This window comes from Malania oleifera, chromosome 4 (assembly GCF_029873635.1).
Source record: "Malania oleifera isolate guangnan ecotype guangnan chromosome 4, ASM2987363v1, whole genome shotgun sequence".
NCBI lineage: Eukaryota > Viridiplantae > Streptophyta > Magnoliopsida > Santalales > Ximeniaceae > Malania > Malania oleifera.
The window spans coordinates 3,168,415-3,240,503 of NC_080420.1; the positions used below are offsets into that span (position 1 = coordinate 3,168,415).

General features: G+C 37.1%; 1 protein-coding gene across 25 annotated transcripts; it reads left to right on the top strand.

Moving 5' to 3' along the window:
- The first annotated feature begins 10,098 nt into the window (after nucleotides 1-10,098).
- On the top strand, nucleotides 10,099-35,113 carry LOC131152854 (pentatricopeptide repeat-containing protein At3g24000, mitochondrial-like). Of its 25 annotated transcripts, none has more exons than XM_058104770.1 (11): nucleotides 10,171-13,361; nucleotides 13,553-13,602; nucleotides 13,721-14,046; nucleotides 14,175-14,218; nucleotides 14,348-14,457; nucleotides 15,380-15,534; nucleotides 22,483-22,611; nucleotides 22,696-23,557; nucleotides 25,195-25,347; nucleotides 25,766-25,870; nucleotides 34,874-35,113. In XM_058104770.1, exon 1 carries the CDS (start codon nucleotides 10,356-10,358, stop codon nucleotides 13,329-13,331), a length of 2,976 nt encoding a protein of 991 aa, XP_057960753.1. In that variant the 5' UTR covers nucleotides 10,171-10,355; the 3' UTR covers nucleotides 13,332-13,361; nucleotides 13,553-13,602; nucleotides 13,721-14,046; nucleotides 14,175-14,218; nucleotides 14,348-14,457; nucleotides 15,380-15,534; nucleotides 22,483-22,611; nucleotides 22,696-23,557; nucleotides 25,195-25,347; nucleotides 25,766-25,870; nucleotides 34,874-35,113. The 25 variants fall into 25 exon arrangements, with proteins under 25 accessions (XP_057960749.1, XP_057960757.1, XP_057960744.1 ...); XM_058104778.1 differs by adding an exon at nucleotides 30,913-30,931 and having other exon boundaries at nucleotides 22,520-23,557; XM_058104772.1 differs by having other exon boundaries at nucleotides 22,520-23,013; nucleotides 23,131-23,557.
- The last annotated feature ends 36,976 nt before the right edge of the window (nucleotides 35,114-72,089 follow it).

The window sequence follows — 72,089 nt, forward strand, 5'->3', positions numbered from 1 at the left end:
AAAAAAACCCAGTTAAATAGAAGGGTCGTTACATATGTTATTAAGATAATACTGTATTTACAGTATAGAATTATAGTGTTATGGTTATTTTGGAAACATGATAAAAACAGTAAAGATAGTTATAATATATATATATTTATACAGTATCAAATCCCTGTGAAATATTATAGACAGATATAGTTTATAGAGTACGGTACCGTTGCTATATATAGAGTAGAGTGCAACCACATATCTCAGATAGTGTGTGGGTACTGTCAAACTGTGCTCGGAGTGGATGCAGCTCCTCAGTTCGCTGGTTGGAGGAGGCCAGTTTGATGAGGCAGCTGTCCAGTCCGTGCCTAGGAGAGGATGCAGTGTGGCCTGGCTGAGGTAGTGTAGAGTATGGCTGCCTATGGGCCACACAACCCTATCATGAGGGGTTAAATCATGACGTACGAAGTTCCAGGGAAAAGCACAGTTATGTATATGTATACAGTTTTATAGCATTTGATGAATATAGTATGATATTAGCAGTATGAAAGATCGAAAGCTCAGAGATACAGTTATATTTTAAGCAATGATATACGTAAAATATATTTTTACTAATTTCTCAGTTTATACTATTTTGAATGTTATTATTAAAGTTATGCAACTTGGTCGCCACACACTAGTAATAGCATATTTGAACTTACTAAGCATCTACTCACCCTATTATTCTAACATTTTTCAGGTGAGCCAGCTAGGCGAGTAGATCAGGCTCACAGATAGAGATTTCCTGATTACCCTGGTTATAGGGTAAGTTGGTGTAGAGTTTTGCATTTTTGGGTAGGTGACACTAGAGAGAGATGTATTACATAGTTATGGTATGGAAATACTGAATTCTGGTATTGTATATATGTATATATATGGTTATGTGATTTATGTTTTTCCGCTACATAGGGGTGCCCATTACATACAAATATCAGAGTAATTTATAATAAAAAAATAGAATAATATTTGGGTCTTTACATTTTGGTATCAGAGCCTAGGTTGCTAGGTTTTGTAGACTATAGAGTACAACGGAAAACAATACCTGAATATAGGAAAACGAATTTGAGGTTTTATTCTGTGGTCTGAATACAGGACTTTTGTGCTGGTTTTTGTGTTTTTTCCTGGAGTGACGATTTCAGGAAAGCCATGGTAAACTATCGATGAGTCATGTGTTTAGGTTGTAGGATTTGATGTGGGGTCAAGATTAGGAGGGATTGTTAATAGAGAATCTAAAGTTTTAGTTGAATGGAATAAGCTAGATCTATGTGGGAAATAGGATTCTGAAACGGTGTTTTATGTATTTGTAATATAGACCTAGGGGATAGCGCTCACGCTAGTGGAGATGATGGAGCTGGATCTTCTGGTGCTGGAGGCAGGAATTCAGATGCGTTGCTATGTAGTGTGGCTTAGCAAGTTATTGCTGAGATTGCTCGGAGTTCCAGGAAGCAGGGAGGTCCATCTCTAGCTTAGGGATATACTATAGAGAAATTTATGAAGATGAACCCGCCGACATTTTTAGGAGTGGATAACCCTGTTGTGGCAGAGAACTGGATGCAGGAGGTAGAGAAGATCTTGATCGTACTTCACTACACCAATGAGCAAAGGGTCTTATATGCTACGTATAGACTGACTGGGGAGGACGAGAGATGGTGGACAGCCACCAGATTATTGGAGGAGCAGAGGGCGATTCCAGTCCCGATGACCTAGGCTCGATTCAGGGACGTGTTCTTTGATAGATACTATCCTGCTTCAGTCATAGAGACTCGAGTACATGAGTTTTTGAGTTTGTCCCAAGGATCATTGACAGTTCAGCAATACGCAATGAGATTTATTGAGCTATCGCGTTTCTGCCCCTATATTGTCCCAGATGAAGTGAAGAAGGTCAGAATGTTCGACAAAAATCTGAGGCGAGATATTTATAGGCAGGTCGCAGTATTGAGGATCCGAGATTTTTCAGAGTTGGTTGACAGGGCTATTATAGCAGAGGAGAGTCTACCGAGGGAGACTGAGACACAGAGTTAGAAGAAAAGGACTGCGCCCTCGAGTTTTCAGGCGGGTCCCAGCCGAGGCCCTTAGAGAGGAGGTTGATCTGGTGGAGGTCAAAGAGAAATGGTAAAACATTAGAATTTCAGGATGGACAGCCTCCTACCACTTGTCCTAGATGTGGACGGAGACACCCGGGTGAGTGCCGGTTGGGGGAGAATGTCTATTATCACTGCGGGAGGCCTGACCATATGGCTCGATTGTATCAGATGTCGTCGAATTTTGCACTAGCTCTCAGACCATTTTGGGGTGGATACCAGGCGCCCCACGGAGTTCAGTAGAGGAATACTGCATCGGCGAGGGTCTATGCGTTGACGCCGGGTGACGCTGAATTGGCCGGAGACGTGGTCACAGGTACCCTTATTGTTTTACCATATAAAGTTATTATTTTGTTTGATACATGTGCCACTCATTCCTTTATATCGGCGGGGTATGTAAGAATAATTGGGGTAGAGACATAGCCATTGGATGTAGAACTGTGTGTGGGTACGCCGATGGGATATGTAGTAAGATACAAGAAGGTGCTTCGAAATTTTCCAATAAGTATTCAGGAGAAAGTACTACCAGCTGATCTCGTGGTCCTAGATATGCAGGGGTTTGATGTGATACTGGGCATGGATTGGCTTGCAACTTATCACGCCAGCATAGATTGCCATCAGAAAGAAGTGATTTTCAGACCCCCGGGTGAGCAAGAATTCAGATTTGTGGGTTTGGTACATGCCTCACCACAACTGGTATCGGTTATTCAGGTGAGGAGACTACTACAATATGGTTTCCAGGGGTATGTCGCATACATAAAATAATTTCCAAAAAAAGAATTAAAATGAGTTGACATACTAGTAGTCAAAGAATTTCGTGACGTTTTTCCAGAGGAATTGTCTGGCTTGCCACCAGACCGTGAGATTGAGTTTACGGTATCTAAAGTACCATACCGTATGACTCTAGTTGAGTTGAAAGAATTGAAAGATCAGTTATAGGATGTAATGACCTAAAGATTAATGGTATTTAAACAATAAAGAGAGAGGGAAATGGAAACAGAATAGAAGGAGGTAGCATAGCGTTCGTCGACGACGTTGCACTTTAGGCTCATCGACGAGGGTGGGCTTCATCGACGAGTAGATACCGAGAGGATACCTAGGTGACTCTGAATTTCCTTGACGAAGGGGAAGTTTGTCGATGAGGTGACGTGACTCATTGACGAAGGCCAGTGTATAAATAGTGTTAAACTCATATTTTACGCATAAATTTTGTTGAGGTGTCCTAGGTGCAGAGAAGTTATGTGATATACCCTCTAAGTCACAATATTTTTCTATGCTTTCATTTTTGAATTACGTGCCTCTATCACTTCTTATGTGAGTGATTTTATATCCTTTTTCATTTTGAATTCTCCTACAAAGTTTGGCGAATTGTTCACATGATTCATTTTTATGTGCAAGAAACAACACCCATGTGAATCTAGAAAAGTCATCCACAATTACAAAAGCATAAGATTTACTACCAAGACTTTGTACAAAATTTGGTCCAAATTGATCTAGGTGAAGCATCTCCAAAGGTCTAGTAGTGGATATGAATTTCTTTTTCTTAAAACTAGATTTTGTTTGCTTACCCATTTGACATGCATCACATATTTTATCATTTACAAAAGACATCTTAGGAAAGCCTTTAACTAATTCTTTTCTAACAAATTTAGACAGTAAATCCATGCTAGCATGTCCTAAACGCCTATGCCATAACCAACTAACTTCATTTATAGCAGAAAAACATGTTACTTGTTGTGAAGTTAGATTATCAAAAGAGGTAGTATAAACATTTTCATGTCTATCATTGGTAAAAAAACACTTTGTGATCTGTTTTATTTTCTACTATGCATTTGTCATTTTCAAAAGATACTTTATATCCTATATCACACAACTGACTCATGCTAAGTAGATTATGTTTAAGTCCATCAACCAACAAAACATTATCAATGGTAAGAGAGGAATCCTTACCAACCTTACCTACCCTGATGATACGTCCTTTGGCATTGTCCCCAAATGTTACATAGCCTCCATCCTTGGGAACAATTGATGTGAATTTGCCTTATCGCCAGTCATGTGCTGTGAGCACCCACTATCCAAGTATCATCTGTCCTTGGAGGAGGACGATCTTAGGCATACTTGCAAAATAAGCTAAGTGACTAATGCTGGTCCCCAAATTTTGTTGGGTCCACAAGGGTTAGTAGCAGGATCTCCCTTAACTACCCATACCTTCCTAATTCTAGCATGCTTATCTCTAAGTGGACAATCGAATTGAATGTGACCAATTTGTTTGCATTTAAAACATCTTAATCTACACTTAGGTTCTTTGCGAGGAATATGAGATTTTGACTCACGAGTAAAATGTCCTAAGTAAAGATTAGGTCGTCTAACATTTTCAATACCATTAAAACCAAGACCCGCTTTACTTAAGGAGTTTCTTTGGGCACCAAGTAATTTTTCAAAAATTTTTTTGCCCTTAGTGAATTTAAAAATGATTTTGGAGCTATCCTCCAATTTCCTCTTAAGCTCAACAATAGTAGCATCCTTTTCTTTTAAAATAGAGGCATGAGAGGTTTTTGTCATATTAAATAATTTTGACCAATTTTCACATTTCTTTTTCAAATCATTATTCTCTTTGATCATTTTGACTAACAATTTTGAAACACGAATATATTTGAACTGTAATTCTCTAAATGTAGGTATGCTGTAAGAATCACAATCATCAGATGAATAATAAGAAGATGATGAACTAGAAGACAATACCTCATCCTCGTGTGCCATCAAGCACAGATTAGCGACCTCCGTGTTACTATGATTTGAATCCGAGTCGCTGTTGCTGAATTGGTCCCATGAAGTCCCAGCCTTCATGGCTTTCTTCTTTTTCTTAGCCTCCTTTTTCAGCAGTGGGCAGTCGGGTTTGATGTGCCCCACTTTGTTGCAGTTATAGCATGCAGGAGCATTTGATTTTTATTTTCTTTTGCTTGACTCTCCCTTCTCATTAGTAGAGTCTCTATATTTTTAAATGACTTCCTGTTTTTCCTGAAAAATCTGCTAAACTTTTTGGTCAGCATGATCATTTCATTATCAGTGTTAGACTCACTATATTCACTAGATGTGTTATTAGATGCTTTCAGTGCAGTCACTTTCTTAGCCCTATTATGCTCATTAAGTCTTTCATTTATGGAGATAAGTAATCAAGGAACCTATAAATTCATCTAAGGTCGTGGCCTTAAGGTCTCTGCCCTCAGTATTGGCCGTAGCTTTGGCTTCTCAAACAGGAGATAAGCCTCTAAGGATCTTCCTACTCATCTCATATGTTGGATAGGTCTTTCCTAATGCATGCAGTGAGTTTATGATGTGTGTGAATCTAGTGTAGATGCTCTGAATGGACTCACCTACATTCATCCTAAAGGCCTCATACTCACTGGTCAACATATCTATCCTACTTTCTTTCACATCTCTAGTACCCTCATATGTGACCTCTAATTTATCCCATATTTCTTTTGCAATAGAACATGCCATAAGCCTGTTAAATTCATTTATGTCAATACTACAGTATAAAATATTCATTGCAACGACATTAAGACTAACAGCTTTCATATCATCATCATCATATTCATCCTCAGTCTTAGGAACCATAACTGCACCCTCAGTTTTCATAGGGACATAGTTTCCCTTAGAAACAATCCTTCACACCTTCTAATCAATATTCTGAAGGTAGATGCGCATCCTTTGTTTCCAGAAGGTATAATTAACACCACTGAAAACAGGAGGTCGTGTGGAAGATGGTCCCTCAGGGAAAGGGATCACGGAGCTATGAGCCATATGTGATCTTTTTGCAAAATAACAACTAGTCTATGATACATGGCTCTGATACCAATTGTTAGCTTTACCGTGATCCCAAAAGTGGGGGTGAATTGGTATTTTTAAAATTTAATCCCTAGGTCAATTTCCTAACACCAGTATATTCACAACCCTATGATCAACCTAGTACAAGTAAAGTAAATGTATCAGAAATTTAAATGAAGCAATTTAATTATCAACACATGCACTAGAAAAATAATAAAGTAAGAGTGACACACAGAAATGTTATCGAGGTTCGGCCAATTGCCTACGTCCCCGCCTTAGTTAACAAGCACCAGGATTACCACTATCACTTGCTCACTTAATCGGGTGGAGCGGCACCTATACAAACCAGGTCAATTAGCACAGGGCTGACCTCAACCTTTACAAGAATCATTACCAGGCTGGATTACTGCCCCATCAGGTCACGCCTAGAATCACTCAGATTTACAATCAAATGGTACAATATAAAAGTGCTTTCACGTAAAGCAGATTTGTACCCAAATGCGTTCAATATCATACACCACAAATGATTTAATATGTAAGTTCAGTGTGGTCTAAATAGTTCAACTCTTAAATATATTTTCTATCAGTGTAATGCGTACGTGAGAGTGTCAACAATCAATCTTTGTATTTCAGGATGTTCTCAATCAAGATGCTCAAACAAAGATATCATGGAAGTTTCAAATATTCCAAATAGTAGAATATGTCAATCATTTCAAATAGTGTATATGCTTGGTTTGCAAAGGATATGCAATCTTTGTATTCAGCAAATGATGTATACTTGAATAAATATTGCCACAAATATTAATATCAAACACAAATATCTTTTCATAGATATACCAATAAAGATTCCACAAGATATTTGAGTAAGTTTGAAAACGTTTTTGCAAGCCAAAAACAAGTATAAACTTCCTAAGATATTGCAATACGAATGCAACACTCAGAAGCTTAGACAAGTCTTCTTAGGATAGGCTTATGAGCAAAGCCCCCTAAGAACACTTAGGTTTAGATCTTAATGAAAATCAAATCAATCTCACAACAATGAGAGACCAAACATCTTCCCACAAACACTCAACATACTTACAAAGAATATGGAAACTTGAAGAATGTAAGTTTGAGTTGTATGAGTGAGAATATGAGCAATAGGAATAGAAGAGAGTATTTTTGCTTGAGAGAAAATTTTTTTTTTTTGTTTGCTAATCAAGTTACTAATTTTCCCAAATGAAGGGGTATATATAGACATACCATGAATTATGACCATTGGAGACCTATTAGGAATTATTAGAAAAGTTTAATGACCTTTTAATTAGTTTAACCCTATTTTAAAAAATTAACCGTGGTAAAAAAATCAGGGCAACCCGAGAGGTCTGGTCGACTAGAACAAGTTCGGTCGACCGAAGTTCTTGAGGTTCGGTTGATTGGGCAAGATATGAATTGTATGGTCGGTTGACCGAAAGTGCTTTTCCAAAGGGCGATTTTCCATTTCTCCAAGGTTTGGTTGATCAGGCCATTTTAAACTGAATGATTCGGTCGACTAGACCGTTGGGACTTCTCCCGAGGACCCTTAGTCGACTAGGTAGTTGATATTCATTTTTGTCTCAGTCGACCAGATGGTCAATTTGTTGACCTCAGGAGGTTTCGGTCGACCGGGACCTTGGTCAATTGTTGACCTCAGGAGGTTTTGGTCGACCGAGGCAAAATAAATTGTCAAGGTCGGTCGACCGAAAGTGCACATTGTGTGCATTTTGGTCCTATTTTGAATCAAACAAACCCTATTTAAGTGTATAACATTCATAGGTGCAATGGTGTGTGTCATAGGGTCATTTATGTCAAATTGGAGACACTAAAAAAATCTGGTGTCGGTCGACCTTTGATTGACTGAAGGGTAAACCCTAAGGTCTTTCTACAATCACTTTTAGTTTATGGTTTGTTTAAGCTTATCTATTAGATCATGCATGCGATGTCTGTGAGCTTATTACAAATCAATCCCTACTTACTATTATAGACCAATTACATGAATGAACTATATATATTACAATGTAATGGTCTTTAATCTTTTCTTGCTTTGTGTCCATCTCGATTTTGACAATTTTAGTTTCTACACAAAACCTCAAACACTCATTAGATACAATGAGTATTTGTCATAATCAAAATCAAGCGTGACCTATAAAGTCAATAATAATATTTCTCTAAAAATTTTGAATTATTATAACTTTCACAATTTTTATTATATTTCTATATTATTCCGTTTTTCTCCAAAATTATATTAATATTTGTAAAGTTAAAACAAATTAAAAATGTTCATTTTCATATTTAAATAAAATAATATGACGAAAACAATAAAACTGTAAAATGCAAACTAAGAATACTAAAAACTATTTTAATAATTTTACTTAATTGTTATATTTTCAAAATTTCCTTTAGAATAATAATCTTATTGTACACGACAATCAAAAAATAGAAAAGAATATTTTGAAATTGGCTTTATCATTTTTATTTTTTTTAAATTATGCATATTTTTATTTTAATTATATTTAAATTCATATGATCATTTTATTTTGATTTTAATTAAAAAATGTGTACAAGATGAATAATTTAATCCAAAATTTTTTTTAGATATAAAAATTTCTGACAACAAGTTGTCAAAATAATTAAATATTATTGTGAAAGTTATAATGATTATGTTCCAAGTGTTTCAAGTTAGGAATATACATTTTTATAATAAAATGACATTATAAACTTGGTCTACTTAATAATTTTCTCCTAATAGTTCTCCATTGAAAATAAAAAAATAAAAATTTTTGATAAGTTAAAGAGTTGTTCGACTATTCTATTTCCATTAAAATAATGTTTCACCCCAGCTCTTAAATAAAATAAGATTAATTAATCATATTGACATGCTCACAAGAGTATCTTTTGATTTTCTTTGAAAAATTAATGTTACTTGTTTGAAAAATTTAAGAATATATTTATATTTAATCATTTACATATGTGAATTATGAGTATGAAATTCCTCGACTCACTACCTCGAACAATTTTGTCTCATCATTATTTTATATTTTTGGCACTTTAAATTATCATAATTGAATTTATATGAATCTAAATATAATACAATACAATATAATACAATATAATAGAAAATTATATTAAATTTAATTCAAATCCACACAAACTCAAATTTAAGACTTTTCGTTCGTGTTCTCAAACACAAATGTAATCTCAAAATTTTGACAAAATCTCAAAATATTGAATCATTTTTTTTCTTACTTATTGACTGAGTATAAGAAGAGTTCGTCGCCAAATCTTAATTATTGGAACAAATGTAGAGTTTTTGGAGAAAATAGGAACAATATAGAAATATAATAAAAATTGTGAAAGTTATAATGATTCAAAATTTTTAGAGAAATATTATTGTCACTCTAAAATAATATTATTGACAGTTCACATTTAATTTTTTTTATAGTAAATAATAATTTTATCCTTAATTAATTTTTTACAACCAATCGTTTGATCATTCTTTTTCATTTTATTTTTTACTTTTTTTTTAAATTAAAAAATAAATTTGTTATTTTATGCATACAATAAATAAATGTAGAAAGTTAATTAAAATTTTCAAGCATCATAAACGTCTTTTTCTTAATTAAATCAAGTTTTATTGAGTAAGTTAAAAAATATTTTTTAAAAGATAAAATTTACAAAATGTAATTTATTTTATGTGAAAATTTAAATTAATAAATGATTCTTCCCTCCAATTATTTAATTAATCATTATTATAATAAAGAAATAAATAAAGAGAACAAAAAAAATTCCATATGCATATACATTTATAATTGTAAACTCCAATTAAAAAAAAATAAAATAACATTCCTAAAATGTCTCACATGCAAACTCTTGTGCATTTATTAAATCATAATTATCTTTTGCAAAAGATAATACAAAATTATTTAATCATTTATAATTTTCACATTCCAAAACAATGCCACGCGTCTAAAGTTGCCTTATTCATGTAGAATAAATTTCGCTACTTAATCAACCGAAATTTGATATAAAATTTGATTAAATCTCACTGAACAAAATAGTGAGGTCACATCAGAGTACCAGGAATTATTTTTTGTATTATTTAATATATTAAAAAAAAAAGAAGATAAATCCCAAAAAGACTCGAAGCTGGAAAGTTTAAACTCTCTCTTGAGACGCCGTTGCTAGAATTCAAACCCTCTTTGATATTATTTTTGTTCACTCGTTAGTCATCGCTAATATTTTGATTTTTTCTTAATTCCAGTCAGTATTGTTCAACACCTCTTTCATGCTGATACTATGTTCGTGTTCTGAAAATTCACACACCTTTTATTGTGTTGTCGATGCTCTGACAGTGCTGCATTCGATGCATTTATTAAACCCTGAACATCATTTGAGCAAGGAAGATTTGGTTTCACTTTAATGGACCGGCTGAGAATGCGTACTCCACCAATTGGTTTCAGAGGCTTCTTCTTGCCTCATTGCTCAATACCCACTTTTTTGATTCACTTCCCTGATAAGCGTTGTACGAGTCCAAGGCAGTTTCTACTCTATATGCAATTGAATTATTCATCTTGTGCTGCTCTGAGGGCTGTTGAGTCAAACCCCACGAGCGATGTTGCCCTCAACGATGTCCAGAACTTTTCGTATCAGTTAGCTCAGGAGTGCAACAGAGTTCCCAGTAACATACTGAAAGCAGGTACCAAGAGAAGAGCCCTGAGGTTGGATAAAAGAGCGAAAGCGAAATCTGAAAACGAAAGACTGAAATGGTATTCTGAAATGCTGCATAATTGTTCTTTAAAAGGGTGTTTGACTGAGGGGAAAGCAGTTCATGGGCAGATTATTAAAAATGAGATTAATCCGGACTTGCATCTGTGGGTTTCCTTGGTGAATTTTTATGCGAAATGTGGGAGTTGCCAGGCTGCACGACACGTGTTTGATGCAATGCCTGAGCATGACGTTGTGTCGTGGACTGCTTTAATTGCTGGATTTGTAGCAGAAGGACATGGCAGTGATGGTGTTCGCTTATTTTGTGAGATGCGGAAGGAGGGTATTAAGCCAAATGAGTTTACATTTGCCAGTGGACTGAAAGCTTGCTGTATGTGCCTGTCTTTAGATTTTGGAAAACAGGTTCATGCAGAAGTGATTAAAGTTGGGGTCTTCTCAGATTTATTTGTAGGATCTGCTCTTGTTGACATTTATGCAAAATGCGGAGAGATGGGACTTGCAAATAGAGTATTCTTCTGTTTGCCTGAGAAAAATGCCGTGTCTTGGAATGCATTACTTAATGGTTATGCTCAAATTGGTGACAGGAAAGGGGTTTTGAATTTGTTCTGCAGAATGACAGAGTTGGGGGTTAAGTTCAGCAAGTTTACTTTATCCACTGTCCTCAAGGGTTGTGCAAATTCGAAAAGTTTGAGAGAAGGCCGGATAGTGCATTCCTTGGCCATCAGGATTGGGTGTGACCTTGATGAATTTCTGAGTTGTTGTATAGTTGATCTGTATTCCAAGTGTGGTCTGGCCGACGACGCAATTAAGGTTTTTAGGAGGATCAAATATCCTGACATAGTGACTTGGAGTGCAATGATCACTTGCCTTCATCAGCATGGGCGGAGTGAAGAAGCACTTCAACTGTTTCACTTCATGACGCGTGAGGGTTTGAGGCCTAATCAACATACACTTGCTAGTATTGTCAGTGCTGCTACTGATTTGGGTGAGCTGTGTTATGGTGAAAGCATTCATGCTTGTATTTGCAAGTGTGGTTTTGAATCTGATAATTTGGTCAACAATGCATTGATCACTATGTATATGAAAATTGGATCTGTTCAGGATGGTTGTCTTGTGTTTGAGGCAATGCCAGATCCTGATTTAGTTTCATGGAATGCCCTTTTATCTGGATTTCATGACAATAAGACTTGTGAGAGAGGGCCGAGAATCTTCAATCAGATGCTTCTGGAAGGTTTGAGGCCCAATATGTACACATTTATCAGCATTCTCAGGTCCTGCTCCAGCCTCTTGAATGTAAATTTTGGGAAGCAGGTGCATGCCCATATCATTAAGAACAATCTTGATAGTAATACCTTTGTGGGAACAGCTCTTGTTGACATGTATGCCAAAGGCTGGTGCTTGGAAGATGCAAATTTAATTTTTGATAGATTGAATGAGCGAGACATCTTTACTTGGACAGTTATCATTGGTTGTTACGCACAAATTGATCAGGGGGAGAAAGCTGTTAAGTGTTTTACTCAGATGCAACGAGAAGGTTTGAATCCCAATGAATTCACTCTTTCAAGTTGTTTGAGTGGCTGTTCCAGTTTGGCTGCGCTGGAAAATGGGCGCCAATTGCATTCTTTGGCAATTAAGGCTGGGCATTTAGGTGATTTATTTGTTGCTAGTGCACTTGTTGATATGTATGCGAAATGTGGGTGCATAGGAGATGCTGAGGCCGTTTTTGAGGGCTCTGTTCCAGGGGACACTGTCTTATGGAACACAATTTTATGTGGATTCTCACAGCATGGAATGGGTGTGAAGGCACTCGAAGCCTTTAGGATTATGTTGGATGAAGGCGTTCTGCCTGATAAAGTTACGTTCATTGTTGTTCTTTCTGCATGTAGCCATATGGGTTTGATTGAAGAAGGAAAAAAGCATTTTGATGCAATGAACAGAATTTATGGGATTGCTCCCACAATTGAGCACTATGCCTGTATGGTAGATATACTTGGTCGAGCAGGCAAACTCGATGAGGTTGAAAGCTTTATTAAGGACATGAAGCTACCTCCAAATGCCTTGATCTGGCAAACAGTGCTTGGGGCTTGTAAACTGCATGGAAATGTGGAATTTGGTCAGAGGGTTGCCCATAAACTTTTTGAGCTTGAGCCTGATATGGACTCAAATTATATTTTGATGTCTAACATTTTTGCAGCCAAGGGTAGGTGGGATGATGTTACAGAGGTTAGGGCTTTGATGTCTAGTCGCGGTGTTAAAAAGGAACCTGGGTGCAGCTGGGTAGAGGTTAATGCTCAAGTTCATGTTTTCTTATCTCATGATAGTTCACATCCAATGATTGGGAAAATCTATTTAAAATTGGAGGAACTGGGCCAGAAACTAATTTCAGCAGGGTACATTCCAAATATGGAACACGCACTTCATAATGTCCCTGAGCCAGAAAAATTGGAAAACCTCATGTATCATAGTGAAAGGCTTGCTCTCGCTTTTGCCCTTATAAACACCAGCCCCAGGAAAACAATTCGAATTTTCAAGAATCTCCGCATTTGTGGAGACTGCCATGATGTTATGAAGCTCATATCAGACATAACAAATCGGGAAATAGTTGTTCGTGACATATCTCGTTTCCATCACTTCAAGAAAGGCATCTGCTCATGTGAGGATTATTGGTAATTTCTTGCTTCCAAGGCTTTAAAGGAAAAGGTATGTGTGCAGCAAATTTTAAATGAAAATATTCCTTTAAATTGAAATAGCTGTGTGCCCCATCTCGTAGTTTTTGGAGTGAAGAAAACCCCAAAGTTTAGCTGAAATCCCATTGATGTTCATGAGAAGATACAAAATTTATCAGTTCACCAAAATATATATTGCTTGTTTGATCCGTGTTCCTCTTTCAGATATGCAACTCTTATGGAGCTTGGGCTCGTGAAGATAACTTTTTGCATTGGTCAGTTTCATTCCAGGATGCATGTTTCTCTATGACACTGTCACTTTCTCTAGTTAGGTTCAGTTCCTGCATCAAATTGTTGGAACTAACAATAGTTAATTTTCTTCTTTCCCACCAGATCATATGCCTATTATGGAGGTATCTACTTCTGGAATTGTTATTCCATTGTGGCTGGAAGGAATGTATAGTACCTCGGTCTGGGTCTGCCATAAGTGAGGTTAGATAAATAAAGATGGAAAATGCTTATGTCTGCACAGAACTTGATATGCCTTTCAGCGTTGGTCATTTTGTAGAATATTTGAACCATTAATATGCTCTAGTCATCCTTTAAGACTGTTGTGCGGATTGCAAGTCTTGAGCATAAGTTTTCACACTTGAAATGATATGTAGTTCACTTCAGTAGGAGAATGTGTCAGCTCAGAGAGTATCATCTGCAGCAACAAGGCCAGTGCCAACTGTTACCTTGACTCCTAGTCTCACTTCATAATTTTCTTCTACTTTTTGTTTGTTTGTTTGTTTGTTGTTGTTATTGATGCAAGTCTCTTTGTGTACCCATCAACCTTGCAATGCAGTTGGACCAGCAAGTTCAAAAGAAGTAGGACCAGATATATACCAAGTAGGCATTTTCATCATCTGGGCTCGTTATATACTGGGTTTTCTTCAGTTCATTAGATTTGATCGTTATTCTAGTAATTATTATTATTATTATTATTATTTTTGTTTTGCTCATGTTTAGTGTATTCAGGATCAGATCTCTGGGATTTTTGAGATATCAGAGATGTATGTGATTTGAAGAAGGATGAAGCAGATTGGATTCTAGAAATTGATATGGTCAAACAAGGGGATAAGTTGGAGGTAAGAACTAAGAAGTGTACAGCTGGTTTTATTTTTAAGTGTATTTGATGATATATATATATATATATTTATATATATATATTATTTTTCTTTTTTGATGTCTGTAAAAAACTCTATGGATCTAGATCTTTGAAAATTTTATTTGCAAAGAATGAGGAATTTTATGGAACCGTGGGAATGTTGAAATTGAGGCAAGGATATTTGTGTCTTTGAATGTGATGAGGGTTCTCTTTTAGATGAATTGCAAGATTTTATGAAGCTTTACACGTTTTAGAGACTCCTATGGTTGATCTAGAAGAGAGGACCAGATAATTGAGAAAGGTGGGAGTGATAAAATGACCAAGAGGAGGGTAAGGAGGACATTGTTCAAATGGGTCAAAATATAATGTTAGTTCTCAAATGTTAACTTTGCCAATCCCTCATATATATATATATATATAGAGAGAGAGAGAGAGAGAGAGAGAGAGCTTACAATGGGCTCCAAAGCTCTAATACTAATTTATGGTTATTTTGAATTAAAAAAATAAATTAAATTAGAAGGAAAAATTAACATTTTTTTTAAATAAATAATTGAAAACAAGCTTACAAAATGCATGCACGCTCCTGTTCACATTCTCAAGAAAATTTAAATGTGCCTCTTTTTCTCTCAGCTGCATTCCCTCACCTCTTTCTTTCCCTCCCTCTCTCTCTGTTCTATTCTCCTGCCTCTCTCTCTCTCTCTCTCCCTCTCCCTGCTATGTTCTGCTATCATTTTATCTTGATCTCCTCAATATTTGTGTATTTATCCTGCAATTTTATATTTATAAGCACGTATATATGAGCGTGTGGGGGGGGGGGGGGGGGGGCGATTTTTTTTAACTTATACCCTTTTTAGAATGGTTTAACATTTTTAGTTATTTTTTTTGTAACTATTACTTCACAGGGGCTGTACGTTGCTCTCAGTTCTGGTGCAGAGCTTTTTCATTCTGCCCAATCTGAAGTAATTCAGATTGATAGCTAGAGTTGCTGAGATTTCCTCATCTCCATCTTCAAGACTCAGCAGTATCAGAAGATGAATATAGCTTGAGCCATACCAAGGTACTGCCAATTAGAAATTTTGGCAAACTGGTTTTAGCAAATGTCATTCACCGGCTGCTTGGCAAAATTTGAGAGAGAGAGTACCAGACAGAACTATCATTATTTGTTGGAAATATTTATCTTTTCTTGAAAGAGAACATCAATAATAGTGAAGCAGTTTTGCTGCCATTGCACTCCCCATGCTAGAAAATGTATGATTTCCAATGGGGAACAAGAGGATAGGGTGAAGGAAAGCTGTGTAGTTGTTAAACCAATTGTAGTTAATACTTTTACAGTATTTTTCATGTTTTTCTGTGTTTTAATTAACTGCTATTTATTTTCATTTTTGCTTCTGTAACTTTTTTTTTGGTTACTATTCTGGTGTTTTTCTGTTGTGCTAAGGTGCTGTTTTTTTTTTTGTGTGTGTGTTTTTTTAAAACCTTCTTTCTAACTGTTTTTTGGTATGCATTTGTTTTAGGAAAGGACCCAATTCGAGTAGGGAATAAAAACATTGGGGAGAAAACGACCACATGTGTGAGTGAATGCCCAAAGTCTAGAAAGGGTCTTAAACAACATTTGGAAACACATCTTCCCATTCATAGGAAAGCTTTGTGGCTGTGTTATGGCTATTATATTTTGTGTTGGTAACTTGGTGCTTTGGAGCATAGGGACTGAGGTGATGCTTTCCTCCTGACTTCTCTCCCCTGTGAGGCTGCAAGTATGGCGATTCTGCTCCGTCCTTTGTTTCTAAATCTCCATTCCCAAAAATCTTCCTTTCTCAATCTCCAGCTGCTACACCATTCAGCCTCTAAAGCCAAACTTTGACGAACTCTGTTCTTGCCTCTTCATCCAGTGAGTCATCTATCACCCTGCGAAAAATTCTTGTCCTTCACCAATAACTCCCCTCCAGTGCTCCTTGCCACTTGATCAGTCACCGAGGTCGAATATTGATTCCCCTTGTTCTTTTGTTTTCTTCTGACAATGTTGACCTTGACTTCATCAACATTAGCTCTTCTCAGTTACTTCCAGAGTTTTATTCTCTCCCACCTCTGAAACCCCTTGAGCGACACAGACCTTTTTGATTATCTTGCCCCAAACCAGGATCGCATGCAATAACTCACAGCCCTAGCCTCAGTCAATTCTTGCATCCTTCTTGCCTAACACCAGAGGCCCCTTTTCTTCTTTCTTTCGCAGTTTTCAGTCAAAAAATTAAGGCTTGGGGTTCAGAGATTGTAGAATTTTCTGCTGTTAAAATTGATAGGAAGGTGTTCAGACATTTCATATCACTAAATATGCTGGGTAGCATATTTCCTTCATTGTGCTGAAGAAAGTAGACTTTATCTGGGCGGCAAAGGTGATGAGGGTTCTCTGTGAAGGGGGCAGGGAGGAGTAGAGGTGGGCGGAGGATTTCAATCCATTTCAGAGACAGAAGGGGCAATAAGCTTAAAGCCTCTTTCTAACAAAAGGAGTAATTTTCTCCTGCTAGAGGACATTAGTGGACGGAGGTGGTTGGATATTAGAATTCCAGTGAGGGAAAAACATATTTGATGGAAGTCCTTTCTTGTGGCTCTGCTGGAATTGTCAAAGATTAGCAAGACCAAAGCAAATAGTTTCGAGGGGAGACTAAGATGTCTAGACTGTGGGTCGCAGAATACACAAAGGGAAGGGGAAACAGATAGGAAGCAAGGTGAACCTCTGGCAAATCCCTCTTTTGCCAACATTGTCAAGGCTGCTCCGGCGAAAAAGGAGACGGAGGAAGGGAATGCTGAAGTCTGGAATCACAAGGATTCAGAGATTTTATTTCCTAATTCAGTCCCTTTAATTAACAGCCTTACAGCTGTGGGCGATTTTTCAAAATCAATAAATCAGAATGGGTTTTCAAGGACTGGAAATGAGTGGGCCTGATGTCTAGAGGCCCAAGTCAGGGCCTAATAAGTCAACATTGGTGTGGGTGAGAAAAAGGGGGCCTTCCCTAATGAGGCTGGCTGGTGAACGTTAATTGTTGACATGAAGTTTACCAGAACTGAGGGTAGAGAGAAAGGCACGCAGGGTCTCAATGGGTTGATCTGCAATGCTAGACAGAACGACGCAGCAGACAATAGGGAAGATAGGATAAATGGGAATTGCTCAGAGATTGTTGGTACTTCTCATAGTAGGGAGGAAAACCCACATTCAGTCAGAAACTCTTGGACTGGCTTGCAGGAACCCAATCTTAATTCAAATTTTCAACCTTCTCCTGAAAAATTATGTTCAATGGAGAATCAGAAGACTAATATTGAAAAGGAAACAGAATTTGATTCTTCATATGATGAGGAGAATGATATAAGCAGCATTTGCGAATCTGAAGATGAACTTTTAGTTGATCTGTTGAGAGCTGAGTTTGATCCTGCAGAGGAAAACAATTTATTTCAACTATTTGAAGGAGAGTATGGAAATTCTGGCTCGAATGGTTTAGGACAGAATGAACTCAGCAGTAACACCTCGCAGCAAATGGAGCTAGAATGTCAACATCGGAATCCTGAAAGCGCACATGAAAGTAAAGATTTTGTTAATCACTTTTCAGACCATTTGATTGCTTAAGTGAAAGTATGGAAATTCTGGCTTGAATGGTTTGGGACAGAATGAACTCAGCAGTAACGCCTTGCAGCAAATGGAGCTAGAATGTTAACATTGGAATCCTGAGAGTACACATGAAGGTAAAGATTTTGTTAATCGCTTTTCGGACCATTTGATTGCTCAAGTGAAAAGGGTTCCTTTCCTTCCAATCCTGAGCTTGATTCTTCTCTTGTTGATAATTTGAATGCTCTTCTTTGGATGTTGGGAGCTTCTCATGTTTCTGATACTTTATGCCAAAGGGAGGTTCCTTGTAGAGGAGAGACTTAAAAGACTCAAAAACTCCTAAAAGATTTAAGCCTGAAACTAGTGGATCCCATAGGTAAGGATGTGAGGTTGGGTTTGAGCCTAGGACCTATGAAGATAGAAAAATAAAGTTTAGAAAGAATTAAAAGATTTGGTTTCTTCTATTGATTATGAGGTAGGTAAGGGGTTTTGGGAAGGGTGGTAAGTGTGTTATGAAGGTTATCAACTGGAATGTAAGAGGTTTAGGGGGAGTTAGGACAAGGAGTCTTATAAAGGAAGTTTGTTCGAAGTACTCCCTGGACATTAACAAAACTGGTGATGATTGATTTAGGGATCATTAGGAGTATTTGGGGTGGTTGGTGTAGAGAGTGGGACTTCTTACCATCTCAAGGTGCTTCAAGTGGTGTTCTTATCATGTGGGACTCTCGTCTATATGTAAAGTGGAAAATTTAGTGGGCCTCTTTTCCTCACTTGTTCTTTTTGAAGGGAAAGGGTTGGGTCAATGGTGGGTTTCCTAAGCATATGGTCCACCTATGCCTACTATTAGGAGTGTGTTCTGGGATGAGCTTTATTATGTTTTTGGGGTTTGTTCTCCTAGGTGTGTAGTAGGTGGGGATTTTCAAGCAGTGAGACTTCTAGGGGAGAAGAAAAAAAAAAAGGGGGGGGGGGGGGAGGAGTTACCGCTACTATGCAACATTTTGACCTGTTTATTAGGGAGTGTGGCTTGAGAAATCAGCCTTTGAACAATGCTACCTATACCTGGTTTGTTGTGGTGGGGAAGGGGAGCGCTAGTAGATTGGATTAGTTTCTGTTTTGTAGTGTTTGGGAGGGCAAATTCTTTAATCTCTCCACAAAATTCTTTTGTGACCTACTTTTGGTTATTTTCCCATTCTGCTGGAATCAAGTAAGGTATCTTGGGGACCCACTCCTTTTAGGTTTGAGAATGTGTGGTTGGTTGGGATATGCTTCTTTTAAGCCATTAGTGAGAAGCTTTTGGGGAGGGGATATAGGGAAGGTTTTAGGTTTATGATGAAGTTGAAACGTCTAAGGAGAAGCTGAAGTATTGGAATAAAGAGGTGTTTGGTGATATTAGAGTTAGAAAATCTAGAATCCTAGTGATCTGGAATATTATAATAAGAAGGAAGAGGAGACTAACCTCTCGGAGAGTGAGGAGGCTAGAAGGAGCTCTCTAAAGAATGAGCTGGAAGAGGTGATTTTTAAGGAAATGAGAAGCTTGGGGCAAAAAATTAAATTCAAATGGGTCAGAGAAGGTGATTGTATTATTGGCTTCTTCCATATAGTTGCTAATGGAAAGAAGAGGAAAAATTTGAATAGGAAGCTAGAGGTGGGGTAGGGACAATTAGTAATGATCCTAATAGGATTGCTTTTGAGATTTTGATTTCTTTGAAAATCTCTATTTTGAGGAGACTTGGAGACTGATGGTTGAGGGGTTAGAGAGACCTTTTGATGAGGAGGAGGATTGGGGGGGGGGGGGGGGGGTTAATTTTTGGGATGAACAGGCTCTGTGTTCGGATGGCTTTAATTTGGTTTTCTTTCAAGACTGCTAGGATATTATTAAGGATGACTTGCTTAAAGTTTTTTTTTTTTTTTGAATTTTATGGGAGCAGGAGGCCAAGAGCATTAATTCCACTTTCATTACCCTCGTGCCTAAGAAATCTAGATCCATTAAGGTAGAGGACTTTAGACCTATTAGTCTAGTCTCCAGTGTTCATAAGATCATCACCAATGTTCTAGCTAATAGGCTGAGTGCGGAGCTGATTTCTATAGCTTTGAGTGCATTTGCAGGGGGAAGAAAAATAGTGGATGCTAGTTTGGTGGCTAATGAGGTGGTGGAGGATATTCATAGGAGGAAGAAGGTGGGCTTTCATTTTTAAATTGGATTTTGAGAAGGCCTATGATAGAACTATTTGGAGTCTTTTGGATAATATTTTTGTGAGAAAGGGTTTTAGTGAGTGTTGGTGCAGGTGGTCGAGGGATTGTTTGTCTTATGTGTGGTTCTTAGTAGTAGTGAATGGGGAACCTAAGTCCTAGTTTAAGGCTTCGAGATGTATTGGACATGGTGATCCACTTTCCCATTTTCTGTTTGTTTTAGTAGCTGATGTGTTGAGTAGAATGGTGGATAGGGGGATGGTGAGAGGGTTGTGGAAGTGGGGAGAGAGTGAGTGGTGGTCTCTCATCTTCAGTTTGCAGATGATACTATTTTCTTTTCGAGGATCACAACTTTCTTTCGGTTGTGTTCTAGGTATCCTCAAAGTCTTTGAGATAATATCATGGCTTAAAATAAATACAGGGATAAGTGGTTTAGCAAACATTAATGTGCTTGTTGAACGAGTTAGGGAGCAGTCTTCCGTTGTGAGGTGGTATTCAGGGGTGGTCTCTAACTTATTTAGGGGTTCCTTTAGGGGGAAATCCTAGATGTGCAGAGTTTTGGAATTCGGTAGTGGAGAGAGTGGCTAAGAGGCTTGATGGTTGGAATGAGGCACTTTTTTCCTTAGGGGGGTAGAATCACCCTTATCCAGGCCTACTTATCTAGTATCCGTTATATTATATGTGTGTTTCTAGGATACGAGTGGGGATTAGTAAGAAGATTGAGAAAATCATGAGGGATTTCTTGTGTTCTGGAGTTGGGGGCTTTAGGGATCATTTAGTGAGGTGGGAAGATGTTTGTAGGTCTAAATTGGAGGGAGGGCTGGGGCCTGGAAATTCAGTGTCTAAAAACATCACCCTTTTAGCTAAAGTGTTTCGGCGTTTTCCCCTAGAAGATGACTCCCTTTGGTATAGTATGATTAGAAGTATGGTTTGGGTGAGAATGGGTCGGGTACCAATATTAGTTTGCGATGTTCAACAGAGAGCCCATGGAGATCTCTTTCTCAAATTTATCCCTAGTTTACTCCTCACATTAAATTTCTGGTGGGGAGGGGTTCCTGATTCATTTTTGGAAAGATCCATGGTTGGGGAATGATGTTCTAACTACATCTTTTCCTCGTCTCTTTTGTTTGAGCTCAGAGCAAGACAGTATGATTTCTTTCTTTATGGTTGACTAGGGTAGCCTTTTGGTATCTTGAAACTTTCATTTCAAATCTCGTAACGCTAGAGAGCTGTTGGAACTTTCATCCTTGTTGTCATTATTGAACAATTGTCATCTTTCCTTGGCTAGGGATACTCGGTCTTGGGTTTTGGATCATTCAGGGGTGTATTCTTGTAAATATTTTTTTTTTTTTGAGTTTTTGACCCGTTCCAATTCTTGTTTTCCCCTATATTTATTTATCTGGAAGGCCAAAGCTCTCCCAAGGCTTTCATTTGGATGATTGTGCTTAATAAAATCAATACAAACAACCCATTGTAGATCAGGAGACCTTTGAAGGCCTTATTTGAATTCAGAAATGACACCTTATCCATTTTTATACTGTGGTTATGCGTGGAGAATCTGGAATAAATTTTTTGGCTTGATAGGCGAATTTTGGGTCTGTTTGGTATTGGTGGAGGAATTGTTGTCTATTTATTTTGAGGGGTTTGGTAGAAGGAGAGGGTTACACTTTATAAATGCGGTACTTTTGCAGTATTGTGGGGATTATGATTGGAGCATAATGCATGGATTTTTCAGGGAGAATATTGAATTGGCAGCTGGTGTGGGAGAAGGTTCATTACCTGTCCTCTTTATGGTGTGTTGGTTTTGGTTGCTTTAAGGGAATTAGGAATTAGCTTTTTGGAGGTTCAGTGAGAATGGAGGAATCCTCTGTCTGAATTTTTTTTATATATATATATATATATATATCCAGTTTTTGTTTTATTAATTTATATATCTGGATTATTTCAGGATTTTGAGGGGAGAAGTTTTTTTTTAAAGATTCTTCTCTTTTAAATGAAATGTCTTCTTTTGTTATTTAAAAAAAAACTTCATTAGAGTATGACACCAACACCAAGATATATCAAAATGCCAAAAATATGAAAAACCAACCTAATCCTTCTCATATATCTCAATAAATCAGAGAGTTAACATTCTTTTCATTAACTTAGTACGTGTGAGTTCATCGATTTTTTGAAATTAGAATTACAATGGTGCTGCCATATGGGCTAATCAATTTTCAGATGGATTGTTTGAAGGGATTTTTGTTGATTGATTAAGGTGAAAGCATTTAGGGAGCAAGTGCAAATCATTTGGATCCTCAATGAAGACTTGCTGTTGCTCTGGTGTCAACAAATGGGATTAAGGGAAAGGTAAACACGCTGTTTGTTGAAATGCCTCAAAACTGTTTGTTAAAATGCCTAGATCATCAATTACATATATGATTCTTGAAGTAGGTGTACCATGCCTTGGCACGTGTCTGGGTGCACGTGACATTCAGGTGGGTCTTGGGGCAGAAGATTTGGCTTCTCTCGGCTGTGATTTGGGGCATTTCTTTTGGATGGAGGACATAGAGATTTTGGTCTTTGGGGAGGGAGAAGGGGTGGTTGCATCCATGGTTGGTTGGGTTAGCTGGGATTTAATGTGAGGGTAGGAAAGATGGAGGGGTCAGGGGGCTGCACTTTGCTATAGGCTAGAGGAAGGGGCGGGACGATTCAGCGATTGCTTCTGCTTCAACTTTGTTCTTCCTGATTGTGTCTGCTGCGCTCTGGAAGGTCCCCTCTCCCTCTCTCAACTTCTCTCCTCTCCCTCTCTCTCGCACATACCACTCCCATAGCCTTCTCTAACATATTTTTATATTAAATCTATAGAAATGGCTGCTGGCAGGGCAGGGGGCGAGTGGGGAGGTAGCAGCGATTCATGAAGGGGGAGGCACCTCTCATTTTTGTCTCTCAAATATTCTCTCTCCCTCTCTCTGCTGCATTTCCCACAGCTCTCAGCAACATCATTTTTTTTGTCCCCAAATCTGTAAACTGTTCTGTAAACTGGAGGTTGACAAGGGTGGTGACTGGTGGTGAGGTTGCAGTGATTATGGAGGGAGCATGGTACCCTTTTCTTGGAAATATTTAGCTTGCTTTCTTTCCACATACTGTCTCTCGCCCAGTCTCTTTTTTCTCCTCCACCACTCTGTCGAATTTTTCCCTCTTCTTTGTTTTTTATTGTTTGGATAAAAGAGATGAAGGCCTCGAAGGTGGCACATGTGCAGTGAGGGGCAACAGGAGGCGGGTGGAGACCAAGCATCCTAAATTCCTTTCCCAGGTTTGCTCTAATCCCTTATCACTTTTTTTATTTTGGTCACAAAGACGATTAGACCATGTTTGTTTTTTGTCGATGTTTTTTATTTTTTAATTTAAGAATAAGGGCTGGCGTTGGATATTGATTTTCTCTGTGGTGTGATTGACATTATAATTCCTAATGTTAAAAGAGAACATTGATTGCAATGTTCTGTATTCTAACAAAACACAAATTAAAATATGTTTGGATAGAGTTTTGTTTCAATAATGTAGTTTTGTTTTGCAGAAGCTTTTGCATGGTTTTAATTCATGGTAATTATAAAGACACTTTCCCCATTTAAGATAATTTGGTTTGAAGAGTCGATATTAGGCTTTAAAGTACTGAGAGTAATTGAATAGTGTTAAGAGTGGGGTTTCTTGCTCATTTGCTTCCCTGTTCATCTTCCTGGTGTGTGCTCTGTTTTGTATCCTTATAATAATATTATGTAATTTTATCAAGTTTGGAAATATTAAAATGTTTAGATTTCTGATCAGTTTTGTAATGTGGTAGCATTTTTAAGTTCTCTATTTTTTGTGCTAAAAATAGCAGTGTGGGCATGCAAATATTGACTTGAGCAAGGTCCATTAAGGGTCAATGTTTTTGGATATTGAGATTTGATGGTATGATAGTAGGTTGGATTGTAATGTGTAGATTATTTATATGTAATGTAAGTTGTTTAAATTTTTTTTTTCACTTGCAATTTTAAAAATTATTTTTGGTGTTTTTAAATCCATTGTTCAAAAGGGGTGGATTGGGGTGATGAAATTTAGGATCTAGGAAATTTTCTTTTGAAAAATGATCGATTGGTGGGAGTGGCATCCTATGTCGTACTGGTTTTTGAACTTAATTCTGTGTATTGGCAAGTAGCTATTATATATTTTTTCCTAGCATACAGCTTTTGCTATTTTCCCCAGTTAATCCATTCTTAAAGTGCAGGGTATTATTATTTTAATTTTCTGCTTTTGCAGAGAATACTCCCTGATATTATTTTAAAACTATATTTACATATATATGTATATATATATATATAGTTGGCAGTGTCAATATTGAGGATGTTATATGTTTCAAATATGATTTCGTTGATTGTTGTGGCATCATTTTAAATTTTGATCCAGTCAATTAACCTGATGTCTTGGAACCCTTTTGGTTATGAACAAGGTTATGTTTTAAAGCTGTTTCTGTGAATTATTTGTGGCATACATTTAAATTTATGCTTGGGCAATCAGGCTAGTGTCTTCAAATTTATTAGGTTATGAACATCATTATTGGGGTCAACAAATTGATCGCATGTTTATAAATCTGCAGAAGTGGCCAGTTTTTAAGGCATAGTGTATGTTAAATATTTATTTGTGGGGCATGGTTGCTTTGCACATAATTTCCAAGAAGATGTCAAGGTCGATGCTTTACTTTTCTTCTTAATCAATGTACCTGCAGTTAATTTCTTAAATTATAGCTTATTTTTGAGAGACATGAATTCATTGAACTATTTGGAGACTGGTGATTTTCTTCTTCTGTCTCCTCCTATATTTAGACTCTGTTGAAGTGGATAGCCTTTTCTTCATGCATGTTTGTAATGATACTAGGTTTTTTGTTGTCCCCATTGTCTTCATCGTTCTACTTAGGTTGCTTCATTCTCTGTTGGTCATCCTAGAATTGTGGGGCCTACTCTTGCTGGTTGTTCTTGGGTTGGTGGCTAAAATGCTGGCAATGAATGCAGTGTTTGGTAAATTAACCAACTTTTCCTGATGTGGATGGCAGTCTCACTTCAATTTCTGGTATGCAGTTAAATGTTGGCTTGGTAAATTAACCTAATTTTTAAAAATCCATTGGGTTATGACTTTATTTTGGCTAGGAAAATTAATCTCATGCTTCGAAATCTGTCATGGTGGTCTGTTTTTAGGGCATAATTATTGTTATCTTAGTTTGGAGAATGGGTTATTTGGATTTCAATTTCCAAAAAAGATACCATGTTTGTTGTTGTGATTATCATTTTTCTCAATCAATATTTTTGTAATTTAAATTTCAAATAAGCCTATATTTAAAACACATAAATCCATTGCCTTTTGGGGGTTGGCGATTCCATCTTTTCTCCTGTATTTTGATTTGAGCATGGTGGGCTGATACGTTTTTTGTATTTGGTTGTACTGATCTGTAGTTTTATTGCTTTCCCTTCTTCCTCATTCTGCTTAGTAGCTTGCTCGATTTTCTGCTACTTGTGGATGCCCGTGAGTGCGTTTGTGGTCTTTGGATTCTGGGATTTTGGTTGCTCTGCGTTGCATTGTCTTCGACAAGAACAAGGTTTGCTCCTCTTTTCCCAATTTAGTTGGATTATTTAGTTTTTTTGAGGCGTTCCTTGCATATGAAACGTTAGGATTCTCAAACCTTTTTGGCTCTCTCCCTGTTTTCTGTATTTCTTTTTTCCCTTTTGCCATGCTCTCTCTGATTTCCAATTTTCCCCGTATTAGTTAATGTGTGAAATGCTGTGAGTTATTGTATAAGTTATTCACGTGAATTGATCAGATTCATGCTTATCTAAGTATTAGTCTAACATCCAATGTAATTTAAATTGTGATAAAATGAGATGCAGCCTAGTTTATGAAAATAATGGAAGATTTCTTACAGCTCAAGGAGTACTACTTGCTTTGCCCCACAATAGTACAAAACATTTACTCCATATATTTTGTAGACTCCATCTCGTTATTCTATGCTCAAGTTTCCTTTGCTGACTCCGTATACCATCATCTAAAAACAATGAATCTAGTTTTATTTAGATTACTATTGCTAGGTTCATGGAATGTTTATTCTTAGGAAGAGAGTAGCCATAAATACAAGGATTTGATAATTTACACAAAAAATGTGTTATCATGATAAAGCAAATAGCAATGCCTTTTTATCTTTTGAATCCAAAACATGGAATATACAGGAATGACTTCCCCAAATTTCACCATAGGGATGTCCATCCTAGTCCATGTTGGAGGAATATTGCGAATTTTTGCACGAGTGGCTTACTTTTAGATTATTACACCCTTATACTTTTTTTGTTACATTCTCATTGTATGCCATCCTATTCGTAAGAATCTATATTCTATGAACCAAATGTAACCTCAGTGATTGGTCACCAACTATTACAAAGGTCCCTAAAGAAACCAAAAAACCAGAAGATAGTAGGGATGTGTTAGAAAAACTAGAAAGAGGGGCAGTTAAATAGAAAAAACAGCTATAAAAGAAACACACTGTAAATCCAGAAGAAACTCTAGAAATGAGCAGTGGCAGTGAGAGTGACAGCAGCAGCAAGGATGGTATTTAAGGAAACCAGTTTTATCCTCATGGTAGATAACTTGGTGAAGAGATGAATTTTTACCATTAGGGGGTGTTTGGTTCACAGAATGTGATTGCTGGTAATGCGGCATTCCAGTAATGTAAAAACATGCCCATGTTTGGTTTGCAATAAAAATGTAAGAATCAAACCATACGAAAAAAATAAGTTTTAAATCCGTCGGATTTAAAACTTATTTTTCGGTAAATCAATTGCGAAATGTTTTTCTAGAATGTCCAATATTTGTTTTCCATCTTCTATGCAAAAATGCTCAATTTTCATAAGATCTTTTTGACTGTTATTGAAAAGGTCAAATAATGTATGTATATTGGATCTTTTTAGACAATTATAGATCCTGGGAGGCAATTCTGATTGATCAATAAAAATATATTTCGATGCTATTTTTTCCTTGTTTTTTCGTAGTAGTTTAGCCAATCTATCATGCGGGGTAAAAAGAGGTAAAATGTAAGAATCAAACCATCCTAGATTTCCATTTTATGTCATTTACCAAATCTCATGAGAATGTTATTGCCACATTATAAGTGGTATTATAACTTTCCAGGAATGAGATCATGCTTCAAAGAAACAAAAAGATCAAAATACATCAGTCTTTGTTGAAAATTTTCAAGATTAAACTCCTAAATGAAAGGAGGCCTGTTTGGCCGATTTACATACCATGGGTTTGTTTTTGGTCCTAAAGAAAGAAGTACAGGAGTTGAAGTCGATTCGTCTACAGAGAGGGAGGTTGGACATGAATACGATTCACTCAGGTGGTCTTCCCTTTTCTTCCCTAACGTTCAGAGTTGTTCTGGTTATAGCACTTATCACTTAAAATAAATACCTTTACAAAAAAGTGGCGTTTGACTTGTACTACAACAAATGCTTATTGCAAATGATGACATTTTGGAGGCAGAAGACATTAACTCTATGGAATGTTGAATTGTCAATTTAGGAAGAAGAATTTCATGAACTTGCTTCAAAACGAAGTTTAGCCACTACTAAGCTTCTTATATGATTTTAGTAACTTCTTAGCTATTGAAATGAATTTTGTTATTATTTGTTTTAACAACATTCTTAACTGTTGTCTCTTAGTTGTTGTGTTGTGACTTACATATATTAATATTTTTAATTTTCTTTTTGATAAAAATTGATCTATTTTTATTTGATTAGTATTATTTTTATCAACCTATAATTTTCATTTTTGAATACTGGTGTAGTTGCATGATGAAATTTGATTTTTTTTTGGATATATATATTTTTGAATTTGAAATTGTGTGTGTTTAGAAGAAATTCTATACATAATGCGCCCACATTAAAGTTCAAAGTTCAAATTCCATGCTCACATACATAAAATAAGAGCTAAAACTTTTTTAAAATAGTAAAAAGATATTTTTCAATTTTTCTATATAAATTTTAAAAATTTTAAAATAAAATGACATTTTTATAATTATTTTAAATTTTTAAAATAAAAAATAAAGCTGTTCCTGCAAGAAAATAGTGCCTGTAGTAAAACAATCCCACATCGGTTGGGAGTTCCTAGGGGCTCTGCCTCATAAGTTGGCCATCTCCCAAACCACTTGACATGTTTTAAAATCGTGAGGGTCCTGAAGGTTCAAAGCGGACAAAATCTAGTGGGGGATGGACCGGTGCTCTGTGGGTGCATCCTTTGGGCCTGGCCTTTGTGGGCAAGGTGTATAACCTGCTCCTTTCTTGGTGGCCCATGCAGGTTAGTGGTCGTATGTGGGATTGAGGGGGAGTGTTGTAAAACAATCCCACATCGATTGGGAGTTCCTAGGGCCTCTGTCTCATAAGTTGGCCATCTACCAAACCATTTGACGCATTTTAAAACCGTGAGGGTCATGAAGGTCCAAAGCGGACAATATCAAGTGGGGGATGGATCGGTGTGCTGTGGGTGCATCCTTTGGGTCTGGCCTTTGTGGGCAAGGCATACAGTCTGCTCCCTTCTTGGAATGTTATAAAATATGTAGGAAAATAAATAGAAATGAGACAAATTTACGTAGTTCAGCTATGCCTACTCCACGGGTGGAAGGGATAAAAAACTTCACTATCTCGGGAGGAATTACAAGATGATTTGGAGCCAGCCTTGTACAAAATATCTCTCTTCCCTCTATCTCTCCTCTTCTCTTATCCTTTCTATATGCTCCTTACATCAAGCATGCAATATGTATATCACAAATGAGAGGGAGAGGGTGCCCTTTTATAGGGCAAGGGGTGGAAGATAAAGGGGTGAAAGATGAAGAGGTGGAAGATAAAGGGATGACATCCACTTATTTTATTTTTTTCATTACACTCCCCCTTGGATGTCATCCATATATTAACTCCTTCTACTAAGATCTTTAATGTGTCTCATTTCGATGAGATGAACCAATCTCTTGAATGTTGTAGTAAGCAAAATTTTGGTGAACAAATTTGCTAGATTATCTCTTGCTCGGATTTGCTGAACATTTATATTACCATTGTTATGGAGTTTATGTGTTTAAAAGGATTTTGGAGAGATATATTTTGTTTTGTTACCCTTTATTTATCCTTATTTTAGTTGAACTATATATGCAACGTTGTCTTCATATAAAACTGTTGGAATATCCTTGATTGATTGAAGATCACAATTTGCTTGGATATGAAAAATCATTGATCTGAGCCACACACATTCTCTATTAGCTTCATGGATAGCTAGTATTTTAGAATGATTGGAGGATATTGTTGTAATTGTCTGCTTTAATGATTTCCAAGATAATATATATCCAATTTGAGATTTAGCATTGTGAGGATCAGATAGATATCCAGCATCTTTGAAATAGTGTAAAATGTGCTTAATTCCATTCCAGTGTTGTCAAGTAGGAACAGAACTATATCTTGCTAGTAGATTTACAGCAAATGCAATGTAGGGTCTTATACAATTGGCTAGATACATCAAAGAGCTGACAACACTTAAATATTGTACTTCAGGACCAAGTAATTCCTTCTCATCATCATGAGGTCGAAATAGATCCTTATTAACATCAAGTGATCGCACCATCATTGGAGATCCCAAAGGATGAACTTTGTCCATATAGAATTGTCTTAATACATTTTCGGTATATTTAGATTGATGAACAAGAATTTCGCCATTTACATGTTCAATCTGTAGGTCAAGACAATATTTTGTCTTTCTTAAATCTTTCATCTCAAATTCCATCATTAAATAATTTGCAGCTTTAGTGAGCTCTTCAGGAGTCTAACTAAATTCAAATCATCAACATAAACAACAATTATGACAAATTCGAATTCTGATTTTTAATAAAATGCATGGACAAATTGGATCATTTATGAATCCCTCTTTCACAAGGTACTCACTTAATCGATTGTACTATATGCGTTCAGATTGCTTTAATCCATACAAAGAACGTTGGAGTTTAATTGAATATAAATTTCTGGATTTTGCTTCTGAAAATTTAAATCCTTCAAGGATTTTCATATAAATGTCATTATCCAACGATCCATATATGTATTTTGTTACTACGTCCATAAGATGCATGCTCAGTCGTTCAGTGACTGCTAGTGCAATTAAGAGTTTGAAAGTGATTCCATCGATTACGGGAGAATATGTCTCCTTATAATCAATTACGAGTTTCTACGAGAAACCTTGTACCACAAGTCTTGCTTTATATTGGGCAATTTCATTATTTTTATTTTGCTTGTGCACAAATACCCATTTGTATCCAACGGGCTGAACATCTTTTGGTGTTTGGATTACAAGTCTAAAAACTTTTCTTTTTGATAAATAGTTTAATTCTGATGTGATAGTGTCTTTTCATTTTGGCCAATCACTTCTATATTGATATTTATTAACAGATTTAGGTTTAGGATCCTTATTACTTTTGGTAAATGTTATTGCTTTGGTAATGTCATCATTACTTCTAGTAATATCAGTAGCTACTGCATATGCAAATGTGTTGACAACAACTTTATTTCTGTCCCACATTTTTTTTTGTGTAATGAATTGAGATCTTATTATTATTTTCAGGTGTCTATCCCTTTTCAAGGTATGTCTCTTAAGGAGTTTTCTCTTTAAGAAATTCCTTTTTAGGAGGTTCCACAATAGAGATTTCATTTTTAGGAGAAATAGATTTATGAATGTCGAATGGATTATCCACCTTTGTCACATCTTCTGGAGTATTTACAGATTTGAATTTTTTCCTTCTGAGAGTTTTATCTTTTGCACCAATAGGCCATCTACGCTTAACTTGCGGTTTAGGTTTATAAGCTAACTGTTGTCCTTTAGGGACATCAGTATGCATTGGAATATTTGCAGCAGGTATATGAGATTTTAATATGACTTTGGTATTCGCAAAAGAATCTAGTAATTGATTTGCAACCCCTTGCAAATGTATAATCTTCTGAACTGCAAGTTCACTTTGATTTGTGCGAGAATCTAAATGAGATAAACACATGACATTCCACGGTATTTCATGTTGTGCTTGAGACACTAACTTTTCTCCCCCTAATGTAGGGAATACTGCTTCACTAAAATGTCAATTAATTTCCCTTGAGAACAATTAGTGCACATGAAATTAGTTGATAAAAGAATTTTCTGGTTCTTTAGTGGATGATCATGTGAATTTTCAATGATTTTATGCATCATTACATCTCGAGGATGTTCAAGACAATCATGTCAAAGTGTAAATAATTTGGGTCATTGAACTTCTGGTATAAGACATTGTATGATTCAGCTACTTTAATCTTTGTATAATACAACCCAAAAGATAAAGTTAATAGTTTTTCTAAAATTTATTTCTTCCCAAAAACAATAGAAGTAATATAAATGAATTTTTTACTGCCTTCATTTGTAGTTTCAATGTGATATACATTAAATCTTAAATCTTTAAAGCTTAAGACAAAAAGAGGAAAAAAGTGCTTGTAGAGAAAAGGCAAAAAGAGGAAAAAGTATTTGTAAAGAAAAATTGTATCATGTTAGTAACATATATTTAAGAGTACAACAACAACAACAACAAAACCAAGCCTTAAGTCTCACTAGGTGGGGTCGGCTATATGAATCTTTTTTCGCCAATTGATGTGATCGTGGATCATTTCTTTTGACAGATTTAGGAATATTAAATCCTCACTATCTCCTCTCAAGTTATTTTAGGTATACTCCTACCCCTTTACTGCCCCTCCCTACAATAACTAACTCACTCTTCCTCACTGATGCACTATGTGGCCTACGTTGTAAGTGTCCATACTATCTGAGTCGTCCTTCCTTTATCTTATCTTTTATAGGTGTTACATCTAACTTATCGCGAATATGTTTATTCCTTAATTTATCCTTCAATGTAATACCACTCATCCATTTAAGCATTCTCATCTCGACAACTTTTACTTTTTGGATATTGTGTTTTTTCGTCGCCCAACATTCTAATCCATATAACATAGCTAGTCTTATAACTGTCCTATAAAACTTTCCTTTCAATTTTAAAGATATTCTACGATCATAGAACTTGCTTTAACTCTATGCATTACATCATCTTTAATTTTTCCTTGAACTTGCATAATAGATTCAAGGTATCGAAATCTATAAATGCTATTTATTTTTTCATCATCAAGTTTAACTTTGTCTCCAATATTTCTCTTATCATTACTAAAATTACATTTCATATATTCTGTCTTATTTCTACTTATCCTAAAGTCTCTTGATTCCAAAGCTTCTTTCCATAATTCTAACTCAGCCTCTACTTCGTCCTTAGTTTCATCAATTAATGCAATAATTTAAAAGATGATGTAAATAGAGTAGGAGATAGAATTATAAAAATCAAGATGGTATTAGGACAAAAGGTAATAAATATCTTATGCTCCTCAAGTTAGTTTAGGAGAAAATCTTAAAAGACAATTTTGAGAAGATATAGATAGTATTATACAAGGCATACCAGGGATTGAGAAAATATTTATAGGAGTAAAATAGGAAAATAATTAAAGGTAATATAGGAATTAAAAAAAAAAATTATGTAAATAAGGACAAAAAATGAAAAATAAAATAAAATAAAAATTAGCCATATCATATGTAGGGAGCTAGCAACCCTTTGAGGGTTGAGAGCATAATTGGAAAAAGAAATTATTTTTTTTAACATCCTTAGAATGTTAACAGCAAGTTGGCATGAGGGGGTGTGAATGTCCAAGTATCTAAATGTGAGGGGAGGTTCGTGGGATTTTTCAAACCTTAGGAGATGTTCTTATCTTTTTGGTAAACCTCAAGGGAGACAATCATCTTTTACCCTTTAAAAAAATATAATTTTACAATACTAACTAAAGAAATATAAATCTAATAGAATTTAATAACAAGTTAAAATTCAAACCTCGTTCCAAATTGTTTGTTTTTATGCAATGAAATTGGAATGGATGTAAAGGTGTAATGGGTCACAAAGGTTTGAGCTTGACTATATAGATTGAAGTCTAAGGACCTCAGTTGAAAAATTGAGAGTTTGATTAGACCTCAAGAACATGGAAAAATAATGAGTTTGGGTTTCAATTTAAGGTTTAATTTTCCTAGGTTTCATTTTTTTGTTTGTTTGTGTGCATGTTTCCAAATTTTAATGTGATGTTTGGTGTAGTAACCCAATCTATATAATAATAATAATAAAAATAAAAATAAATAAAAAGATATTTTGGAGGAGATATTTTGGAGAAGATATTTTGAGATATTTATATATACATATCTTGGAGAAGATATTTATTTTGATTACGTAAAGGTTAAGTTAGGTTTTTCTTTATAAACTCTCTCTCTCTCTCTCTCTCTCTCTCTCTAAGGTTTTCAGGCCATGTGTTGCCGGAATCGACAATTTGACGTCGCTGCGTGGGTCAGGGAAGGAATCTCTACAGGTTCTACAGATCAAAATTTCATTTCAGAGATTTTCGAGTTTTTCTCGAAAATCGAGGAAAGGGTCGGTTTTTGCTTTTGGTCCTGTAGGTTTGTAGTATATGAGATTATACTAAAGTGTTGTTATTTGAGTATTAGGTTTCGGGGTTTTCGTGCCGTTGTTTTGAACCATTTAGGTTCGGGGTTCGGAAAGCTAGGGCTTGAGTTTTGGGTCGTTTCAGACTCTGATTCACACGCAAGTAAGGGGGTTATGTTAATACAGTGATTTATACAATATGAATCGATTGAAATGTTGAAATAACTTTTAGATATCAAGTTACGACGGTTTTAGGGTTTCCAGGCCCCGGTTTGGTAAACCAGCTTTATTTTCAAAACCAACCGGTCAAATTCAAATGTTATATTTTTGGAATATTGTACTTGTCATTCCGGACCTTTTCACTGGTTGGAAATGTTGTTTTTGTTGTTTAAAACCCGTATTGTGATATTAACTGTTTATATTTACTTTCGGGTTGTTTTCGAATGTGGAAAACTATGTGGCAGGTGTTGATGTTGTGAAATACTGGAACTGTTCTGAAAATGCAGGAAGTTTATGTGATGACTACGGGCCGAATTTCACGTAATGATGTGTTTTGTGAAATGATTTCAAAAGAGTGTATAAATTGCTTAAATTGCACGATATGCTTTAAGAACCCTCGGGGACTAATAGTGTAGGCACGGATCCGTTGCCAGTGAGGGCACCATACTTTTGATTTATATGAACTCAGGCTGTATTGAGACAGTAGGGGCGGTCTTAGTGTGAGTTTGCCTTTTGATCGTGTACCCAGGTTGTATTGAGATAGTAGGGGCGGTCAACCCCGATTGTGGGGATTTATACATGGTATAGAGTTTGAGGGCGTGTCCTATCCTGTATATCTGTACATTTATGTAATTGTTGTTATGTACTATGAGATTGTTCATATGATGAAAATGGGCTACGTATTTTACAATTACGGAAACGATGATTATATATGTTTATGTTTTCCTTAAACACATAAAGTGTGCTGGTCACACACTGTTATTAGCTTAATCATCCCTTACTGAGAGGTGTCTCACCCTATCATACAAATTGTCTTTTCAGGTCCTTATCAAGGTTGAGATTAGCAAGGACTGGGGCAGGGTAGCGATCTGTTTTTGAGTGAGTGTCTCCACGAGCTCAATTTTGTAGGTTATGTTATAGGTTTTCAGAACTTGTAAAATGCTATAAGACTCAAGGATGCGTCGAGTATTATACAGTATTGTATATGGATGTTGGAATAACTGTATGTATCTATCAGGCAGTTAGAACTTTGGTAATAGTTTGATGAATGTTTATGTTTTCTGCTGTGTATATATTTGTTGAGAAGTATATCAGGTACACAGACGTCACTACAGTAACACTCGGGCCGTAAGTTGGGACCAAGGCGTTACATTTGGTCCTTTGTTTTTTTTTTGATCCATAAATGTAAATATATTGACCAAAATGGATATGTACATATTCTCCGGGCATACCTGGGAGGAGGGAGCCAAAGCTCCCAAACAAATAAATGATTGTAATACAATCAAACCTGGGCATACCCAAGGGCATATGGCCTGATGCAAACGAGAACCCAACAAAAGACAACAAACAAACATCTAAATTAAAATAGCCAAAACATACCTTCAAGCATTGCAAACTGTCGCCAGAAAACCAGTAACCTTTGACGGTCAGATATAGAAGCAGCTATAAAACACACTGAAGAAACCATTGTAGCCCTAACTCAAACCCAACTCTACAACCCTTGAACAAACTGCAGCAACTTGAACACTTTTTAGAGCTACAGCAATTTTAGGCATCCTAAGGGCTCACAAAAATATTTACAATTGTTGCTCAATCAAAAACCTTCCTCGTATCCTAACCAACACATAAAGCATCTACAAAAGGAATGAAGGAGATCAATCTGCACCATCAAAATCCAACATCTGTCTTGCAGCAGTTTAAAGCAGCAACTGCTTAGGATCCTTCCACATCGTAAGCATTGGGAGCTTATTGTACACCATTTTGTGAGTATGAGTTGGGATTGTTTTGATTATTGCTTCAGGAAGAGTCACCTTCCCTTCATATTTGTTCCTGTTTTTGAAATGCCAGATTAGGTACACTGTGGCTACAAAACAAGACTTCCTTGCAATTGATTGAATACCTATCCCTCTTGACTCCTTGTGTAACCATTTAAGTGAAGCTTTAATGGTTGTCATTCTTCTAGTCACCCTTGGCCAATTTCGAAGGTATTCCCAAACAAACCCTATGATGCTACATTTAAAGTACAGGTGGTCGAATGTCTTATCTTCATATTTGCAAAGGGAACAAGCCTTGTCCATTCCTTCCACATCAATTTTATCATTAGTTAATAATTTACCTTTGGCAGCAAGCTAGAGAACAAAAGCATGCTTTGGTAAACTATTAAATTTACAAACTTCAAAGTGCCAATGAACCCTTCTTCCTTTGATTCTCCAGTGTTGGTACATTTCCTTACAGCAGAGAGTGTCATTCTGTTGCCACAACCTGAATTGTCTATCATTAGTAGAGTGATTATTGAACTCTTTAATTATCATGTTCTTAATTTCCACTAGATTTTTGAATAGTGGAGAGTCATCATGTTTACAGTTAGCATCCCAAATACTTCCCCCTAAGTAAAACTGATTTATCCATTTAGCCCATACAAAGTCTTCCTTCTCCTGGATGTTCCACAAAGCTTTGGAGAGGAGGAATTTGTTCCACGTGCAAATATAAAAAACTCCCAAACCTCCTTCATCCTTGGGAATACAAACTTTTTTCCAGGCCATAAGGGGCTTTTTCCTCTCCCCCCCCCCCTTCCCCCCTTAAGAAAGCCTTGTATAACTTTACAACATGGTTCAACATAGCCTTTGGAATTGGGAGGATAGCCAACTAGAAACACTCCACTCCCTGGATAATTGAATCTATTAATTCCAGTCTACTTGCATAAGAGAAAGTATTCTTTGGCCATGAGCCAAATAGGTTGCTAATCTTATTAGTAAGGGGGCCATAATGCATGACATTTAGTGTCACGACCTCAAAATTTAAATCATTTTTTTTTTCATAAACACATATAAGATACTCTGATACCCCTTCAATGAAAATCTCATGCCTCGAAGGGGCACTGGGGTATTCCTGTATACAATAATCATAACTAAGCAGCGAAAACATAAATCATACCCCCATATATACGATACAATACCAGGAATCTGTATTTCTAAACTATATCTTTATAATGCATCTCTCTCCAGTAATATCTACTCCAAAAATACAAAACCCTATACCAACTTATCCTGAAAGTAGGGTAATCGAGAAATCTCTATTCGCGAGTCTGATTTGCTCGCCTAATTGGCTTACCTAAAAAATGTTAGAATAATAGGGTGAGTCGACGCTCAGTAAGTGGAAATATACTATTACTAGTCTGTGGTGACTAAGTTACATATACTTTAAATAACATCTGAACTGTAATAAAGAATAAATCGATAAAGCATATCTTACATTTTTCGCAGTTTAAAACATAACTGTATCATCTGAGTTTTTTACTTTTCATACTGCTAATATCATACTATATTTATCAAATACTGTAAAATTGTATACATATACATAACTGTGTTTTATCCCTGGAACTCTGTATGTCATGATTTGACCCCTCATGACAGGATTGTGCGACTCGTAGGCAGGACTTAATTTGGTCGGCCTTCTAGATAAGTCACTATACTCTACTCTACCTCAACCTGACCAAACTGCATCCACTCTTAGGTTCGGGACTAGCTGCTATCTTGTCAAACTGGCCCCCTCAACCTAGCGAACTGGGGAGCTGCATCCTCTCCGAGCACAATTTGACGGTACCCACACACTATCTGAGATATGTGGTTGCACTTTATCTATATTAGCAACGGTACCCTGCTCTGTATTCTGTATGTATATCTATCTGTAATCTTTTCACAGGGATCTGATATTATATATATATATATATATATATATATATATATATATATATATATATATACTCTTTTACTATTTTCATCATGTTTCCAAAGTAACCATAACACTATCATTATGTATTGTAAATACTATGATATCTAAATAATAATAGCATCTTGATGCTATACTATATAATCTGTCTATATAATCTGTCTGTATACTCTGAGTGTTATGACATTTAGGAAAACATGGCATACTGTAAATATTGTATAAATTGATCTGTATAACTGTAATGTACTAATTCTGAATAAACTGTAATATACTAATTTGAATAAACTTCTGTATATGTATACTAATTTGAATAAACATCCATAATAGACTGTTTTGAAATATACTACGATATACATCATTCTTTATCTGTAAATACTGTATAGTATGATATGCTGTAAAAACTATATAGGTTTTATATCAAGTAAATATTTACTTAGGCCACACAAGCTTTGAAAACTCTTATTCTACAAATACTAGATAATAATCTGGTATATATAAAATCTCTGCTAATATTGTTAAGTTCCTAGCATAGCATATTTCTCTTAACTAGTTTCTGAAAAGCCCCTACAATTATCTGGCGCTACACCCGCAGGGTTTTCCATTCGACACCCTGAAAACGACATCCCCAGAACAAAACATTAGTATTTTTCTACATACAACATTTTCTATAACTGTAGGGAAAACATATTCTGAATAAAACACATTACCCTGAGTTTGGGATGAATTCCAAACTAACTCCACTAACGATTAGCTCCAGCAGACTTGTAGAGAACTTTGTCAGGAGCGTCATGGTGGCCTCAGATCTTCAATTTAGCGAGAAACGGACCTGGAATCGAAGAGAGAAGGAGTGGGAGGCGTTTAGAGAGAGAGAGAGAGAGAAGAGGAAGTTTTGCGCCAGTTTTCTGCTGAAAAATCTGGATTTTCACTATTTATAACCCCAGACTCATCGACGAGACACGTCATCTTGTCGACGAGTCCTTTAAGAAGTTCATCGACGAATTTCAGACCTCCATAAACCCCCTCTTGGTATTTTCTCGTCGACGAGGAGACCTCTATAAACCCCCTCTCGGTATTTTCTCGTCGACGAAACCTGTCCTTGTCGACGAGCTCCTCTTATATCCTCGTCGACGAATTTTCTATGTTCGTCGACGAGGACCCTTCTAATTCTTTGGGTTATTACATTCTCCCCTCCTTATAAAATTTCGTCTTCGAAATTGACTATCTGTATCATCATCTATTATCTCATAAAGACAAATGCTCTACTTATTTAATGCTTACCCTCACTTATGGCGGAGGAATACCGTGGTTATAATCTAAGTGTTGGGACATTACATATATAAAACTAAAAAGCCACCTACTAACTAATTCAATACATGTACCTATAAAAGAAACTTTATCTAATTACTTATACTTTACCTGCTATCACTAACCTCTTGGAACAACTGTGGGTATCTTTGTTTGATCTGTTCTTTGAGTTCCCAAGAAACTTCCTCTATATCATGATTCCTCCACAAAACTTTTACTAGATGAATTTCTTTATTGCGTAGTGCTTGTGTCTTTCTATCTAAAATCCGTACTGATACTTCTTCATAAGCTAATGAATCCTTAAGCTCTATTTCTGAATAGCTGATTATGTGGGACGAGTCTAGGACGTATTTTCTTAACATAGTAACATAAAACACGTCATGAATTCTAACAAGAGCTGGTGGCAAAGATAACCTATAGGCGACTGATCCTATTCTTTCTAATATCTCAAAAGGGCCAATATACCTACGGCTCAACTTGCCATTCTTCCCAAACCTCACAACTCCTTTCAGAGGAACTATCTTCATAAATATTCGATCTCCCAAATTGAACTCTAACTCTTGATGGCGAGTGTTTATGTAGCTTTTCTGCCGACTCTACGTAGTACTGATTCTTTCTTTAATTAGTCGAACCTTGTCGTACGCCTACTGCACAATCTCTGGACCTAACACTCGTCTTTTACCTACTTCATCCCATAAAAGAAGAGAATGACATCTCCTACCATATAAAGCCTCGTAAGGTACCATGTCAATACTAGTCTGATAACTGTTATTATAAGTAAACTCAACTAACGACATAAATTGAGTCCAACTACCCCCAAAGTCAAGTACACAAGCACGAAACATATCTTCTAGTGTCTGGTTCATCCTTTTAGTATGACCATCTGTCTGACGGTGAAATGCAGTGCTGAATGCTAATTGTGTACCCATAGCTTCCTGAAAACTCTTCCAAAATCGTGAAGTAAACCGAGGATCTCGGTCGGAGATATGGATACCGGCACACCGTGGATGCGAACTATCTCCTGAATATATATTTCTGCCAATCTATCCATGGAATAACCAACTTTAGTAGGGATGAAATAAGCGGTCTTCATCAAACGATCAATAACCACCAAAATTGCATTCAACCCTTGTCGCACTGGTGGTAACCCCGACGAAATCCATCGAAACGTGATCCCATTTCCACTCTATAATGAACAATGGTTGCAACTATCCTGCCGGTTTCTGGTGTTCAGCTTTAACCTGCTGGCACATTAAGCACTGCTGAACAAACTCGACTATTTCCCTCTTCATTCCACTCCACCAGAAATACTCTCGCAGATCCCGATACATTTTAGTGTGACCTGGATGTACGGTGTATAGGGATTTGTGAGCCTCCTCCAATATAATTCTCCTGATCTTGGTATCTGCAGGAACACAGAGCCTAGTACGGAAATACAGGGCTCCGTCATCTGATATGCTGAATTCCTCACCCTGACCATCTCGTACTCTTGCCATTACCTCTGCCAAGTCTGCATCATCACCCTGAGCTGTTTTAATCCTCTTATATAGCGTAGGCTAAACCACTAGACTGATAATGACTGTCTGAGGACTCTCCTCTATTAACTCTATGCTGAGCCGCTCCAAATCCACCAAAATCGAGTGCTGAATCTCCATAGCTGCCAGTACGGCTCCTACTGATTTCCTACTCAGAGCATCTGCCACCACATTCGCTTTCCCTAGGTGGTAACTAATGGTGCAGTCATAATATTTAATGAGTTTCAGCCACCTTCTTTGCCTCATATTTAGTTCTTTCTAGGTAAAGAAATATTTCAGGTTCTTGTGATCTGTGAAAATCTCGCACTTACTATCATATAAATAATGTCTGCAGATCTTAAGAGCATAAACCACAGCAACTAGCTCCAAATCATGCACGGGATAATTCTTCTTATACTCTTTAAGTTGTCTAAAAGCATATACAATGACTCTACCGTGTTGCATCAATACGCACCCAAAACCCTTCAAAGAGACATCACTATATATTACAAAACTGTCCTCCCTTGATGGAATAGCTAATACCAGAGCTGAAACTAACCGCCGCTTTAACTCTTGAAAACTCTGCTCACAATCATCGGTCCAATCAAATTTTACATTTTTCCTCATAAGTCATGTTAATGGACCCGATAATCTGGAGAAGCCATCTATGAAACGCTGGTAATAGTTTGCTAATCCTAGAAAACTCCTGACCTCTTGAACATTACTTGACCTTTCCCAACTCACCACTGCCTCTATTTTTCTCGGATCAACTGATACACCTGCTTTAGAGATCACATGGCCGAGAAAGGTAACCTGCCTTAACCAGAACTCACATTTCTTGAATTTTGTGTACAATTTTCTTTCCCTCAATATCTGTAACACCTGCCTCAAATGATGCTCTTGCTCCTCAAAACTCCTCGAGTAGACCAGTATATCATTAATGAACACAACCACAAATTGGTCCAAATATTGATGGAACACCCGATTTATTAAGTCCATAAATATTGTTGGTGCATTAGTCAACCCAAATGACATCACTAAAAACTAGAAATGCCCATATCTGGTATGGAATGTGGTCTTCAATATATCTTATGCTCTAACTTTCTCCTGATGGTAACCTGACCGCAGGTCAATTTTAGAATAAACCCGGGTCCCCTGGAGTTGATCAAATAGGTCGTCGCTCTTAGGGAGAGGATATTTATTCTTGACTGTCAGTTTGTTTATCTCCTTATAATCGATGCACAGTCTTATGGTTCCATTATTCTTTTTCACGAACAAAACTGGTGCTGTCCAAGGCGACACACTAGGCTTGATAAAACCCTTATCTAGCAATTCCTGTAGTTGATATTTCAATTCTTTCAACTCGACTGAAGCCATACGGTACGGTGCTTTAGATACTGGTGCAGATCCCGGCAACAGATCTATAGTAAACTCAATTTCATGGTCAGGTGGCAAACTAGGAAATTTTTCTAGAAATACATATGGAAATTCTCTCACCACGGGTATGTTGGCTTGTTTCAATTATTCTTTTGGCAATTCTTTTATGTATGCGACATACCCCTGACAACCACTTTGTAGCAACCTCCTGACCTGAATAACCGACAATAGCTGTGGTGAGGCAAGTACACGTGAACCTAAGAATCTGTATTCTTGCTCGCCTAGGGGTCTAAAAATCACTACCTTCTAGTGGCAATCTATATTGGCATGATGAGTCACTAGCCAATCCATGTCCAGTATCACTTCAAACCCCTGCATATCTAGGACCACGAGATCAACTGGTAGTACTTGTTAGGAATATACGAACAAATTCCTGAAACCTGTGAGAAACAAATAGAGAAAGAATAACGCCAAAGAAAAATTCAATCACACGCACAAGACAATATTTACATGGTTCGGCAATTTTGCTTACGTCGACGGAGTTGTAGGGATTTCAATATTATCAAGAAGAAAGCACAGAGAGTGCGGCGATACAATTCACTCGCTCTCGCTCTCTCTCGCGGATACAACCACACGAACCCTAATCACCCGAAAGCACCCTTTTTATATGTTGCGCCTAGGGTACCGTTCCGAATGGGCTCCAAAAATTCCATGGACTAAGCCTTAGGATAGAAATCTCTAATTAAACAGAGGTCGGGTCGTCATCCAAATTAAGACACAACTAGGCTCCACAAAAGCCTAACAGTACTCTCTCTTGAATACTTACTGGAAAATTCCGAAGCACTTTCCTGCATCTTACTACAGATCCCATCGGCGTACCCATAGATAGTTTTACATTTAATGGTTGTGTTTCTACCCCAATTATTTTCACATATCCTGCCGATATAAAGGAGTGAGTGACATTTGTATCAAACAAAATAACAATTTTATATGGTAAAACAGTAAGGGTACCCGTGACCACGTCTCTAACCGTCTCAGCATCTCTCGGCGTCAATGCATAGACCGTCGCCAGCGTAGTATTCCTCTGCTGAACACCGTGAGGCGCCTGGTATCCACCCTGAAATGGTCTATGAACAGGTGCATAACCTGACGGCATTTGACACGATTGAGCCATATGGCCAGGCCTCTCACAGCGATAACAGACATTCTCCCTCAGCCGACACTCACCCTGGTGTCTTCGTCCGCATCTAGGACATATGGCAGGAAGCTGTCCGTCCTGAAATCCATTGTACCCTGCCATCTGTCTCTGGCTTCCGCCATATCTTCCTCCTCTCCATGGGCCTCGGCTGGGACCCACCTGAAAACTCGAGGGTGCGGCCCTCTTCTTCTGACTTTGTACTTCAGTCTCCCTCGGTAGACTCTCCTTTACTATAATAACCCTATCAATCAACTCTGCAAAATCCTGGATCCTCAATACTGCCACTTACTTGAGAATATCTCGCCTCAGATTTCTCTCGAACACTCTGGCCTTCTTCACTCCATCTAGAACAATATAAGGGCGGAAACATGACAGCTCGATAAATCTTGCAGCATACTACTGTACAGTCAATGATCCTTGGGACAGACTTTGAAAATCTTGTACTCGAGCATCTCTAATTGAAGCAGGATAATATTTATCAAAGAACACGTCCCTGAATCGAGCACAGGTCATCGGCACTGGCATCGCCCTCTGCTCCTCTAATAGCCTGATAGCTATCCACCATCTCTCGACCTCCCCTGCCAGCCTATATGTAGCAAACAACACTCTTTGCTCGTCGGTGCAGTGAAGTACTATCAGAATCTTCTCTACCTCCTGCACCCAGTTCTCAGCAACTACAGGATCAGTCGCTTTAGAAAAGGTTGGCGGATTCATCTTCATAAATTTTTCTATGGTACATCCCTGAGCTGGAGATGGGTCTCCCTGCTCTCTAGAGCTCTGCGCTATCTCAGCCATGACTTGCTAAGTCACACTATGTAGCACGACATCTGAATCTCCACCTCTTGCGCCGGAAGGACCCGCTCCATCATCACCACTGGCGTGAGCGCTACTGCCTCCTAGGTCCATCCTGCAAATATATAGAATACCGTTTCAGAATCCTATTTCCCATATAGACCTAACTTATCTTATTTAACTAGAACTTCAAATCCTCTATTAACCATTCCCTTGATCCTAGCCCCAAAATCCAATCCTGCAACCCAAACACACAACTAGTTGATAGTTTACTATAGCTTTCCTGAAATCATCACCCTAGAAAAAACATAGAAACCACCACGAAATCCTGTACCCAGATCACAAAAATAAAACCTCAAATCTTTTCTTATATTCTGATATTGTTTCCCACTACACTCTAAAGTCTATAGAACCTAGCAATCTAAGCTATGATACCAAAATGTCACGACCTCAAAATTTAAATCATTTTTTTTTTCATAAACACATATAAGCTACTTTGATACCCCTTCTATGAAAATCTCAAGCCTCGAAGGGGCACTGGGGTATTCCTGTATACAATAATCATACTTACGCAACGGAAACATAAATCATACCTCCATATATACCATATAATACCAGGAATCTGTATTTCTAAACTATATCTAAATAATACATCTCTCTCCAGTAATATCTACCTCAAAAATACAAAACCTTGCACCAACTTACCCTGAAACTAGGGTAACCGAGAAATCTCTATCTGCGAGCCTGATCTGTTCGCCTAACTAGTTCATCTGAAAAATGTTAGAATAATAGGGTGAGTCGACGCTCAGTAAGTGGAAATGTGCTATTACTAGTGTGTGGCGACTAAGTTACATATACTTTAAATAACATCTGAGCTGTAATAAAGAATAAATCTATAAAACATATCTTACATTTTTTGTAGTTTAAAATATAACTGTATCGTCTGAGTTTTATACTTTTCATACTGCTAATATCATACTATATTTATCAAATACTATAAAACTATATACATATACATAACTTTACTTTATCCCTGAAACTCTGTATGTCATGATTTGACCCCTCATGATAGGGTTGTGCGGCCCGTAGGTGAGACTTAATATGATCAGCCCTCCAGATAAGTCACTATACTCTACTCTACCTCAGCCTGGCCAAACTGCATCCACTCTTAGGCTCGGGACTGACTGCTACCTCGTCAAACTGGCCCCCCTCAACCCAGCGAACTGGGGAGCTGCATTCTCACCGAGCACAGTTTGATGGTACCCACACACTATCTGGGATATGTGGTTGCACTCTATCTGTATTAGCAACGATACCGTGCTCTGTATTCTATATCTATATCTGTCTGTAATCTTTTCACAGGGATCTGATACTATATATATACATATATACTCTTTTACTATTTTCATCATGTTTCCAAAATAACCATGACACTATCATTATGTACTGTAAATACTATAATATCTGAATAACTGTGGCATCTTGATTCTATACTGTATAATCTGTCTAAATAATTTGTCTGTGTCATCTGTCTGTATAATCTGTCTGTATACTCTGAGTGTTATGACATTTAGGAAAACATAACATACTGTAAATACTGTATAAACTGATCTGTATAACTGTAATGTACTAATTCTGAATAAGCTGTAATATACTAATTTGAATAAATTTCTTTGTATGTATACTAATCTGAATAAACATCTATAATAGACTGTTCTGAAATATACTGTGATATACATCATTCTTTATCTGTAAATACTGTATAGTATGATATGCTGTAAAAACTATATAGGTTCTATATCAAATAAATATCTACTCAAGCCACACAAGCTTTGAAAACTCTTATTTAATAAATACTAGATAATAAACTGGTATCTATAAAATCTCTGCTAATATTATAAAGCTCCAAGTATAGCATATTTCCCTTACCTAGTTTCTGAAAAGCCCCTACAATAATCTAGCCCTACACCTGCACGGTTCTTCATTCGACACCTTAAAAATGATATCCCCTAGAACAAAACATCAGTATTTTCCTGCATACAACATTTCCTATAACTACAGGGAAAACATATTCTGAATAAAACACATTACCCTGAGTTTGGGATGAATTTCAAACTAATTCCACCAACGATTAGTTCCAGTAGACTTATAGAGAACTTTGTCAGGAGCGTCGTGGTGGCCTCAGATCTTCAATCTGGCAAGAAACGGACCCGGAATTGAAGAGAGAAGGAGTGGGAGGCGTTTAGAGAGAGAGAGAGAGAGAGAGAGAGAGAGGAAGTTTTGCGACAATTTTCTGCTGAAAAATCTGGGTTTTCACTATTTCTTACCCCAGATTCGTCGACGAGACACGTCATCTCATCGACGAGTCCTTTAAGAAGTTCGTCGAAAAACCTTCTCTCCTCGTCGACGAATTTCAGACCTCCATAAACCCCCTCTCGGTATTTTTTCGTCGATGAAACATGTCCTCGTCGACGAGCTCCTTTTGTATCCTCATCGATGAATTTCCTGTGTTTGTTGGCGAGGAACCTTCTAATTCTTTGGGTTATTACATTCAGCCTTGTAGAAGCAAGGGGGATTCCAAGATATCTGAAAGGGTATTCACCATCAGAGAACTCTGTAATCCTCCTGATTTCCTCCAGATCCTGCAATTTAACTCCAGCTGAAAACATGTTTGATTTTTGATTGTTGGCTTTCAGACTTGAGCAAACAAAGAAATTGTTTAAGTATTCCATAATCAGTTTAATTGATGGAACATCTCCCCTGGTGAATAAAATTAAATCATCAGCAAAAGCTAGGTGAGTTATCTTTAGACTTCCATTTTTTGGATGATATTTCTATTCTGTGTTAACTTCAATCCCCTTAAGTAATCTTGACAGATACTTAAGACACAGCACAAATAGGATGGGGGATAGGGGGTCCCCTTCTCTAAGACCCTTCTTTCCAATTAAAAAACCATGGTAGCTTCCATTTATTGCAATTGAATAGGAAGTGGACTCAACACATTGCATTATCCTTTCAACCATAATGCTTGGAAATTCAGGTGAGTGAGCATTTGTCTAAGAAAGGCCCAAGAAACTAAGTCATAAGCTTTTCTTAAATCAAATTTTAACATGCACCTGGGAGAGATTCTTTTCCTAGCATATTTCCTTACAAGTTCCTGCACCAAATATATGTTCTCAATCATACTTCTCTGTTTCAAAAATGTTGACTGTGTTGGGTTAACAAGTGATTCAAGACATGGTTTAACCTTACTAGTAATGATTTTCACAATCACTTTGTAAGTAACATTACAACATGCAATACGTATGAATTCCTGCACTGTGCAAGCATGATTGGATTTAGCAATTATAGCCAAAGCCGTGTGATTGATCTGTCTAAGAAGCTTGCCCTTCACAAAGAACTCCTTAACCGCTAGAGTGAAGTCCTTTCCCCCTGTAGCCCAGGCCTTCTTATAAAAGCCCGAAGAGTAACCATCTGGACCAGTTGATTTATCCTCACCTATACTGAACAGGGCCTCCTTAATTTCATTCTCAGTGACTTCTTTTATCATCTGGTTAGACTGATCATCACTGAGGATCTTCCCATTCTTAATAACTCGAGGATCTATAGGGTTGTAGTCCTCTTCAGTTCCCTACAACTTTTTGTAGAATTCAAGGAACTCATCTGCTACCTGATTTTGTGAGGTAGTATTCTCTCCACTCTTGGTGATTGTTGTGATGTGGTTCCCTGACTTATGCTTTTCATCAAGGAGTGGAGGGAGGTACCTCTATCACAATTTTTTAAATAGTTATTTTTGGCCAATTGAGTAAGGAAGGATCTGTTGGCCCCATCCAATCTGATAGCCTCATTTTTTTTTTTTTTTTTCCAGAACTAATCTCTGTAGGATCTCATTGTTGGGATGGTCATGCAACCTTTGTTAGGCCTCCAGTAATTTTGTGCTTGATCTTTCAGCTTTTTCAGTGATATGGGAGAAGTGCCAAGAGTTTAGAATTCTCAGGGACCTCTTCATTACTTTCAACTTCTTGAGGAGTCTAAACTACTTGCTTCCTTCGATTCTGGTGTGCCAACCCTCTCTAACAACATCCTACAACTTATCATGTTGGGTCCACATATTGAAAATTTGAATGGACTTCTTCTCTCACAATCCTTCCCAAGTAGTGTCACAATACATGGGGAATGATCCAATAGGTGGTCAGGAAGAAGGAAGTGAGCATGAGCATTGAGGTCAGCTTGGTCCCACACTGTGTTTGTCATTACTTTATCCAATCATGCAGCAGAAAAATAAATAAACATCTTCAATAATATACCAGAGTTCTATATAAACATCCCAAAAATTTCCCAACATCCAGTATCCACATATATACTTCTTAGAAAATTAAAAACATAAACCCAAAAATACATCCAAGATCTATACCCTCTCACAAAAATGCTATGCCAACAAACCCAGCCCCGAGCTCACTAAGTTCAATCACGCAGAGGTCCTGAAAAAGATGAATTGTATAATAGGTGAGACACATCTCAGTAATACAAAATAGATTAATACCAGTGTGTGACTATTATAAGATTTGTGAACAAAATATAATCATCATTTATAAATTAATCCACAATTATGAAATCATTCTTTGTCCCTACTCACACAAATGCAGCGTATTTTATTAACGAGAGTTTCCTAAGGATTGAGGTGATTACCTGTTCATACAAGTAGCACTCCTCTACTTTAATACCTTATGCAATCGGTTATGACTACAAGTGATGCTCATCAGGGCACTTACCTTACTCAATAAAACCTCAGGTGGATAGTTTGTCTCGTATTCACACAATTATTTATCAATGAAGGTTCCCGAGGATAGGGAAGGTTACCCACCCATACAAGTAGCTTCCCTATACCCTAATACGTTATGCAGCCCTGTATGACTACATCTGATACCTATCAGGGCACTCGCCTTTCTCAGTAAGCCCTTAGGTGTAGAGTTTACCTCGTCCCAAATACATATAATACTACAATATGTAATACACTTATTACTTTGTTACATGACTTTGCGCCCTGTTATCTCTGTAATACTTATCTTTTCATAATCTCAGTTTTCACATTTCTCAGTATTTCACATCACATAATATTTCTTATCACATAATATATCGCATCGCATACTATCTCACATCGCATAATCTGTTCCCACATTTCACATCACATAATTTGTATTCACATTCACTATCCTCATATTATACGTTGGTTAAATTTACAATTATGCATTTAGAACTCACTGTCAGATGGATAAACACTGTCATGCTTCCCCCCAATGACGGGTTGTGCGGCCCGTAGGCTGGACTTAACGCTAGTTGACTCACAAGAGTTAAATCAATAATAACTTCTTTAGTCTATAAGTCAGATTGGCTGTTCCCATACTGGTCTAGACTCCAGGGGGACTTTATGCTTCTTAGCACAATCGACCATCCCGTCTCCACACTCTCTCTAAGATGTGTGAGTGCACTAGCTCTTAAGAAATCACGCGCAATAGTACTGTGTCTACTATGGTCCATTGGAGTTCTCAAACCATAACTTATAATTTAATATTCACATTTAGCTCTGTTTTAAACAATCACACATAATATATATTTTCAACGCATTTCAGTATTTCTAACATCTCATAAATATATCATAATTCAACACAGTATATTCACTTTACTCATGCCACACGATTTGAATAATACGCATAATTATATAATATGAAATAATAAGCCAACCCATGTTCATCATCTGTTTTACTGAAAATACACGTTAAACTATCTCTATTTATTACTTTAATCATTCTATTTTCGCAAATAATAACTAATAACACAACCCTAAGCTCAAAATAACAGTTCAAACGGTTGGCTTTTCAAAACCCACATGATAATCATATAATTTTTATTTTAACTGGTTGAATTACAAAATTACTCGCTTAATCTATTCCCCTTACCTTATTCATGGAGACCGTGCTTGTAAGATTCCTAAATCGACGCTTATGGCATTTAGAGTACAAACCTTGTAACCACATATTTCAGTATAATCAGTTAAGTCTTGAAATAATAATTATTTTAATATCCCTAAGCTCTCACACTTCCGTTAACCAGTTAAATTCTAAAAACAGAGATATGATCCACTACCCATGTTTAAATTTAATCTCTAACATATCAAAAAAAAATACCAATATGATCAAATCCCTACAATTTAATCTAATTCCAAAATATTCATAGAATTCAAATATAATCCATTACCTACAATTTAACTTAATTCTAAAATGTTCCCCAAAAATTCTATTTAATCAAATTCCTGCAGTTTAATTTAATGATAGGAATATCTCCAAAAATCCAATATAATCCAATCCTGCATTTTAATTTAATTCTAAGAATATTTCCAAAAATCTAATTTAATCAATTCCCTACAATTTAACTTACACCCAAAACACTCCCAAAAATCTGATATAATTAAATACTAAAATTTAATAATTAAATACTACAATTTAATCGGTTAAATTTTTAAAACAACTCACATAATTTGTACTCTTCACTTTAGCCTCGGAGTGGTGTTTGAAAAGCACAATTCAAAATTTCGCTCCAATCAAATTCATGAGAATCGACGCTAGGCTCTAGAAATGACGTCTGATTGTCAATTAGGCTAAAGATTTGATAGAAATTAATGAGAGAGAATGAGTTTACCTTACCCCATGAGTGATGCTTATAATGCTTCTATGAAAAATTTACTCCGATAAAAATGTCGGTGGCAAAGATAGGATTTCAATGGTATTTTCTATTTTTCGATCGGCCGAGTATTGGAGAAAAAAATTGAAGAGAGGGAAGGAAGGCAAAGAAGAGAGAGAGTTGGAGAGAGAGATGAAGAGATTGGCGTGAATTTTCAATCTTCAGAGAAATCTTGAAGCTTGAGAGAAGCCTCATGATACTTTTACTTATATATATATATATATATATATATAATATTATAATTAATTAATTTTTTTACAATCATAATCTTAATCAAGTATAACTATTTTTAGGGTGTTACAGGTGGTATATAAAACTCAACAAAAATATCTTACAAGTAATTAAGCATTTAATGATACAATGAAGGACGTGGGCATTACTCTGTACAAGTTGAAGGTGGACTTTCTGAGGATTCTAGACCAGAATTCTATTTGCTCTGTGATGCTCAAAATTGTTGACTTGCCTCTAGTTGATTAGTTTCTTCTCCATCACCTCTTCAAGTCTATTTTGGGAAATCTTTGTTTCTATAATGCCAAGCACATCAATCTTATTTCTTTTAATGAAGTCCAAGACTCCATTATGTTTCCGGGGTTTGTTAAAACCCCTGATATTTCAGGAGGCAATCTTCATGGGTTGGGAGGGGGGGGCTTGCCCCCCTTTCCTTTCATTTGGTTTAAGAACTGATTATGCATTAAAGTTGCGTAATTAAGTATTTAAATACACTAATTAAGTATTACTATTTTAATTAAATATTTAATTATGTTCATTATTTTAATCATTGAACTCATTTGATAATTTTAAGATAATTATTCTATTTTTATTGTAAATTTACGAATATTCATGTTTTATTATTGTAAGATAATTTTTAGAAATTAAAGTCGAAATTAAAATATATATGTGGGTCATGTTTGCTAGAAATTGGACCATGCATGCAAAGGAAGCCGTGTGTAGTTGCGTGTGAGCAGACTACGTGGATTTTGTGCATGTGAATCCGTGTGATGCAAATGAAAAGAGGTTCGTGTATGTATGCATGTAGGCCGTGCACAAGCATTCAAGAAGCCGCTGCAATGGGCGGTGTACATGCAATTTGAGATTAGCTGCTGGGCCGTGTGCACAACACAAGACCAAAGAGCTGCTCGGCCGTGTGCATAAAAGAGAAGGCCTTATACGTGGGCTGCCCCCATGCACGTAAGGCCCTACGCTGGGTAGCCTATGCCCCGGGAAGCAACAAACATTCACAAGAACCGAGGGCAACATTAGAGGGTATATAATGACAAGACCCATGTGAATAGGGCCGTGCCATGCAATTTTAATGGGCTGGCCGTGAGTTTCTTGGGGGGGCCATGCGTTGGGAGATAAGAAAAAAGACGGGTAGCCGTAGGCGAGTTTTTTTCCATTTTATCATTAACGATAAATAAAATATTAAATAATATTTTGATTGGAAAAAAATTTCCCAAAGTAATGCTCACGTAATCTCGCAGTTTGATGCTGCGAGATTTAAAGTGATGGGCCACTGGAAAGAAGACGTGTGGCAAGGAGAGAATCAAATCTCGCAGCTTGGCGCTGCGAGATTTAAAGAGAATAGCCAATGGGAAGTTAACATGAGGCGCATAAGGGGAGAAAATCTTGCAGCTCCAAGCTGTGAGATTTAAAAACAGAGAAGCCTCCCGCTGATTGAGTTGCAGGGAACTTAAATGGATGCTGCCGGAGGTGGGAGAAGGCTGGAATGCGACGGCGATGACGGTGATGATGGTTGCCGAAGTTGTTTGCAGTTGTGTGGTGTCGTGGCCGGATCTGCTGGTTCGTCGGGTGAGGTGGTGAAGTTGCAGCAAGGGAGGCTGGGCGAGTGGAGCAGAGAGTGGCAGCGGCGGCGGCGGCTACTGTTGCTGCGAGTTGCCGAGAGGTGTGGGTCGTCATCGGAGTTGCAGAGGCTTGAACTGACGGCGAGGCTCGGCTCCTTTAAATCTCGCAGCTTGGTGTTGCGAGATTTTCTCCCCTCCGCCACATGTCACCTTCTCATTGCAGCAGCCGACGAGGTTGAGGCCGGGCTCGGCGATGAGGTGGTCGAAGAGGGTGAGGTTGAAGTTGCCGGGGACGGAGAAGACGTCGTTGACGCCGATTTTGACGAGGTGGCGACCGAGGGTGGCATCGGAGGACGCAACGACGGAGGGCGCTACGGAGCTGTGCATTGCAGTGGCGGAGCCTTTCGGTGGGTTGCCTACGTCGCCATTGTTGGGATTGCAGGCGTCCAGCGCACAGATCTTCGAGTCCATGGCCGACAAGAAATTTTTTCCACGCATCACCCTAAATCTCGCAGCTCTGAGCTGCAAGATTTGCTCCCTACCACATGTCAGCTTTCCAGTGGTTACTTTCTTTAAATCTCGCAGCTTGGAGCTGCGAGATTTGGTTCTCTCCTTGTCACGGGTCATCTTTTTAGTGGCCATTAATTTAAATCTCGTAGCATCAAGTTGCGAGATTACGTAAGCATTAGTTTAAAAATTTTTTTTCCATTCAGAGTATTATTTAATATTTTATTTATCGTTAATAATAAAATGAGAAAAAACTCAGCCGCAGGCTCTTCCTTGGTGGCAGTCGAACACACAAAAATGGGGGGTTTTTCAATGTGCTTTTGGGGAGACTTTACTTTTTGGGAGGATAGGCTTTTAACGAGAAGGTAGGGTTGTTTTTCTAGGGTTGCTTTTTTAGGGTTTTGAAATGTTTTTTTGGTCAGAGGTAGCCGTGTGAGGGTGGTTTTAGAGGCTATGGTTGCTTTTGAGGGCATTTATTGTAAAGTGAGCTAGGGTTTAAAGAGTAGAGTAAGGTTGCTTTTGAGGGGGCGGCCATACCGTTCTCCTTGGGGGGAGCTGCGCCGCACAAGGGTTTTGGGTAGAGACCTCTCTCCCACATTCGACCTCTACTCTCTCTCTCTCTCTCTCTCTCTCTCTCTCTCTCTCCATTTAATTAGTTTATTTTACTTGTGTTTTACTTCAATGTCATTTCAAAATAGATATTTTAATATTTAGTTTAAGTTGATTATTGCATAGTTCAAGTTGATTATTGTATTGATTATTCGTATTTAAAGTTGTTATTAGATTTATCTCTCTCTCTCTCTCTCTTTATTTTGTATCTTAAATATTTGTTTGAGTTAATATTTAATATTAAAGTCAGTTTATTTTTCTTATTTAAAGTTGGGATTGATTGTTTTTCTTTTTATTTAAAGTCATTAAATCTTGTTTAAGTTATGTTATTTGTCGAGTTTGCTTTGCTGTTTTTATTTAAAATTAATGTTGAGTTTAAATATTTGTTTAAACAGTATATTAAGATTATTTTATTATTGAAGAACTTTTTATTTAGACCCTTATTTAAGTTCATTTAGTTGTTGAGTGCCTTTAAGAGATTAATGAAGTCTTCTGTCTTAATTCATTGTTTAGATGTTTAAAGAGTTGGTTACTTTGCTTGTTTGATTTTGTTATCATTTATTTGGATGGTTGAATGAATTATAATGGGTTGTCTTATTTGATTTATTTGCTTAATTGCATGCTAGTTATTTTTCTGTTTATGTATGTTATGTTTTTATTTTAGGTTTCAATTTATTTTAATTTTATTATAAATTCTTAAAAATCCTAGAAATCGAATTTAAATTATGTTCAATAAAATTATTTTCTTATTTTTTATTTTTGTTTTACACAAGTTTGAAATTAATATACATTCCTTAGGAGATGATTTGACATTTTAGGCTAATTATTATACAGAATTCCCACACTTAGAAATAGTTATTTGCGATGCCCATTTTTAGAGTGAGGAAATAACCCTGAACTCCTTAACCTTCTTACTGCTTTTCACCTGATGAAGCCATCTGCATCCTCGATAGCAGCCTCGCCTTTGTCCGTCTCTCCTTCTGTAATTCCTGCAGAAACCAAGTCTGTGACAGACTTAGGCTTAGATTGAACATTCCCAGCTTCAGCAATTTGGATCACTCCCTTTCCACCCCCATTTGTACCAGTAGGAATAGCAGCAACTGATTTCCCTTTATCTTTCTCTATCACAGGCTTCTTTTTGTGAGCCGTAGCATTGTCTGCATCATTCTTTTCTATATCTTTCCTTCCCTCAGTGACTTCCTCCCCACCATCTGTCTCTGCTTGATTTGGGACCTCAGCATCTGTACTCAGGATTTGAGTTGGTTTTGGGGCCTCCTTAGATTTCTTTTCTTTATAGTCATCTACAGAGTGCCACAGTTTTACAGAAATTGTAGTACTTAGGGAGCTTCTCATAAATGACTTCCTGAGATATCATCTTCTCATTGGGCAACCAGATAGTTACATTGTGTTTTATTTCCTTCGCCACATCCACCTCCACTAAAATTCTAGCATAAGTAAGTCCTTGTCTGTTGGTAGTCATCTTGTCTGCATACAGATTCTACCCACTGCATTCGGTGTCCAAAGCTCAAGTGGCAAGTTTTTCAGCTGTATCCACACTGGTAATGTACTCAACTTCTCATCAAATTGAAACCACTTAGGCATCTTCTTAAGACGTAAAGGCTTGCCGTAAGCCATGTAAGGGCCTCCTTTCAAGGCTTGGCTCAAGTCATCTTCCTTGTCAAACTTGAAAATGATCCATCCACTCCCATGGTGGATGATTTCCACCTTCACATTCGAGGCATTAACAACATCTTGGAGTGCTATCTTACCTGGGTATTTACCAACTAAGTACCCAACTAGGCAGTTACTCCATGATCCTTCAAGTTCATCCATATCTGTAGCTGGAACATGTGCACCTGTGCCATCATATTCAAAAGAGGGAATGGTACCACAACTTTGCCTCTGTCTATTGTTCGCAAAAAGACTAACCCATGGCACTTTTTGATTATTCTTCATGAAATTTCTACCCTCTTGTTCCTTTCGTTGATCCTTCACCATGTCTTCTTAAATATGTTCGAGACGGATTTGGGACACGCCTGTTTTCACAGATTCATCTCCCTCATCGGTCTCTGGTTCCTTATTGGTGTCCTCCGAGCCTAGGGTTTCAGAACCAAGGGATTTCTCCACCTCTTCAACCTTATTCTTAACAGGACGTGGCTCACTTTCCACCTCTTGTTCTTGCAGAGTTGTGAGCTCTAGAACTCCTTGCTTCACTTTCGATGTTTCTTCCGTTACCTCTTTTTCTTTCGATCCACTCGTCTTAGGTTGGATTTTACCTGAAGGCAGTTTCGATAATCGATTAACCTCTGAAAATACTTCTACTGATCTTGTGTATCCAATCATCAGTTTTACCCCCCTTTTCTTTGATGAATTGTAGGACAGCAATCAAATCCATCTTCAATTTTGAATCCTTCAGGGGGGTCCTCCCAGATTTTTGTGTGCCTCTAGCACCATTTCAAAACAACAATTTAAATTTCAAACTCGAATAGCCAGAAAGTGAAGAAGAGTTTGTGCGGTGAGCGAAGGGAAGGAGGACCAAGTGGAGAGCAGCCGAACATTAAAGGGGTGGTTGAAAGAAGTTTGGTAGGGAAGAAAGAGTGGTGCGCGAACAAGAACCACACCTGTAGTTGTCCATACACGAACCCAGATGAAGCTCCCGAGACAAAAGCTAGGGCTTTGAACGACACAGAGCTGAATGTGTGAGCGATGGCCGAGGGTCAGGCTATCAACGATTAAATTGAAGGTGAGGATGAGCTGTGGTGATGAAGAAGAACGAGGGTGGAGGATGGTTATGACTGAAGGGATGGTGGCGGAAGGGAATTCAGGCATAGTGACGACGTGTTCGTAATTTTGGACATTCCAACTTGGTCACTATGAGACAAACCATTTACCATAGGTTTTAATTTATTTATTTTTTGTTAAAAATTTTGTCCCAAGTTAGAAAATTAATTAAGTAGATGATGGGTGGTTATATGTATATAATCGGGTTCAAGATTTAATAGGATTAAATTTTTGGATCAAGTTGGTGGTCACTCATGTATATCAAGTTTACAAATAGACTCCTTTAGTGCTAATTGATGGTATTAAAGCTGACGATTCGTAACTCTGGGCAAGTGACATTGTAAAATTGAGATATGGAGTTAATTCTTCTAATGTGCTAATACTTGGAGGGCTAAGTATGATCGAGACTAGTGAAAATCATCTACGTTTGGTATATGGATCCAAATAAGATCAATAAGTGGGAGGTAGGATTGATTTGGAGAGACGTGAAATGTAATTCGAATTGCGTTAGTATTGAAAAATTAGGTTTGTCATGGGAGATGATTTAAGCTTAAGAGGAAGAGTTCAAATTGCGCTCTCATGTGTTCCTGCGGATATAGTCACATGGAAGAGTTGTAGTGTTGCGTGAGCTCCCATAGTTGAGTCATGACTCCTAATTAGTTGCATGACAAGTAATAACTTCATTTCGACATAAAGCGATTTGATTTCACAAGCAAGAGGGAAGATTATTGAAAATTTTACTTGTTAGTTTGTTTCACATTGGAAAAACTGAGTAAATGATAGATGCTTATATATACGGCTGAGTTCAAGACCTATAGGCTAAAATTCAGAAAATATTAGAGAAAGGAAAGAAAAATATAAAGGAGTTTTAATTTTCTGTTTGGTTATTAAGAAAAAAAAATAAAATAAAATCTTTAAACAAAAATTTAATTTTACACATCATTAATATTAAGTTTTTAAAAAAATTATATTAAAATAAAAAATTTTTTTTAATAATATTTAATAGAGAAAGAAAATATAAGATAAAATGAGTATCCTCCTTATTTTCTTTTCCCACATAAAATTCATGATTTAAACAGACCCTCAAAGTGAAGAGAAAAATTTTATTTAAAGATAATAGAGTGAAACACAATACACACGGGGAATACTCGAATGCATGCACAACTACGTGATGTAATGGAATTTTTGAAATGTTAGGGAATGTCTGTGTCTTTTTTTCAAATCTCATGAGAAGTGAGTGTCTTTCTTTCTAAATAATATTTTAAAAATTGAATAAACATAACAATCTCCAAAAGAAATTGAAAAATTAGCTGTACAAACAAATGCATTGTCCTTATGCTTGGAGAGTGGATTTAGAATTGTATTCGATTTAAATAAGATTTGGTAAAAAACTGTACTGAAAAAAGCATAAACTAAAATTTCAAAATTCATATTTTTTATAAATTAAAACTATAAAATTGGACGCTAGTTTTTGTTTGTAAAATATGAATGTTGAATGAATTAAGAAAACTCAAATATCTATTAATAGATATAAGTTTTGAGACCACATCAATTTAAACATGATTTAATAATGAAAATTGAAAAAAAAAGTACAAGTTATGATATTAAAACAAAAGATATAGAAATTAACTAATAGACATGCTTTTAGATTCATTCTTTAGTAAACCAAGAATAATGGATTAATATTTTTTTAAAAAATAACCTCCATCGTGGGATTGTTGTTGTTGAACTAGAGGTCATCTAGTAGAACTAAAGACTTGTTGTTATTGTTGTTGTAACAGTAGTAGTACACCAAGAATAATAATCCTAATGTATATAAATGTTTGACAAGGATGAAAATATTTCTTGGGAAAATTTTCTTACTTCAAAATTTTTAGGGAGGTCGTAGTTTTAATTTGACTCAAATTCACATTGACGATCACCTCTAAGGGAAAGTTCCAATCTTTGGACGCTTTTCTTATTTTTCTATTATTTTTAGCCTTTCTGAATTTTTTTGTAAAATTTTTTGAGTAATTTATTTAATTTTGATAAATTTATTTTTTTTAAATAAAATAAAAATCAATTAATTAAATAAAAAATAAAAAAATAAAATATTAAAATTTGGTTGGCACGTGGAGGAGTATAAAACAAAGTCACTATTGTTTTTGAACTTTTTTTAAAAGAGGAAATAAATCAAACGTCAAACAAGGTCGTTCGCATAAGGATTAATTTACAATGTTTGACAAATTATAATAAAATGGTGCCATTCTAAAAGGACTAGGTTGTAAATTTTTAAAAATACATACACCTTAAACCCGTGTAGTTTAATTTTATTATTATTATTATTTTTCTCTTCTTCCTTTCTTCTTCTCTCCCGCAAACCTCATCCCTCTTAATTTTTCTGTGGTCTTATCCATCATATTTCGAGAAATTACAAATGTGCTTACCCCTCCACGTGTCTATGAACCTATTGTTTTGATGCCACATGCATAGTGAGTGGGTCTCACTTTTCAAAACATCATGCTTATCATGAGTGAGACTTATTCACTATGTGTCTGACATCAACATATCAGACACATCGATAGCATGGATGGAGGACCTCACGGGCCACCCTAGTCCCCATCCCGCACACTAGTCACCCAAAAATGGGTTCCTAGCCCGACCCTTTCCCTTTCTTCTCCCCTATAATACGAAAAAATATTAGGTCTTTCGGGAGGAGCAATGTGATCTTTTCATTAGTCTTTTCGATCCAATGAAAGTATATCATAAAGTATCATATGAAAGGTTCCATATTTCGATGCAACGTAACTTCATCGACCACCACCCGAAATCCCATCCTCCTTTTGTTAATTTTCCTTCCCATCTTTGCACATACCAACCGCAGGAATTCAGCTAGAGGAAAAAAATTGTGCTCCTCAATCATCCCAGGTTCCATTATGACTCCGTCTACTCTTAATTTCTTTCTTCTCTATTTATTTCCTATCCATTTATCAATCTTATGTATCTCTGTGCATGCAAGCTTAAGCATGCACGTATTACTATTGCTTTGATTTTATGATATTTTTATTACAATTTTTTGTGTGTGTGAACAAATAGTGTTTTTAAGAACAAAAAAATATTATTTTTTTTACAATTTTTGTTGTTTCAAAAATTAATTAATGCTTTTAAGGAAAACAAAATTAGTATTTTATGATATTTTTATTTGCAATTTTTGTTGTGAAAGAATTAGTGTTTTTAAGAACAAAGATTTAGTATTTTATGGTATTTTTATTTGGATTTTTGTTGAGAAAATTAGGGTTTTTAAGAACAAAAATAGTTTTGTATCTTTAAAGTGTTTTTAAAAACCAAATTAAAGTCTTTATATGACAATACATTTTAAATGTGTTGGTTTATTCATAAAGCAAGGCGTAGGCATGGATGTGGGATGTGCACTATAATGTGTATACATGTGAGTATATAAGTTTGTGTACTTGTGCATGTAAAGTATATATATGTGCGTGCATGCCTTCAACTGAAATCACTGCTTAACTATTATGAAGATTTTAAATTTGAATTTGAATATTAGGAAATCAGTTGTAAATATGTTTATATATACTGTATGTAAGCTATAAGCAAATTAATGAGAAATATAGAAATCTTTCAAACACTTTCTCTCTTCTATTTCTTTACATGGTATTAGATTAATCATAAAAAGACCAATGTCTAAGCCATGTTGTAACGACCTCAAAATTCATACCATTTTTTTTCAAATAAAATATAAATGGACTGATAATCATTTACTCTGATACCCCTGTAATAACTATTGGAAGACACCTGTGCAGTGGAAAACATAAAACTGTACAACCATTATTATATGAATTATCCAAAACATATATACATAAATACACATTCCCCAGCTTCATCTACTAAAACCCCTGAAATCTACCAAAAATACATAATCCTGAAAGACACTTACCCTACAGACAGGGTAGTGCAAATGACCTCTTTACCTTCGAGCCTGAACTGCTCGTCTAACTAGATTGCTTGAAAAATGTTAAATTACTGGGATGAGACAAATGCTATTACTAGTGTGTGACAACTGAGTTTACATAAATAATTTCCTGATAAATAATTGAAATTGAGATAGCATGTAACAAAATACACAGTATAACTCACACCTATGTGGCTTAAAATATATCTGTAATATCTGATTTTTCTATTTAATCATACTTCTAGTATTATAATAGATCTGTTGTTATTCTGTAAATCTGTATATATATATATATATATATATATATATATATATATATATATTTGTGAGAAGTACCCTAAAAATCTGTATGTCATGATTTAACCCCTTATGATAGGGTTGTGCGACCCGTAAGCCGGACTTCACTCTGGTTGGCCCACCAGGATGAGTCAATTGAAAACTCTGTCATCATCAGGTCGGTCTCCTCAACCCAAAATACTGGGGAGCCTGCAATCCCCCCAGACACAGTAATTGATCTCTACCTCATCAAATCGGTCACCTCAACCTAGATTACTAGGGAGCCTACAATCCCTCTAAAGACACGGTTGACGGAAATCCATATACTATCTAAGATATGTGGTTGCACTCTGATATAAAATAGCAACGGTACCGTGCTCTGCTGATTGAATCTGACTAAAATAATTCATCACGGTTTGATATTATATCATACTAATACATACATACATATATATATATATATATATATATAATTATCTTACTATTTCATCATGATTTCAAAATAACCATAACACTATAAATTGATCTAATGTAACGACCTGCTTATATACTCATAAAATATAAGTAAAATAAATGAAACAGTTAACTCGAACTCGTGGGTAACGGGGACACCTGTCATTCACAGCGAAAACCTAAGCAGCAGTAAATATAAATCACATTCTCAAAACCATAGAATATATAATACTAGAGTGAACTATAATCCATCACGTTCTATATTTATATACAATCTCCAAAATACCCAAAATAAACCTAGGATCTTACAACAAAAATATCCTGATCCTAGATTAGAACTTACCCCCTTAGCAGGGAAGCTCAACTCACTCAGGGGCGGCCCTGACCCGCCGGTCTCTCCGGGTTTCCTAAAAATCATTTAATATTCGGGGTGAGACACCTCTCAGTAAGGGTAGATAAATTAAAATCAGCTGTGTGGTAACATGAATATTTAATGTTATAATACATATACCATACATTTCACATACCATAAACATAAATCATAATATGATTAGATAAACATATAATTTCATATTTTCAAGTAATCATACTAATCATGTGTTATCTGATATAATTGATAATACTGAAAACTGCCCAAGATGTATAGTTAGATGATGTGATGTATTACCCCCTATGACGGGTTGTGCAGTCCAAAGGCGGGACCCGACAATGGCTGATTGACCACTGCCGAGTCAAAAATGTCTGTAAGTACGATGGACCCGCCACACCTTGGTCCGGATTGTTAGGTGGACGTCTACACTCTACACCGAAAACCACATTGACTATCCATCTCCCACCCTCTCGTGGGGTGGTTAGCATCAATTTGATCATAGATATCTGATCTATAAGCTACGGTACCATGCTCCTGAAATTGTACTAAATTAACATCTGGGTTTTGATAACATATAGTACATAATCATATACTGCATATTGTAAATCAAATAATAACATTTATGAATTCTACTTTAACATAATAATTACAATCTCGCGCCGAATAACATGAGTAAATACGGCCTCGCGCCAAACATCAATTATGACCTTGCACTGAACATATCATATATTCCGAAATCATAGTTTACTGTGTTTATCATGTTATTTTTGAAAATATTTATCAACATGCTTTATATTGTAAATCTAACTTAACATGGTATAATATATACATAAAATAATATTCATGCCACACGAATTAAATGAAATCATAAATTCTGTTCTGAAAACACATTTCCTGTACAATTGCAGTATTTTCCCAAACTTACATTTTCTCAATTATACTCATATATAGTCGCATGCTTTCTGAAAATTATTCTACTATTAAATAATAATAATTTCAATGAAAAATAATTGTTTTAATTTATCCCCTTACTTAGCAACTGAAAAGCCCCTCTATAATACTAGTCTTACACCTGTAGGAAACCCTAAGCAGCACCCTGAAAATGATAATTCCCAGAACTAAATTTCAGTATTTATTTGAGTACATCATTTCTTTCAACAGTGGAAAGATAAAATTTCGAATAAAAGTCTTACCTCAACTCAGGGATGAATTCCAACTTGCTTCCACCAACGATTCGCTCCTGCAGATTTGGAGAGAACTTCCCAAAGAGCGTCATGGTGGCCTCAGATGGTCGATCCGGCGAACGACAGAGCCGAAATCGAAGAAAGAAGAGAGAGAGAGAGAGAGAGATTTCTATTTTTCTGCGTTAAAAATTCAATTTTCAGCTATTTATAGGGCTGGATTCGTCGAAAAGACACGTCATCTCGTCGACGAGTCCTGTAGAAAGTTCGTTGACGAACCTACACCCTTGTCGACGAATTTCAGACTTCCAAAAATTCTATCTCGGTATCTTCTTGTTGACGAAATTTGGCTTCGTCGATGAGGTCCTCTTGTACCCTCGTCGACGAATCCCCTATGTTCGTCGACGAGGACCTGATAAATTTCCTCAGTTATTTCTCCCAAAGTGCAATGTCGTCGACGAACGCTTTGCTACCTCATTCTATTTTTGTTTCCATTTATCTTCCTCTTTATTTAATTACCATTTCTATTATTCGGGTCATTACATCTAAAATACTGGAATATCTGACGGAAATAACTATAATATCTGAACTGAATAAACTGTAATGTTTGAGTGTTATGGTTTTGGAATTTTGAAAATCATGGTATTCTGTAAATATTGTAAAATATCTATCTATATAATATACACTGTAATTCATAATTCTGTAAAATCTAGTAAAACTTATTTTTGTGCCAAAAACACTAAATCACAGTATTTTGAAAAACAGTATAAATTCAGTACTTAACAAAATATCTACTCAGACCACACAATTAATAAAACTCATGTTTTGAAATATGTAAAATTGTATAATTGATACCCTGTATCTTAATAAACAAATACTATAATTTACTGATAAAATTTCTGAAATTTACTAGCATAACATATTTCCCTTACCTAACAAATTAGACTCATTTACTGATTCCTAACTTACGCCCACGTCGTTCATAATTTCACAATTTTGAAATTATACACATGCATATTTCCTTATTAATCAACTGAATTTTCAGAATAATTTTCATATTCACATTTTCTGAATTTATAAGCTATTTATCATTTACCTGGGTTCCTGAGAACATCCACTAGGTTCTCTAACCTACCTGCAATATTAGCCCCAAAATCTTGAATTCACAATACCCAAATTTAATCATCCCAAACACCAGTAGAACAGCATCTAAAACCAAATCTGGGTTCAAAAAAATCTACAAGCCAAATAACCCTTAAATAATCTACATACCTTAATTTTAGGATGGTTCCCAAACTTCTCAAATCAAAATTTTGCTTCTGCTAAGTTGTAGAGAATCTCCCTAAGATCATCGTAGTAGCTTTTGATCATTGAATCGAGGAGAAACGGAGCCAAATTTTTAAAGAGAAGGGAGAGGGATCAAATTTCTAGAGAGAGAAAGTGAAAGAGGAAATAATTTCACTCTGAAACATGATTTTTGCATATATATATATATATATATATATATATATATATATATATATAAACTATTGCCACGTGGCTTCGTCGATGAGGTGAAGAAGGCAGTTCATCGACAAAAGTAAAGAACTCGTCGACTAATCAATGGATTTGAAATACACCCTCTCGGTATTTCTTCGTTGACGAAATACTGAACTCGTCCACGAAACCTATAGGAGGGCATTCGTCGACGAACCCTGTTTGACCCTTTTGAAATTTTCCTTCCTCTATTTTATTTAATTATTATTATTTTTTGGGTTTTTACATTCTTCCCTCCTTATAAAATTTCACTCTTGAAATTTGATATCTGTGTTATACACTATCCTTTGAGGAAAATTGGCTACTTATTTTATTACTTACCCTCACTTATAGCGGAGGAATACCATGGTTACAATTAGGGTTTTGAGAGATTACAAATATATACATAAAAATAAAATTCTCCCAAAACCAAAAACACTATCGATCCTATAATCTAATATACATTCATACTTTAATTACTTTGCACTAAAATAAGTAATACTAATTTTCTCTGAATTTTCACCCCTGACTATTACTAATCCCCACCAAATAGATGTGATATTTCTGTTGTATCTCCTCCACTAACTCCCACGAGGCCTCCTCCACTGCGTGATTCCTTCACAGGATTTTTACTAATGAAATTTTTTTAATACGTAACTCCTGTTCTTTTATGTCTAGAATCTGTACTGGTATTTCCTCATATGCTAGTGTATCTCTAAGCTCTATCTCCTTATAGCCGATCACATGGGAGGTATCTGGGACGTATTTCCTCAATATGGAAACATGAATTACGTTGTGTATCTTGGATAATGTTGGATAGCCTGTAGGCAATTGGACTCACTCTCTCGAATATCTCGAATGAGCTAATAAACCTAGGGCTCAACTTACCTTTCCTCCCAAACCTCATAATCTCTCTCAATGGTGCCACTTTCAAAAAAACCTGATCTCTTACATCAAACTCTAACTTATGACGGCGAGTATCTGTATAGCTTTTCTACCAACTCTGAGCTGTACTGATCCTATCTTTAATTAGTCAGACTTCATCGTATACCTGCTGCACTAATTATGGTCCCAAATCATCCCAGTATAATGGAGAACAACACCTCCTACCATACAATGCCTCCTAAGGTGCCATCCCAATGCTAGCCTGATAGTTGTTATTATACACAAACTTAACCAGCGGCATATACTGGGTCCAACTACCCCCAAAATCTAGCACACACGCTCGTAGCATATCCTCAAGTATGTGGATCGTCCTCTTTGTCTACACATTAGTTTAAGGATAAAATGTCGTGCTGAATGATAATTGAGACCCCAAAGCTTCCTATAAGCTCCTCCAAAATCGTGATGTGAAATGTAGGTCTTGGTCCAAAACTATAGATAATGGCACTCCATGGGGTCGTACTATCTCCTGCATGTATATCTCTGACATTCTGTTTATGGAGTAGCTAACTTTAATAGGTAGGAAGTGGGTAGTCTTCATCAGCCAGTCTATAACCACCCAAATGACATTCTGACCATGTGGCGCCGGCGGTAGCCTAGTAACAAAGTCCATGGATATATGATCCCATTTCCACTCGGGAATGTGAAGTGGCTGCAATTATCCTGCTGGCCTTTGGTGTTCAGCCTTTACTTGCTGGCATGTCAAACACTGCTCCACGAATTCCGCTATCTCTCTCTTAATGCCACTTCACCAGAAGGATTCCAAAAGATCCCGATATATTTTAGTACTACCAAGATGAACTATGTATAGGGAACGATGCGCCTCCTCTAAAATAGCCCTCCTAATGTCAGCATCTGTAGGAACGCATAGTTTGGTACGAAACCGTAGAGATCCATCATCTGATATACTGAACTCCTCCACCTGTCCATCCCGCACCTTCTCTATCAGCTCAACCAATTTTGGGTCATTTCTTTGAGAAACTTTAATTCTTTCTTGCAAGGTAGGCTGCATCACCAGGTTGGCAATAAATACTTGGTGACCATCCTCTATTAGCTCTATGCTTAGCCTCTCCAAATCCATCCAAATCGGATACTGAATCTTCGCTGCTGACAATGTTGTACTCACTAACTTTCGGCTCAACGCATTAGTTACCACTTTTACTTTCCCTAGATGGTAGCTGATAGTACAATCATAATTCTTAATGAACTCTAGCCATCTTCTTTGCCTCATATTCAATTCTTTTTAAGTGAAGAAATACTTCAAACTTTTATGGTCAATGAAGATTTCACATCTCCCACCATAAAAGTAGTGCCTCTAGATCTTCAGAGCATACACCACTGTAGCTAACTCTAAGTCATGTACTGGGTAGTTTTTTTCATATTCTTTAAGCTGCCGAGAAGCATAGGCAATAACTTTCTCGTGTTGCATCAATACGCACCTAAGTCCCTTCTGGAACACGTCACTGTATATTACAAATTCATCCTCTCCTGATGGAACATATAGTACCGGTGCTGTGATTAACCGTTGCTTCAATTCTTGGAAGCTTTGCTCATAATCATCAGTCCATTGAAACTTCGAATTTTTCCTCGTAAGTCGTGTCAGTGGACTTGATAATCTAGAGAAGCCATCTATGAAACGTCTATAATATCCTACAAAACCCATAAAACTCTTGACCTTCTGAACATTCCTCGTTTTCACCCAACTCATCACTACTTTTATTTTGCTTGGGTCTACTGATATGCCGTCCCCGGATATCACATGCACGAGAAAAGTAACCCGCCTCAACCAGAATTCACGTTTCTTGAATTTAGCATACAATTTCTTTTCTCTTAGTACCTGCAAAACCAACCTCAAATGAATCTCGTGCTCTTCAAAACTCTTCGAGTAGACTAGTATATCATCAATAAATACTACAACAAACTGGTCCAAATACTGATGGAACACCTGATTCATTAAATCCATAAACACTGCTGGTGCATTAGTCAATACGAACAACATTACCAAAAACTCGTAGTGCCCATATCTGGTCCAAAAAGGTGTCTTCGAAATGTCCTCTGCTTTAACTTTCATCTGGTGGTAACTCAACCAAAGGTCAATCTTGGAGTAGACTTGGGTCCCTTGGAACTGATCAAATAAATCATCAATTGTGGGAAGAGGATGTTTATTCTTGACTATCAATTTATTTAATTCTCTATAATTTATGCACATCCTTATAGTCCCATCTTTCTTTTTCACAAACAAAACTGGTGCTCCCCAAGTCGACACACTAGGCCTCATAAACCCTTTATTCAACAATTCTTACAACGGGTCTTCAATTCCTTCAATTCAGCTAGGGCCATTCTGTAGGGTGTTTTAAATATTGGTGCCGACCCTTGTAGTAAATTCATAGTAAACTCAATCTCTTGGTCTCGTGGTAACTTAGGTAATTCCTCTGGAAATACATTTGGAAATTCTTTGACTACTAGAATGTCAGTCTGTTTCAATTCTTCTTTTGGCATCTCCTTTATATAGGCAATATAACCTTGGCAACCACCCTGAAGCAGTCTCCTCGCTTGAATAGCTAACACCAACTATGGCGAGGTGTGCACCCGTGATCCCATAAATTTGAATTCTTACCCACTAAGGGGTCTGAAAATCACTTCTTTTCGATTCCAACTTCTGCAAGGATGACTGCTTCGGCTCCAAAAGCGAGTATGAAGGGGGTTTACCCTGTAGCTATTCATCGAGCTGTGTGGTACGCCCAAATAATGAAGGGGAGTTCTTCTACCCACTTGCCATATGAAGCCTCAAGTCGTGTTTTGAGACTGTGCAATATTGTTCTATTCATGTTTTCTACTTGTCCGTTACTTTGTGGGTGTGCGATGCGAACAAAAGTTTTATGCCTAGGTCGGTGCAGAATTTCTTGAAGCGATCGTTGTCGAACTATCTACCATGGTCTGTGACTATAGCCCAAGGGATACCAAACCTGCAAACCACCAAAGTTCATACGAACTTGGTGATGTTGTGCTCTGTTATGTGGGCCAAGGCTTCTATTTCTACCCACTTGGTGTAATAGTCAATAGCCACTAATAAGAATCTGTATTGCCTTGTCGCTTATGGTAGTGGTCTGAGAATATCTAGTCCCCATTGGGCAAAGGGATAAGGACTCGTCAAGGGGGAGAGAACACTGGCCGGTAGGTGTGGTATGCTCGTGCACCTTTGGCATCTGTCGCGTTGTTTGACCATCTTGACTGCTTCTTTCCTCATAGTGGGCCAATAGAACCCTTGCCGCAGAGCCTTGTGAGCTAAGGCTCTACTAGCCAGATGATTCCCACATACCCCTTCGTGGGTCTCTTTTAACACGTGCTCTCCTTCTTGCTGCCTAGGCATCGTAGGTATGGCAACATCAAGGATCGTCTGTACAACTCCTGATTTATGAGTGTGTTCCTAGTTGCCTTCTTCCTCAACTTCATGGATTGCTTCATGTCATTCGGTAAGGACCCATCCTAGAGGAACTGTATTAAGGGGGTCCTCTAGCCTTCCTCGTTAACTTTTATCACCGCTATATTTATGCCGATCTCCTCATGATAAGGCTTCCTAATTCTTTCCAGGTAGACGACGTTTTCTTAATCTGACTTTGAAGTTGAGGCTAATCTTGCCAGCGCATCAGCCTTTGAGTTCTTTGCTCGTGGTATGTGCTCTATATCAAACTCAGTGAATGTTTTGATGTACTTTTGTGCTCTTACTAGGTATTTCTTCATCTTCTAATCCCTAGCCTCAAATTCTACTTTGACCTGCTCAACCACAAGCTGAGAATCGCTTGAGACTTGAAGTTGAGCTACCCCGAGGAGCGATTCTGCTAGACGTAGACCTGCCAGCAAGGCTTTGTATTTAGCATCGTTGTTAGTTGTTGCAAACTTCAACCTCAATGTGTACAAAATTTTCGAGTTGTCTGTTGCCGTAAGGATTAACCTTGCTCCCCTTTCGGCTCCATTCGGAAATTCGTCCATGTGCAGTATCCAAGACTTTGACTTCTTTGTTCTATAGTAGGATTGTTCTACCATGAAATCGGCCAGCACCTAAGCTTTGATAGCAGGCTTCGGCTTGTAATTTATATTGAATTCTCCTAGCTTGACTGACCACCTTATCATTCTCCTCGAGGTCTCTGGCCATTGGAGGATCTGTCTCAGCGACAAGTTGGTCAACACTATTATCTTGTGTGCCTGGAAGTATGGTCTCAGTTTTCGTGCAGAACAGATGTTGGCAAAGGCTGCCTTTTCAGCTGTGGTGTAATTTATTTCGGCCTCGCTTAGCACCTTGTTGGCGTAGTAGGTGTGCTTGTGTTGCCTTCCCTTTTCTCTAACCAAGACCGAGCTGACCGCATGTGGAGTTGAGGTCTTCTCCTGCTTCCGCCTTTGTTAACAGTTGGGGGGGGGGGGAACCAAGGTACTACTTAAGCTATTCAAAGGCCTTACCTTGTTCCTACCCCCACTCGAATCCTCCCTTTTTTCGCAATGCTTTGAAGAAGAGTAGGCTCTTATCTCCCGAGCAGGAGACAAACCTACTGAGCGAGGCAAGTCTTCCAGTTAAGACTTGGATCTCCTTCTTTGTTCGGGGAGCCTTCATTTCCAGAAGCACTCGTATCTTTTCAGGGTTGGCTTCTATTCCCCTGTGTGTCACCATGAAACCTACGAACTTTCATGCAGAGATGCCAAACAGGCATTTAGAAGGGTTTAACTTCATTTGGTACCTGCACAGCAGCTCGAACGCCCTTTTTAGATCTTTACAATGCTTTTTTGCTTTCAAAATTTTTACAAGCATGTCGTCAACGTATGCCTCCATCAAGTTTCCCAACAGATCTTTAAATACCTTATTTACCAGCCTATGGTACGTTTCCCCTGCATTTTTTAACCCGAAGGGCATCACCTTGCAACAGTAGAGTCCCTTTTCCATGATGAACGACGTTTTCTCCTCGTCTCCTGAGTGCATGGGGATTTGGTTGTATCCCCTTTCCATCATGTCCAGATGTCGAGTCTACTAACTGGTCGATATAGGGAAAAGGGAAGCTATCTTTCAGGCACACCTTGTTCAAATCCATGAAATCAATATAGGTCTGCTACTTTCCATTTGGTTTCTTTACCAAGACCATATTGCTAAGCCATTATGGATAGTTGACTTCCCTGACAAATTTGGCCTTTACTAGTTTTGTCACCTCCTCGTCTATTAACTTGACCCGTTCTTGCCCGAAGCTCCTCTTTTTATGTTTTACAAGCTTATGGTTAGGATCCACCTTTAACCTGTGCTCCATGATTGTAGAGTCAATCCCTAACATGTCATCAGTCGACTAGGCAAAGACGCCTGCAAACTCACTCAGTAGCTGGCTGAGCTTTATTTTCAAAGTGTCTGATCAGCGACTCCCAATCCATACACACTTCTCCTCATTGCCATTTATGGGGATGTCCATAAGGTCTTCGTCAAGCATGCTAATTTGCGGATATTTTTCCCTTACCTCCAGGTCTTCGACGGTCAAGGCCTCCCGTGCCTCCTTCTTTTCTTTCAATGCCATTACATAGCAATTCTAAACTGCCGTCTGATCTCCTTTGATCATCCTAGTTCCGAAAGGGGTAGGGAATTTTACCTTTAAGTGATAGGTGGGTGTCATGGCTTGGGTTGCATTGAGCGATGGGTGGCCCAATATAATGTTGTAAACCGATGGCCGATCAACCACCAAGAAGTCCAACATTAAGTTTATTTTTTGTGGGGACGTCCCCATTGTCATCGAGAGCATTATCGTACCCATTGGATGTACCACATCCCCTCCGAATCCAACCAATGGGGTGAAGATAGGTTATAGGCGTTCTTTATCGATTTTCATCTCTTGGAGCACTGATCAGAATATTATGTTAGCTAAGCTCCCGTTGTCTATTAGCACTCGTCTCACCTTGTAGTTGACCACCAGTAGCGATACTACCAGGGCATCGTCATGAGGCTATTGTATTCCCTCCTCATTTTCGCTATTGAAGGTGATAGAATCTTTTTGCTTCTGCTTCTTGCCGTTTGGCTCCTTTCCCTGTGTTAAGAGTACCTTTTTAGCATACCTCTTCCGAGCGCCTCCGATATCTCCGCCATTGACGGTTTTGCTGAAGATGACGACAATATCTCCGATGATCTGCCCTCCCTTTTCTTCTACATCAGGTCTTTTTTGCTCTCGAGCTTCCCTTCAGTGATCTCCCATTTTCACGAACCCTGATAGGTGACCTCTTTTTATCAGGGTATCGATTTCATTTTTGAGGTGAATGCACTCCTCTGTGTCATGCCCATGATCCCTATGAAACTGACAAAACTTCGACATATTTCGCTTATGTAAGGGGGTACGCATAGGTTCAGGCCATGAAACATATCCCTTTTCTCTTATATGCATTAGTACATTGGTTTAAGGTACATTCAGGGGGTTATATGATTGAAACTTACTTGTGTGTCTTAACCCCCTAGAGCTGCTTTATAGCTTGTTGCTCTCTTGTCTCTTTCCTGCTCTGGAAGTTTTGCCGACGTCTCTCGTACCCTTTCTTTTCAACTCGGCCGGGTCTCTCCTTTTATCCATTACTTCTTCCAAGTTGATATACTTTTGCGCCCTTGCCATAAGTTCTCCCATGTTTGCTGGGGGCCTCTTTCCCAACGAGTATAGGAAGTCACCAGGCTGGAGGATTGTGGTTAGGGCCGCCAGCGCTACCTTGTGATCCAAGTTACGGATCTCTAGGGTTGCTGTAATGAAGCGATGTATAAATTTTTTCAGCGTCTCCCGTTCTCCTTGAACCGAACTCATCAAATGAGTCGAGGTTTTGGCGATCTTTGGGCTGCTGATGAAATGGCTCGTAAACTGATGCTCTATCTTATAGAAGGAGCTTATCGACCCAGGCTTCAGGATTCGGTACCACACCCTAGCATTACCTTTAAGGGTAGCAGCAAATGCACGAAACATGATGGCATCAGGTATACCTTGCAATTGCATCAATACCTTGA

Excerpts from the sequence above, each read along its gene's own strand:
- LOC131152854 (XM_058104766.1), top strand. The coding sequence starts at position 10,356 with ATGGACCGGCTGAGAATGCGTACTCCACCAATTGGTTTCAGAGGCTTC.